Here is a 60948-nt window from a genome sequence, read left to right as displayed (position 1 = left end):
TTCACACCCTGCTTTAATCTGAATTTCTCAGTGTGACCCCCTAAGCATTAGTGAATCCTCCCAAGCGTCCACACTGGAGCATCTTAGTTCTCAGTGCTACCAGCTGGGCAGAAAAAGGGTTAATGAGCCTGGGCAAGCTGCCCAGCCTAAGGAGAAATCTTTCAACATCCTGTTGTTGAGCTTCATTGTTAAGACTGGGCAGGACACTCCTCCCTCCCAGGGGGGAGGGCGGGCAGTGAGAAAAGTGTGTATGTTGCAACATTTACACCAGGGTCAGCTGTTTGGCTGTTCACGTGATCTGAGCCTAGTATAAAGCAGGATGCAGAAGAAGGGCTGCTTAACTCCGAAGCTTCCCAGAGCCCTGAGAGAAGAGAGGACAAAGCAGGGAAGGTGAGAGGAAGACAACAGAAGAGCAAAAAAGAGAAGGAAGGAAAGAAAAGAGAAATGGAAGGTTCTAAGACACACAGCTCTGAAAGGTGAGAGCGGGGCTACAATTCAAGGGAAATTACCACAGAAAGGCATGGCATTTCTCCCCCACACACACTTTTTGGGTTGGGATTCTGGTTGCTGCTCTCCACTTCTACTTTACTGGGAATGGGAGGATCCTTTTCCTTTCCTCCTCCTTTCTATCTCTTCCCCTCTCTCCCTGCAGAATTTGGGATGCTGATGCTCCTTCTCTTTCCCACTCCCACCCTCACCACCCTGGGATGCTTTCTCTCCACCCCACTTGTTGGGAAAGAGCTAGTTTTCATTTTGGAGGGGGTGGTGAGATGCTTGTGACACTGATGTCTTTTCCCCTCTGCTTTCCCAGCATGCCTGGAGACCTATCAGAAGCCCTGAAGGAAGCCACCAAAGAGGTGCATGAGCAGGCAGAGAGCACAGAGTTTATGAAGAATTTCCAGAAGGGGCAGGTGTCACTCGAGGAGTTTAAGGTATGTGCTGCTGGGGTGGAAGGGGAAAACTGGGCTCTAGGGAACGTGCTGTGTCTAATTCAGAGCAGCCAAGTCAGGGCTCCTGAACAAGAAAATCTTTGGGTCATGACAACAGAGCATCATTGTGTCACTCACTCATGCCAGCATCTAGCCCCACGTAACTTCAGGGCTCTCTCAATGTCTTGCAAACTTCTGTTGCAGAATGTGGTGCAGAGCTGTGAATTTCTGGGTGGGGAGTGAAGCCACTCTTAGTGGGGGTGTGCCTAGCTTTGCTGAAGCTGCATGAAAGGGCTGAAGAAATTGACTTATGAGGGAAAGATTAAAGCAATTCAGTGCCCGTGTATTTGTTTATAGTCAAACGATGATTGATGGAAATATAACTGTGTACAAGCATATGAAGGATTTTAAATCACCAAGGAGGGGGAAGAATTATTTAGAATGATCTAAGTGGGTATGCATGGAAGTAACAGGGAAAGAGACAAGGAAAATTCAGTCTGGATATTGGAAGTCATTTCCTAAAAGTGAGGTCTGCCAGGCTGTGGAATAGTCTCTGGTCCTGAAGGTTCCTAGTTGTTTCCTCTGTAATATTAGAATTATAATTTTAGTTTAGCACTGGACCTGAGAATACAACTATGCAGTTCATGGATTTAAGCAAACAGTGTCTCTCTCAAATATGCAGGAGCTAATCATGTTCTAGTTGAATGAATAAATGCTAATTACCTTGTGGAGCCCTTTTTGCTCCACTCCAGCAGGACCAGTTGCATGTCACTCTGTGATTTCTATGATTATACACCTAGATATTGTAACTCTGGAGAGATAATGAGGTTCCCGACAGCTGAATCACATAATAAACAAAGCCATAAGGAACAACAGGAGAGCCCAGTGAGCTAGAAATTCCTGAGGGCCTTGAGGATGTGACACATGGATTGTCATGCCACAGCTGTTAATTTGATCTAGTATGAGTCAATCATCCACCAATTTCTGAAACTAACTGCAGTGCTGAACTCCTGCAAATGGGGATGTGGCATTAGCTAGGCAATGAACTTCAAAGGGGGGTAGCAGTAACACCCCCCTTCCCCCGCAAGTCATTTCTGAGACCAAGGGAATCAGGCTAGTTTATGAGAGGATCGTGATCTGTTGTCAGGGAGATTCAGAAGTGACTATGGGTTCCAAAAGGTAATGTTGACTGCTGAGACTTTCAAAATCAACTGGAGGATTTAGCCATACAACTTCCACTAAAGCCTCTAGTTAGCTTTGAAAATTTCAACTATTCTAGTTAAGTTTTCTTAACTTGTCATGCAATTTTCCTCTATTTTGTAACCAAGCTTCCTTAGGTTGTTACCAGACCTCTCCAGGAATTTGGCTAATGGGGTCTATGTTTAAAATCCTTTTTATTTCTGTTGCTAACTTCCCTGTAATACAGATGACTATGTAGAAATAGCTGCTGACTGTAGTGGCAAATGTAGGAATGATTACTCATAGACTCATAGACTCTAGGACTGGAAGGGACCTCGAGAGGTCATCGAGTCCAGTCCCCTGCCCTCATGGCAGGACCAAATACTGTCTAGACCATCCCTGATAGACATTTATCTAACCTACTCTTAAATATCTTCAGAGATGGAGATTCCACAACTTCCCTAGGCAATCTGTTCCAGTGTTTAACTACCCTGACAGTTAGGAACTTTTTCCTATGTCCAACCTGAATCTCCCTTGCTGCAGTTTAAGTCCATTGCTTCTTGTTCTATCATTGGAGGCTAAGGTGAACAAGTTTTCTCCCTCCTCCTGATGACACCCTTTTAGATACCTGAAAACTGCTATCATGTCCCCTCTCAGTCTTCTCTTTTCCAAACTAAACAAACCCAATTCCTTCAGCCTTCCTTCATAGGTCATGTTCTCAAGACCTTTAATCATTCTTGTTGCTCTTCTCTGGACCCTCTCCAATTTCTCCACATCTTTCTTGAAATGCGCTGCCCAGAACTGGACACAATACTCCAGTTGAGGCCTAACCAGTTCAGAGTAAAGTGGAAGAATGACTTCTCGTGTCTTGTTTACGACACACCTGTTAATGCATCCCAGAATCATGTTTGCTTTTTTTGCAACAGTATCACGCTGTTGACTCATATTAAGCTTGTGGTCCACTTTTTATTGCAGTCAGCCCTGTAGAAACAACACAGATCAGGGAATGTGAACTGGTTGCTTTTTTGGTTTTTGTATCCACAACAGAATTTTTAACCAAGCCTGAGCCATCTGTATCACATTGCCTTCAGATTCTGTCCGTAGTTATCCCTGAGCACCCTGATTGTAAAGACAATGGGATTGAACATACGTTAACGAAGGCAGCATTTGAGCAGCAGAATCTTCTGGTGATCATGCACAAGAAGGAAAGAGCCCAGTTTAACTGTCAAACCCCAGTTTGAAGGGCTGGCAGTTAGAAAAAACATCTTGTAAGAGGAGAAAATGTGGTATGGCAATAGAGAACCAACAAACACACGACCTCCCAATGATCTTTTCACAAAGTCCCTTTTCAGGGCTTGTCAGCTCTTACATTTTATAGCACTATAATTTGCTGGCTCAGGGGTGTGAAAAATCACCCCCTGAATGTAGCAAGTTTGAGCGCTTTAAAGTGCTAGTGTGGACAGGCTCCAAGCACTTGGAGCTATTCCCCTCGTGGAGGTGGATTACCAGGAGCGCTGGGAGAGCTCTCTCCCAGTACTCGTGCATGACCACACTGTAATAACCTTAGTCCCAGATTTGGACCTTAGCGTCCAAAATATGGGGGTTAGCATGAAAACCTCCAAGCTTAGTTACCAGCTTGGACCTGGTACCTGCTGCCACCACCCAAAAAATTAGAGTGTTTTGGGGCACTCTGGTCCCCCTGAAAAACCTTTCCTGGGGACCCCAAGACCCAAATCCCTTGAGTCTCACAACAAAGGGAAATAATCCTTTTTCCCTTCCCCCCTCCAGGTGCTCCTGGAGAGATACACAGACACAAGTTCTGTGAATCCAAACAGAGTGAATCTCCCTCTCTGTTCCCAATCCTGGAAACAAAAAGTACTTTCCTATTCCCCCAGAGGGAATGCAAAGTCAGGCTAGCAATCCAACACACAAATCTCCCCTTGATTTCTTCCTCCCACCAATTCCCTGGTGAGTACAGACTCAATTTCCCTGAAGTAAAGAAAAGCTCCAACAGGTCTTAAAAGAAAGCTTTATATAAAAAGAAAGAAAAATAAGTACAAATGTTCTCTCTGTATTAGATGATACAACACAGGGTCAATTGCTTAAAAGAATATTGAATAAACAGCCTTATTCAAAAAGAATACAAATTAAAGCACTCCAGCACTTATATTCATGCAAATACCAAAGAAAAGAAACCATATAACTTACTATCTGATCTCTTTGTCCTTACACTTGGAAACAGAAGACTAGAAAGTAGAACTACTTCTCCAAAGCTCAGAGAAAGCAGGCAGGCAGAAAACAAAAGACCTTAGACACAAAATTCCCTCCACCCAAAGTTGAAAAAATCCGGTTTCCTGATTGGTCCTCTGGTCAGGTGCTTCAGGTGAAAGAGACATTAACCCTTAGCTATCTGTTTATGACACGCCCCCCAAATTGCAGACAGTGGGGAAGCTCACTGGCGGCGATTTCCTTCTAGAACTTGAAAATAAACAGATTAATACAACACATACACCTTTACATATACTCCTAAGTATATAACTAACAGACTTCTACATTTTAAGAACACTTTTTAACTACTGAATTCTGGGAAACTCTCACGGGAGAGTGCATCAGCGACTTTGTTAGAAGCTCCTGTGATGTGCTGAATTTCAAAATCAAAATCTTGGAGAGCTAAACTCCAACGAAGAAGTTTCTTGTTGTTCCCCTTGGCAGTATGAAGCCACTTTAGTGCAGCATGGTCAGTTTGTAGTTGGAACCGCCGTCCCCAAACATATGGGCGTAGCTTTTCCAGGGCGTACACAATGGCATAGCATTACTTTTCACTGACTGACCAGTGACTTTCCCTCTCAGACAGTTTCTTGCTGAGAAACACGACAGGATGGAAGTTGTGATCTGTTGCTTCCTGCATGAGCACTGCTCCTATACCACGCTCAGATGCATCTGTGGTTACTAGGAATGGCTTGTCAAAGTCCGGGGCCCTGAGCACAGGGTCAGACATGAGCGTTGCCTTAAGTTGGGTAAAGGCCTTTTGACACTCATCAGTCCACTTAACTGCATTTGGCTGGGTCTTTTTGGTCAGGTCGGTCAGTGGGGCAGCGATTTGGCTGTAGTGTGCTACAAATCGCCTGTAGTATCCGGCCAAGCCTAAGAAGGATTGGACCTGCTTCTTGGACCGTGGGACAGGCCACTTTTGGATAGCATCCACCTTGGCCTGTAGGGGGTTTATGGTTCCTCGACCCACCTGGTGCCCCAGGTAAGTCACTCTGTTTTGGCCTATTTGACACTTTTTGACCTTAACAGTTAGTCCTGCCTGCCTGATGCGCTCAAAGACCTTTTCCAGGTGTATTAGGTGTTCGGGCCAGGAGTCTGAAAAAATGGCCACATCATCGAGGTAGGCAACTGCAAATTCTCCCAGTCCAGCTAGTAGACCATCTACCAGCCTCTGGAAGGTGGCGGGTGCATTTCGAAGGCCGAAAGGAAGGACATTGAATTCATACACCCCCGCATGGGTGACGAATGCTGACCTCTCCTTGGCAGGTTCATCTAGCGGTACTTGCCAGTACCCCTTGGTTAAGTCTATTGTAGAGATGAACTGGGCACGTCCCAACTTTTCCAATAGCTCATCGGTACGTGGCATTGGATAGTTGTCCGGACGAGTTACAGCATTTAGCTTACGGTAGTCCACGCAAAAGCGTATTTCCCCATCTGGTTTGGGTACCAGAACCACTGGAGATGCCCATGCACTGGTAGATGAGCGGATTATACCCATCTGTAGCATGTTTTGGATCTCCCGTTCTATAGCAGCTTGGGCATGAGGAGACACTCGGTAGGGTGGGGTTCTGATTGAGTGAGCATTACTTGTATCAATGGAGTGGTATGCCCGTTCAGTCCGTCCTGGGGTGGCTGAGAACCATGGGGCGAAGCTAGTGCACAGCTCCTTGATTTGTTGCCGCTGCAGACGTTCCAGGGTGGTTGAGAGGTTCACCTCTTCCACGCCACCGTCTTTTTTCCCGTCGTAGTAGACACCGTCAGGCCACTCAGCATCATCTCCCTGGACTGTAAACTGACAAACCTGTAAGTCTATGGAATAGAAAGGCTTGAGAGAATTAACATGGTACACTTTAGGCTTTAGTGAGGAATTGGGAAATGCTATGAGGTAGTTTACAGCTCCCAGGCGCTCTTGGACCGTGAATGGCCCTTCCCATGATGCTTCCATCTTATGGGTCTGTTGCGCCTTCAAGACCATAACCTGGTCTCCTACCTTGAAGGAACGTTCTCTGGCATGTCTGTCATACCAGGCCTTTTGCTCTTCCTGAGCATCCTTTAGATTCTCTCTAGCAAGGGCTAAAGAGTGTCGGAGGGTGCTTTGTAGGTTGCTTACAAAGTCCAGAATGTTAGTTCCTGGAGAAGGCGTAAACCCCTCCCATTGCTGCTTCACCAACTGTAATGGCCCCTTAACCTCGTGACCATACACAAGTTCAAATGGTGAAAACCCTAAACTGGGATGTGGTACAGCCCTGTAGGCAAACAGCAACTGCTGCAACACTAGGTCCCAATTATTGGAGAATTCGTTGATGAATTTTCGTATCATGGCCCCCAAAGTTCCATTGAACCTTTCAACCAGGCCATTGGTTTGATGGTGGTACGGGGTGGCAACCAAGTGATTCACCCCATGAGTTTCCCACAGTTTTTCCATGGTCCCTGCCAAGAAATTAGACCCTGAATCTGTAAGGATGTCGGAGGGCCAACCTACCCTGGCAAAGATGTCTGTTAGGGCCAGGCACACAGTGTTAGCCCTGGTGTTGCCTAGAGCTACTGCTTCCGGCCATCGGGTAGCAAAGTCCACTAAAGTCAGTACGTACTGCTTTCCTCTGGGCGTCTTTTTTGGGAAAGGGCCCAGAATATCCACAGCTACTCGCTGAAATGGGACCTCAATTATGGGGAGTGGCTGGAGAGGGGCCTTGACCTGGTCTTGAGGCTTTCCCACTCTTTGGCATACCTCACAAGACCGGACATACTTGGCAACGTCCTTGCCCATCCCCTCCCAGTGGAAGGACTTCCCCAACCGGTCCTTGGTTCTGTTCACCCCAGCATGGCCACTGGGATGATCATGGGCTAAGCTTAAGAGCTTCCCCCGGTACTTAGTTGGAACCACCAACTGTTTTTTGCAGCTGCCATTCTTCCCGGTGTCCACCAGAAAGAATTTCCTTGTATAAAAGTCCTTGGTCTATAACAAACCGGGATCGATTAGAAGAGCTGAGAGGCGGTGGGGTGCTCCGTGCCGCCGCCCAAGCTTTCTGAAGGCTGTCATCTGCTTCCTGCTCAGTCTGGAACTGTTCCCTTGAGGCTGGGGTCACCAGTTGTTCCTCAGACTGTGGACTTGGGCTTGGTCCCTCTGGAAGCGATGTAGGTGATGGGGTTGTTTCCGTTGCTGGTGAATGCTGCTGCAGGGGCACTCCCACTGCAGTGATTTTAAAGTTTCTAGTGTAGATGTAGCCTGACTGTGCTTCCTGTCCTCTTTTATGCCAGCAGAGCCCTTGGCTGCCACGGTTGGTGTGTGTTTTCAGAGACATTCAGCTAGTAATCCTCAAAAAGAGATTCCTATCTAGTCTCCTTGAGGCAGCCAAAGTGAAAGGAAAGTGGCCACCCTACTTACTGATCTTGAAGGGACAGGGGCTGCAGTGCCAACATCTGTGGTGTCTGAGCAGAGGACTGCCCACTGGATGAACAGATCATAAAGTAAAAGGTTTTGTTGCAGTCTGTCAAGGCCTGGGAAAGGGGTAGGATCCCCAATCTCTTGAGACAGTCAGAACTGAACAGTGCACTGGAGAATGTGCCTTTTTAGGAATCATTCCTGTATGGGGAGTGGTGTATGTGTGTGGGAATAGACTAGATGTGACCTAATGGGATTCTTCACACTCTAACTTCTATGATCCCGAGTCTTGGTGAAGGTGAAATTGGGGATATGGTACAACACATACAGTGTATATATGCAGATATGTAGTATTAACATGAAGTGCACATGAAGCTGGAAGGCGAGACCCTGTTGCTGACTTATTCCTTCCCTTTTACTGCAGATGGTTATGGCTTCTCTGTACTACATCTACTCTGCTCTGGAGGAGGAGATTGAGCGTAACAAGGATCACCCGGCCTATATCCCTGTTTACTTCCCAGCTGAACTGCACCGTAGGACTGCCCTGCAAGAAGACTTGGAGTATTTCTATGGCCCATTGTGGAGGGAAGAGATCTCGTGTCCCGAGTCCACTCAGAAATACGTGAATAGGCTCCACTATGTGGGCCAGCATGAACCAGAGCTCCTGGTGGCCCATGCCTACACTCGGTACCTGGGAGACCTATCTGGCGGGCAGGTGTTGAAGAAGATTGCCCAGAAAGCTCTCCACCTACCCAGTACTGGAGAAGGACTGGAGTTCTTCACCTTTGAAGGGGTGTCCAATGCCACAAAGTTCAAGCAGCTGTACCGCTCCCGGATGAACTCCATCGAGATGGACCCAGCCACCAAGAAGAGAGTCGTGGAGGAAGCCAAGCAGGCATTCTTGCTGAATATACAGGTGAGTAACTAGCCTGCATTCCCCACTGCCTCTCCCACCTAAGGTACATCTGCTATCTCAACATAGGCAAGGTGGCGTTTGTACTGATGAGCTGAAGGAAAGCTGTGGGCTGTCAGGAGTAGTGAGAGCTGTACTGAACTTTTCCTATGTGAAAGTTGCTTTTACGAGCCTCCCAAGAGACTGGATACTAGAAAACTTATTTTGCCTTTGGGCAATGGATCCTCTCCAGGATTTGAATGCAGGTTATTCCTTTGCTGCTCTTGTTTGAACACAAGGGTTTATTTTGGGGGCAGAAATCAGTCCACATATCCCTTTATCCTAGTATCTCCACATATCCCCTCCTTCCCCTACAACTCTCTTCTATACAAACACACCCTGCTTTCCCTCTGATCTGGAAGATGAGCATTGGGGCACAGCTCCCTATTGAACTGCTCTGGGAAAGCATTTCACACATTTCAAACTATTAAACAAGCAAGGAGTATAGAGGAGTTCAAGAGAGACCCTTAGGTAGACTCCTTTCTGGAGAAGGAAAGACACACAGGATTAGTGGTTGGGCCAGATATCTATCTTTAGTTCCCAAAATCTCTTATGGAGTAAAAAGGGGCTCAGGGAGGAGAGAAGACTGCATTCCAGGTAATGCAGTAATTGTGTGTGTTTCTTGTTCTCAAGGTGTTTGAGGAACTGCAGAAATTGGTGTCCCAGTTGCATGAGAACAGTCACCATGCACAACAGAAGCCAGAGCTTCGCACAAGAGGCACCAGCGGAGCACATGAGCATGGTAAGAACCTTCCTAAAGCCAATTTTTAGCGTTTCCTTTGTTTGGTTGGTTTTTTTAAAATTCCCTTTACCTTTCCTTCCTGAGTGGTGAGAGAGAGGAGTTGGCTCCAGCTGTCCTTTGAGTGTCTCTACTTCCACTCCATTAGTGTTGGCTAGTGTAGCAGAAGTGTGCATGAGAAACTCCTGCAGAGAGCTTCAAAGGAGGCTGGAAACCTGTGGGATCTTGTGAGCGCTGCAGAAATAAAAATATGCTGTTTTTATACAGCGCTTTTCACTAGTAGGTCTCAAAGTGCTATCATCATACCCCTTTCACACATGGGGAAACTGACTGTTAGGAAGGTTTACAATTAATGGGCCTGATTCTCCTGTTCCTCTCACTGGCTTTATACCAGTGTAACTCCATTGGCTTCACTGGAGATATACCAGTGTAAGCAATAAGAGAATTCGGCCCAACTGAGACTACTTGCATGAGTGAAGGCTGCAGGATTGGGTGCAGTGTAGCACGGTAATGATTGATGCTACAGTCCTGACTGAGGAGGCACTTGCATTATAAGCCCCTTGACATGAAGACCTACCCAAACTCCTGTCTCTTTGGACTGAAGCTTTTCGTGCTTGTTGTCAGCGAATATTTCTGAAAAGCAAGAGAATTCTTTTTCTCCTGAGTGTTGGGATAGTGTTACTGTGTGGTCCCCGCTGCATTTCCGTACTACGAAATATAGCAAAGTCAGAACTACTTGTATCACCCTAGGGCTTGAGATCTTGCAGCTGCAGTGTCCGAGGGCAGCTACTTTCCCAATCAGAATTCTAGTCTAACTTTAGAGCTGAAATGGCTCCATCTACTGACAAGATGCTGCCATTGCAGGAATGACCTGGTGAGGTTCAAAGATCTCTCCAGCCATTGCAAACCATGGTGTTATGGCGGGGTAGAGTAACTATTCCATAGCAAAGGTGGCTTCCAGACTTCTTCCTGAGAAAGTGACTTATCTGAGAGTTCTCCTTGTAACCTAAGAATTTTGAAACAAGCAAGCAACATTTTCATATGGTATTCAGTTGGGTCACCTTCATTTCAGCATAAGGAACATTACTCTCAATTTCACTCTTTTGTGTGTAGGTCTCTCTACACATTCAAGGAGGGGTAATTTTCACAGAAATGGCATGAAACATTTTTAATGCATCTTTTGTCATTATGGAATTTTATCATCCTCTTTGCGATTGAGCGTGGCACTCTCCAAAAGTGCTCAGTGTTGGCCTTTTAAAAGTCCCACCCTAAAGTGGTTGGGTTTTTTTTAAATGTTTTTAAGAGCTTACCTGCATTCTGCAACTGCCCAGAGTTGGAGGGGCCTATGTGGGAGTATTGAACCGGGGGAGTAGGGAGGTGCTGGCAGCCAGGAAGAGAGGGAGGCTCCATTACTTTCATGCAGGCTCTTTTGACAGCTGGCAGAGCTGCTAAGATCTGACAGAGGAGCCTTGCTTCAGCAAACCTTGTATAGTCCTATATATAGTTTGCCCTCATGCAGACCCCAGAGGGAAGGGTGGACTAGGGCAGGATACGGAGGGAGCAAGGGCTGGTTTGAGTCAGAGCCAAAATTGGGCCATGAAGTAGGGCTGGAACCAGGGAATGAAGACTGGCTGGGGAAAACAAGGCTGGAGACTGTCTGAAAGGCTTCGGCCCTGGGCTTTCCAGGATGCAAGGCCAAGGAGGAGATGAAATAATCTTAGGTGCTCCAGGAAAATCTTTTCACCAAAAAGCTTTAACCAACACCCGGCTTTCACTACACAGTGCACTGAGCTGCTCCTAGGAGGTAGCGGGAGCCTGGTATTGTGGTAAACTTGAGATTTACCAAAAGCAAAAGGAACCAAAACACATTGTTACAGCAGTAGGAGGCTACCCTGCGCATCTGGCCTGGAGGAAACGGATTGAGTGCACTTGTAGGGCAGTGAGTTATTAGACTGTACCACACACCTGGGTGCGATGTGAGGATTTACACCACAAACTCTACCCCTCTGAACTGATTGAAGGTACTTGACTACTGACCTTGTGTCTCACTAGTCCACCCATGTGTGGTTACATCTGGTATATCCCTCCACCATTATCCTGTGTGATTGCTCACTTTGGTCACAATTTAGTGTGCCAGGGATAACATCAGTGCATCTTTGGACAATGATATAAAACTAACAGAAGCAAACCCTTCCTAGCCTGATTCCTGCTCTTACAAATTTGATTTCTGTTGATTTAGGACCAGCTCCTGTGAAAGAAGGTGAAAAGACATTGATGAAGCACACAGACATGTTGCCTAGCACTCCACTGGTACGCTGGATTCTTGCTCTCAGCTTCCTAGTGACAACAGTTGCTGTGGGCTTGTTTGCGATGTGAACAGAAGAGACTCTAGGCCTTGCCCTCCTGCTGCTCCCTCATCAAACTAACACACCTAATGCCATCCATCCTGCCCTCTACCTGGACACTCTGATCTTGGCTGTGCCACTAACACTTTTCCAATGGATTCATAGGACTCTGCAGGCTTCTTGTGAATTCTCAGCACAGATCAGAGAGAGCATTTCTGAACCCACAGACTGAACTTGGCCAAAAAGCTGAGGCAGAATCAGAAAGGTTGTGAAAGGCATTGAAGCGGTGCCAGGTCCCAGCAGAAAGTTCCTGCAAAGAGCCCCAGATGTAAAGCACAGGTCTGGTAGCTTCCCTGCTGCCTGGGGAAAAAACCTTACTGGTGCTTTGTTCACTCAGTGTTCTGTACAGCTGACTGATGCAGCAACCATTGCTTCTGGGGAGTTATGAGGCTCCCCTCAGATTGTAGACTGTTTTATTTGACACTATTAGCCTGTTTTTCTAGCATATTTTCCCAGTGATGACTCTGATCAATTATGTTTTGAGACAGCAGAATGCAGTTGTGGAAAATAGTGTTGTCCTTGTGTCCTGTCTGTATAATTTATACACTAACAATAAACCTCAATGTAAGATGACTGCGTATTTCCTGGGGTTAGTGCCTTATCTGGTCTAGGGGAAGAAGGAGGTGCCTTTTGCTGGTTCTGTTAATGCTTTGGGAGGGGCTGGTTGCATGCCCAGAAAACTGACACAATGAGGCACAGAATGGGGAGTTAGCAGATCAGGGCTCTTTTCCCAGCTTTGACACCAATTCAATGTGTGACCTTAGGAAAGTCTCTTAACCTGTCTCTGCCATGTAGATATAACTACACCTACCCATCTGCATAAAGCACTTTGAGACTGATGGATGAAAAGCTCTGTGTAAGAGTGAGGTACTGTTAATTTTATAAATGTCTCTGACATAGTTGGTGAGCCAAAGCCCCTTCACATTTCCTAGGCCTGAGCCTCAGCTGTTGTCAATTGAGCTGCACCAACTGATTTCAGTGGACCTGTGCTGACTTTCACCATTCATGAGGGCCTGGTCCATCATGAATCCATTCAGTGCCTGGCTGAGAACTTCACCGTGGATTAGAAAAGCAGGTATATTTTAAAACTAAAGTTAAATTCCTGATGATAACACCAGACTGGCTTTTAATTATACAGAGCAGAGCTAAAAGACTGCAAGCATATAACCGCACAACCCAGCATAGCTAACAACCAAGGCAACACCAATTATTAGTCACCAGATCTGACTTATTCAGTGAGGTGATAAAGACAGCACCATAACCAGTATTGCTACAGCAACCATTATGCAAAGGATTCTCTTTCCCCTTCCACTGACTGAAATCTGACTAGCAGCTATTATAGTTGCAGGCTATATCACTTCACATTGTCATCTTATTATAAACAAGCACTTGCAGAAGATGCTGTCTTTCAGGTGTGAAATAAAACAGAGCTGTTGACAACCTTTGGTCATCCCTTTTCCACTGCAGGTCCCTGCCCTCTTCCTACCTGCCAGTCCCTACTGTCCACCTGCTGCTGCCTGCTCTGGTTCCCTTTCTGATCACATGGCAGTGTACTCTTAGGTGACCTGTCTGCTAATTGCCAGATCCTGGTCAAATAGCAGTCAGAAGGCAGGTTTTGTGGGGAATAAAAATTGGAGAGGGCCTCCTGAGAAAGAGGGACCCACTTCAAACTAAAGTTTCAATCTACAAAACCCTCTTGAATACATTTACCAAATTCCAGCATTTATTCATTCACACTGGTTGCATGTTCCACTGATCAGGTTCCTGTAAGTATAAAATAATTATAATTGCACCATTAATTCAAAAATGTTAAACAGAACATAGGCACAAGCTTCAGACAACATACTCCACCCCAATATCTCTCCCATTTCCAACTCATCCCTCCATCCAAGGACAAGCATGGGGAAACAGGTAAGTCTTTGATTTTGCCCATGAAGTCACTAAATTGGAGTTCAGCTAGACATGGAGAAGGCCGTGCCATAAGCCCTTTCTATTAGTGTCAGGAGAAGGCTTGTGTTTCAAATGATCACAACCACTGTGGTATTGCACCAAGAGAGGTCATCCTTCAGGTAGCTTGAACCCAAATCATTTAAGGTGTTGATTTTGACCTTTTAGAGGCCTAAACTTTATCCATGAAGATCAGATGAGCAATTTACATTCTGCCTCCACCCCCAATTACTCTGCAGTTCCACTGGCTATTCCACCCATTCTGTCCTGTGCTGTTAAATTGCCTCCTTCCACCCAAGCAACATCTCCACTTCAGTGATGAGCAAATTCATTTGAAAACCAGTTTGCAGTGAACGTCTAAAGAAAAACATCTATCTTGATGTCAATCATAATTTAGTTGTGTATATTACTTGTCACTTACACAAGTGATGGGATAAAAGACATTTAAGAGAGTGTTGTCCTAAGCCAGAGCTGAATGCAAATTGTACAGTAGTAGAATAGTTTTAATTATGGAACTTAACACCTTACATTGAATAAGTGCTGTACAAACTGTAACTAACTAAAGCTCACAATAGCCTTGCTAAATAGGGCTGTATTAGCCTTTTTATAGACATAAGGCAGCAGGGTTGCCAACCCTCCAGAATTGCCTTGGAGTCTCCAGGCATTAAAGATTAATCTTTAATTAAAGATTATGTTATGTAATGAAACTCCCAGGAATATGTCCAACCAAAACTGGCAACCCTAATAAAGCCTGATCCAAAATCCAGTGAAGTAAATGGAAAGACTGCTACTGATTTAATGGGGTTTGGATTAGGTCCATAGAGGGGATAAGTGACTTGATTAAAGTTGCACGATAAGTCAATATCAGAGCCACTTCTAGGGTTGCCAACTTTTGAATCGCACAAAACCAACTGCCCTTGCCCTGCTCCCTGCCCCACCCCGCTCACTCCATTACCCTTCCCTCCATTGCTCGCTCTGCCCCATCCTCAGTCGTTCATTTTCACTGGACTGGAGCAGGAGGTTGGGGTGTGGTTTCCAGCTATGGGTGCAGCCAAAAATGTGGGGTTCAGGGTGTGGGAGGGGGCTCCAGGATGGGGGAGGGGGCTGGGGTGATGGAGGGGGTGAGGGCTCTGTCTGAGGGTGCATGCTCTGGGATGGGACCAGAGATATGGGGCTTGGGGTATGGGAAGGGGCTCTGGGCTGGGGCTGGGGTGAGGGCTCTGACTGGGGGGTGCATGCTCTGGGGTGTAGCCAGAGATGAGGGGCTTGGGGTGCAGGAGGGGACTCGGGGCTGGGACCAAGGAGTTTGGAGTGCAGAGGCAGGGGATTGAGGTGCAGAAGAGGGTTCGGGGTGTGGGCTCCAGGCAGCGGTTACCTCAGGCGGCTCCTGGGAAGTGGCTGGCATGTCCCTCCAGCTCCTAGGCAGAGGCACGGCTGGGCAGCTCTGAGTGGTGCCCCTGCCCACAGGCACCGTTCCCGCAGCTTCCATTGACTGCAGTTCCCAGCCAATAGAAGCTGTGGAGCTGGTGCTTGGGGCAGGGGCAGCATGTGGCGTGCACAGGGCTGCCGCTAATCCTAGGAGACAGAGGGACATACCAGCCACTTCCTGGGAGCTGCATGGAGCCGGGTAGGGAGCCTACAGCCTCACGCCAACTGGACTTTTTCCTGCTGACTGGAGCCGCCAGAGTCCCTTTTCCACCAGGTGTTCTAGTCAAAAACTGGACATCTGGCAACCCTAGCCACTTTGAAGTCAGAAGTTCCCGGTTTCCAGGCTAATATTTAATCCATTAGACCATGCTACTTCTAAGTGTTTATGCAACTCTTAACTTGTCTAATATAATCAAGTTGGCTAAAGTCGTGACAGATATTAGAGAAAATAAACTATTAGTATATCTTGGGTGTTGACCTTCAGGGCACACACTGAGGTCAATCAAGATAGTCAAAGTTCTGGGGGGAGAGATTCACAATAATGAAGACTGATGTTTGGGGAGAAGAGGGTATTGGTTGGATCTGATTTATTGCAGCTGGTTATTTTTTGTTTTGGCAGTGAGGTGTGGAGGTGATCTGTTTTGTATGACTATTCTAATTTTTGCCAAAGAGAGCTAGGGCTCTGGATAGGCACTTTTAAAATATATTCTAATTTGAAATACACAGGTGCTGTAATATTATGGGGAAGAGTTCCACAGAAATACCTATTAATTACTTACGCAGAGTGTATGTGTTGGCGTTCCACTTTCTTTTCTAACTTTTTAAAAGTGAATTAAATTCTGGTAAAAGGCCTCAGACCGATAGCCTTAGAGACCACTGTAAATCGACAGAAGAGATTACAGCACAGACACCAGATCTACATTTACCTTATAATCACACACAAAGCCAACTGATCTGGAAGGAGCACTAGAACAGTCAATATAGACACAGACTAAGAAGTACAGCAAGTGCCTAACAACCAAGCAAATATTTTGCATGTGTATGAAAAAAGAAAACACAGGAAAACTTACTGTAGAGGGTCATCTCCCATCCATATATTATTCATGGTACAAGAACTTGTGTACACTGTACAATTTAGGGTTGCTTATCTTGATTGGATGTATTCCCTGAGGTTTCATCACATGATATGTTCTTTAATTAAAGATGAGTCTTTAATTCCTGGAGACTCCAGAACAATCCTGAGGGTTGGCAACCCTACTACTGCTCTCTTCATGAGTGCTTGTAAACTTGTTATATAACCAGATGCTTTTCAATAGCAGCCTTCTTGGAAGTATCTTCTGCTCCCTGGAGACCCTTAAGGTGATCTGCTGCCAGGAGCCTTAGCAGAGCCCAACAGGCAAAGGCTATACAGCTCTGGGGCCAGCACACACTTTTATTTTTTAAACTGAATGCAAAAAAAGAAAAACTACTTTAAAAGCTAGTGCTATTGTAATGCTGACAGACCCTGGTCATCGGCAGGTGGGACTGAACAGGGACCTCTGGAGCTTAAAGAATGAGCCTCTACTGTATGAGCTAAAGCCAACTGCCTCTTAGCTAAGGCTGTAGAGCAGACTCATTTTATCTCTTTCTCTCTAAGTGGTCTCAGCGCCACTAGATGGGACAGCCCACCACACCCAGAAGGTGTGTGGGTTACACTATGTTACAGCAGCACTGGTGCCTGGCAGGATGGGTTCTCTTGGTGCAGTATGGACCAGGGGATGGTTAACAAGGAGCCAGCCTGCTGGAACAATTTTTATAGTGGGGATGCTGATGATGGAACCATGTATTTGGTGTATGTTATTATTACTTCAAGCTAGGGGTTGCAGCAGCACCTATAGTTCCAGTACCACGACTAGCCTGGGTCACTATAGTTCTGGCAGCTGGCAGGAACGGACAGGCCACATCAGAGCAGTATGAACCAGGAAATAGGTTCTGAGAGGCCAGTTAGTGTTACTACAGCACTCGGCAGTATTGGTGCTATATAGACCAAGGGATAGTTATTGAGGGGCCAGCTTGTGTTACTATGGCACTGGGGCCCAACGCAACAGGCCATATCAGTGCACTATAGACCAGGGAACAGTTATCAAGCAGACAATTTATGTTACTGCAGCACTGGTGTCCAGCAGAATGACCCATATTGGATCAGTATGGACTAGGCCCTAGGGGATAGTTATCTAGGGGCCAGATTGTATTACTGTGGCACTGGATCCCAGCAGGACAGGCTATATTGGAGTAGTATGAACCAGAGGCAATTTACTGAGCGGCCAGTCTGTGTTATTATGGCACTGGGGCCCAACAGGACAGGCTGTATCAGTGTATGCACCAAGGGACAGTTATACATGGGCAGTCTGTGTTACTGTGGTCCTGGGGCCCAGCAGGACAGGCCGTATTGGTGTATGGCCCAGGTGACAGTTATACATGGGCAGTCTGTGTTACTGTGGTCCTGGGGCCCAGCAGGACAGGCTGTATCGGTGTACGGACCAAGGGACAGTTATACATGGGCAGTCTGTGTTACTGTGGTCCTGGGGCCCAGCAGGACAGGCCGTATTGGTGTATGGCCCAGGTGACAGTTATCTGGCGCAATCTGTGTTACTAGGGCACTCGGGCCCAGCAGAACAGGCCATCTCGGCACAGTATGGACCAGGTGACAGTGATGGAGGGCCCAGGTTACTGCAGCTGATTGGCACTGGCTGCAGCCTGCAGCTGCCCTTTGACTCCCAGGCCCGCTGGAGCGATGGGCACCTGCCCTGCGCCCCTGACCCCAGAGGGCTGGTAGCTCCGCCCACCCATCACTGGTCGCAAAGACAGAGCCACGAGCAGCGGTAGGAGCGCCCGCCTCGCTCCCCCTCGTCCGGCCCAGAATGGCTCGGCCCAGCCGCCATCTTACTCCCTCCCCTTCATTTGTCACTTCCCTCCAATCGGGTTTTCGCGCCAAACTGCGCCTGACCACGTGAGGGCGTGGAGGGGGCGGGGCTTCAACTCCTCCGCCAATCCTCTTCCGTCTCCATGGCGACTTCCCGCTCGCTCCGGATCAGGCTGGACAAGACGGAACTTCGCTGGGCCAATCACCGGCGTCAAGCTCCAGATTGGCCAATAAGGGCGCGCGTCTCCCACCTCGGTGTAACGTTTCTTAGTACCCCGCCCACGCTATTCCCAGTTTTGCCGCGAAAACTGGCTGGTCCGCGCGTGTCTGGTACTGGGGCGATACGAGGTGAGTGAGCCAGGGGGTAGCGAGTTATCAGGGGATCTGGCAGGCGGATGGGGGAGGGGGGGTTGGTTGGGGGATCCCCGGGGGGCGGATGGGAAGTGGGGCGGTAGATAGGGGTTATTGCACGGGTGTGTCAGAGGGGAGCGCTCTCTGCGGAGAGAGCTGGGCTCATCGTATCCCCTTCTCCGCGGCTTGCCCAGGGCGGTGGAGCAGTCTTCGCCATGTCCGGCTTTGACGATCCCGGCATTTACTACAGCGACAGCTTTGGGGGCGACCCGGTGGCAGATGAGGGCCAGGTCCGGAAATCCCAGCTGCAGAGGCGGTTCAAGGAGTTCCTGAGGCAGTACCGGGTGGGCACGGACCGGTCTGGCTTCACCTTCAAATACAGGTGCTGCTGAGACAGAGAAGGAATCCCTCCAGCCAGCTCTGCCTTCGGCTATCTACCTTCTCTTCTCTCTTTGAAGGGGCAGCTGTTAACTTTCCTTCTAGTGTGTGTCCAATCTAAATAATCGTTAGCGCTTACATAGCACTTTCACCTTTAGCTTCCGAACAGCATTCACTAGATGGTCAGTGTCGTCATCGCTGTTTGTGCAGGTGGGGAAACTGAGGCACCGAGAGGTGTGGTGATTTCCCTGGGACCACACAGCATGCCAGTGACAGAGCAGAGCTTGAAAGCTGGTTCTCTAGACTCCCTGTCCAGTGTCCTATTCACTGGATTATGCTGCCCTCTATGGCCTGCGCTGCAAAGTTTGGCTCTACATCGGAATTTCAAGTCCCCAGTTTCATGTTTTAGGGTGTTTAAATCTGGGGTTTAGTTTGGGTTTCTCTTTAGTGTAAGTCAATAACGGGTTTTCATCCCATGTGTTTTGAGGTCTGTGAGAAATCACTCGGTGGATTAAATGTATTTCTACTTCATGTATTTTTAAACTGCAAGGTCCGTGTTCCTTTGTTTATAAAATAAGTGCTGAATGATCTGCAGGATGCAGGGAAATAAAGAATGGGCACAGATCACCCAAGAGACTGAGAAATAACCAACCATCCATCTTTTATTTCCCTGCATCTTGATTTTGGAGGTGAACATCAACACTTCTTATTACATCATGCATTTTAAAATCCATAATTTGAGTGTGACAGACCTTAGCATTTGTGCTTGAAGTACATATGTGCACATTGGCACTAAGTGTTACACGTACCATCTGGGCCAGGTCTGGTTTCATTTGAACACAATTTTAGAAAGTGGATTTGAATGCCCTGTGAAAAATCTGCCCAGTAGTCTGTCTCCATTTCCTCTGTATCCCTTATGGCACTCTTGTCACTTTCCTGGATCACCTTCCTTGCCAAGAAACCTACAAAATCTAACCATTCTGCTTCCAACTGAACCAGAGGCTCACTTTGAACAATTTATAGGGTGGTGGCTGGGTCCCTTCTGTGGCTTTTCCTTGCCCCTAGGCTTGCTGACTACATGCATTTGCTAAGATTTGCCTGATGCTTTCTGCCTCAAGTCTTACTCTTGTCACCTCGCAGGGATGAGCTTAAACGGCATTACAACCTCAGCCAGTACTGGATCGAGGTGGAGATGGAGGACCTGGCCAGCTTTGATGAGGACCTGGCAGATTACCTGTACAAGCAGCCTGCCGAGCACCTGCAACTGGTAAGGATGGGGGATACCATGGAAAGGAGGACATGGAGGACTACTGTAAGAGCAGTCTTAGAACTGGCATACTGCCAGCTAATCATAGACAGTCAGGTAACCACAATAGCCCCAGGGATTCTTCTTGGTGTGAATGGCAACTTGAGCTGTGTTATTCCCTCCCCAGCTGGAGGAGGCGGCAAAGGAAGTAGCAGATGAGGTCACCCGTCCTCGCCCGGCAGGGGAGGAGACACTTCAAGACATCCAGGTCATGCTGAGGTCGGATGCCAATGCAGCCAATATCCGGAGTCTGAAGGTGAGCTGAATCCACTCATGATATGGAGCAGTGGGGACAGGAATTGTCCACTGGTGGATTTGACTGTGACGAGAGCTACTAGAACCTGATGACTTGCTCCAGGCTTAGCTGTGGGGAGAGGGGTTGGGTTGGATAAATGGTTTGGGTTTTGACCCCTCTCTGCTGTTTATCAGAATAAGACTGTACCAGATGACATGTATTTGACTTACTACACTTGATGGGACTCATTAGTCTTAGGGCTGCTTTACACAGTTGCTGTAATGCTTGAACATTGGTTTGAGCCAGTACAGTTAAAGCAGTACATTCCCTCAGTGTAGCTACATTAATGCTAGTATAAACATGCTTATGCTGCTATAGCTTATTCCCATAAATTTAGGAAAATAAGCTATACCAATGCAAGGCACCTTTATGCAGGTATATCCATATCCATGCTAGAGGGTGTAGCAGTGTAACTACTTCAGTAAAATATCCCCCTCCCCCCAATTGAAGTAGTTATATTGATACCAAAACTGTGTGTATACCAGGTCTTTATAGCTCTGGTACCTGTTCTGGGGGCAAAGTGTCAGTGGATGGGTATTCTGATCTGTCCGTTAGATGGTGAGAATTATTTCTGCGTCTCTGAGAGTCTTTCTGGGGAACACTGCTTTCTTCACCACAAACTTCTCCCTGATCAATACAATGCAAAATGCAGCTGGAAGAAACATGGCTTATTAAAAAAGCACAGCCCCTTCCCTCTGGTCTGTGGCTGTGTAGTGCCACTTGCTTTGTCTGTGTGGGGGGAATGGCTGCTTCCCTGAGATGCACCCCACAGCTTTGAACCCTACTGAGTTACAGGAGAAGGGCTTGGAAAGTGAGCAGGCCCGAGCGGGGGTTCAGCAGAGCACTGTTAAGTATGTGCTATGAGCATCATCTTGAGTCCAGCTATTTCATTTTTCATTTGCATATGAAACCAAGGAGAATAACTGACCTGGTAGGCTTTTGTATGGATCCAAACTACTGACCTAAAATATTCTGTGGGGAGGGGGGTGTGTGTGTGTGTGTGTGGAGGGGAGAGATGGTCTTGTTAATTCCACACCCACCTTCTTGATTCCCTGTATGGGCAGCTTTCCCCATGTTTCCCACAAAGCATCATACTCATGATTCTGGCTGCTTTGTGTGTGAAGGCTGCTGTGTCGTGTCTCTCTCTTCTCCCCGGCCCCCCCAGTTCTCTGCCATGTTGGGGTTTCCCTTCTCCCTGTGTGAGATGTTTTCTTACCACCTCCACCTCTCCTTCCTCAGTCTGACCAGATGTCCCATCTGGTGAAGATCCCTGGGATCATAATTGCTGCTACTGCTGTGAGAGCCAAAGCCACCAAGATTGCCATCCAGTGCCGCAGCTGCCGTAACACCATCAGCAACATCACCGTGCGCCCCGGCCTGGAGGGTTATGCCCTGCCCAGGAAGTGTAATACGTAAGCAGTGGGAGTCCTTTCAGGGATCCTGGGTAGGATGGGGAGACCCAGGAAGACTGAGTAGAAATTTGAAGTCCCCCTGGCAGTGGATGCTGCATGAGTAGGTCTCACCTGGTCCTGGGATCTAGGGGACTGCCAACCAGCCTTTTGCTGGATGGAGAGTCCTCTGTACTCATAAATAAGTCGGTGGTGACTAAGTTAGTTGAGCTGTGAATTGAAGGCCTTGCCAGGTCTGCATGTGTTGGGGGTTAGGGTGCATCTGACAAAGTGGGTATTCACCCACGAAAGCTCATGCTCCAATACCTCTGTTAGTCTATAAGGTGCCACAGGACTCTGTCACTTTTTACAGATCCAGACTAACACGGCTACCCCTCTGATAAAAGTCCTTAAGTACTTCCTGAGTACCAGTGGGCTGCTCACCTGGTCTGAGCTTTAAAAATAAATGGTCCTTGTCTCCAAAAGCTTCCAGTCAAAAACGAAGTATTAATAAAAAGGCAGTCTGATTGCTCGTTACCAGACAAGGCATGCCGTTTGGGGGCATGTGTGTGTAAAGATAAATGAAATGCCCTGCTAGGTCATCTGATCCCATTTAATTAATTACCCTCCCCTGTCCCCAGTGAGTGAATTGTTCCTTACAATGAGTCAGATTGTGAGGCACTTTCTTGCACTGAGGCTATGGCTACACTACAGTTTGTCGGCAGAACATATAAATCACCCCCTGAGCGACGTAAGTTACACGGACATAAGCGCCAGTGTGGACAGCACTATATTGGCAGGAGAGCTTCTCTCGCTGACATAGCTTCTGCCACTAGTGGAGGTGGTTTTATTATGCCGACGGGAGAGCTCTCTCCTGCTGGCATAGAGCATCTTCACCAGATGCGCTGCAGTGCTATATCTGTAGACATGCCCTGAGTAATACCTTACTCCACAGTATCCCCACTGAATTCAGTAGGGCTATTTATGGTGTAATGTAGCATTCAGCATGAATAATGATATCCTGAAATGGCTGTATGCACTTAGGATGGGCTTCCCCAAGCTGCTCTTCCAAGGGATTTGGATGCCCAATTTCCATTAGACATGCACAGGAGTCGTGTGTGCCAATCTCTAGGCAGACATGCCAAACCTGTGGAAAAAAATGCAGAAATTGGGCTTGTTTTTGGCTTAATTGGCTTGTGAGCTGCTTGTTTAGCTTTTGGCTTGTAGCTTGTTGCATCTTTTTTTTGATTGGCTCCCAGCAGGCAGGGACAAGGGAGAGAGAGAGTCAGGGGTGCACGGCGGGCCCAACACAGTCCCAGACTGCATGCTGGGGGGATCTAGTCACCTAGAGTGTTGAGGTTCTTAGGGATTGGCTTGTCTTAACCTTGTTTTGAAATGGGCTGAGCTTGATTTTTGGTTTATTGTGAAAGTCAAGGTGCTTATTTACCACATGAAAGTTGGCAGCTGTGTCTCTAGGTGCCTTTGGAAATCTCAGCTTTTGTTGAAAATGACTTCAGCGTCCCTTGGGGAACCATAGACCACGCTAATAAATATCAGTGTCAGGATGTTGTTCAGCCTACACTTTCCCTTTTATAGTGTATCCCACTAACCCGAACTAAACCTTCTGGTACAACTGTAAATAGCTCTTTGCTTCCTTTGTGTTATAGCCTCATAGGCTTTTGTCCCCATTTAGTTGTTACTTGCCAAGCTAAGCATATTTAAACCTCTAAAATCTTGCCCCATCAGTTCATCTCTTTCCTGTTAGTTTATTTTTTTTCTGAGCTTTCTATTCTGCCTCCCTTTGTCTGTCTAGCTCTCTGGGGCAGGGACTGGTTCTTACAGTGTCTCTAAACAACACCCAGCCCAGTGGAGCCCTGATCTCAGTTGGGGCCTGTAGCATTTCTCTTGTGCAAATAGCCTTTTCCAGTTTGTCACTATCTTATCAGAATTCAGCATCACAGTCTAAGGTAAGGTGGCTTTTTACTTACCAGATCTGCCCACTTCGGGAGCTTCCATGGGGAGACTCTTCTGGGCTTAAAGGTAGGGGATCCCAGCATGCCTTGCTGCCTGCTTCACTTACAGATCACAGGGCAATGCTAAATAAAGGCAAAATTCAGCCTGTGTATTTACAGGGCACTATTCTCCATCACATCACTGGATGCAAATAGAGCTTCCGGTGGTCTCTCCTGAGTCCTAATGCCACTGACTAGCTTTGTAATGATCTGTTTCTTTAACATTCCTCCTTTGCTCAGGGAACAGGCCGGCCGCCCAAAGTGCCCCCTGGATCCATACTTCATCATGCCGGACAAGTGCAAGTGTGTGGACTTCCAGACCCTGAAGCTCCAGGAGTCTCCAGATGCTGTGCCACATGGGGAGATGCCCCGGCACATGCAGCTGTACTGTGACAGGTAATGCCAGTTTCCCTTGCTTCCTGTCCTGAGGGTTGTTTCAAGGAGAGTCAATGGCAGATCCAGCCATTTGCTGGATGAGGTGATCATCTGGGTTTGGATGTATGTTGGGGGCGTGCTTGTCTCCCCAGCTTTTTGCTGGGGGGGAGGATTGGTGGGAAATGGATATAAACAAGGTTTTGGAATCTTAGTTGATCCATATTTACATACCTACCTCGCAACAATTCCATGGGGCTTAATGGTTTGCAAAGTGCTTTGACATCCTTGGATCGTGTGTGCAAAGTTGCTCAGTTTGCCTCTCCTTTCATGATGATAACTGGAGCAGAAGAGGCTTTTCTTTTTTTGTTGGGCTTGAGGTGAAGATGGTGACTTTTGGTGTGAGGTTCCGTTGTCTTGAGCAGCAACTTCCATGGTTCTCCACTGCTAGGAATCTAAACACCTTGTCTAAGTTCGGATGGGAAGGAGAGGAAGAGATGAAGAGGGTTTTCCCATCTTCAGTAGCCTCCCATCCCATGCAGAGCTAACACTCCTCTTCCCTTCCTCCTCTCAGGTATCTGTGTGACAAAGTCGTCCCTGGAAACAGAGTTACTATCATGGGCATCTATTCCATCAAGAAATCTGGCCAGACCAAAAGCAAAGGCCGGGACAACGTGGGAGTGGGAATCCGAAGCTCTTATATCCGTGTGGTGGGGATCCAGGTGGACACCGATGGCTCAGGCAGGACCTTACTTTGGTTTCCTCTCTGGCTGAGGTTATAACATGGAGTTAGACAATCCTCCATTCTGAACAGCGTTTACCTATGACCTCCAGCTAGTGATGCCATGGACAAGAACTGCTTTTCCGTACAAAACTGCAGCACACTTCTGCAAATTCCAGTCATGTAGCAAAGGTCAGACAGGATGTAGCATTAGTCTCAGGTTCCCTGTGTATATGCGCTTCTGCTTTCTTACACAGCTCTGTGCTGCTTGTGCTTGGTTAAATTTAAACAGGGAATCTCATCAGCTTTAAAAATACAGCTCATATTTCAAAAGCACGCTCATTTTTTGTTCTGCTCTCGATTCTCCACCCACCCCCAAAACATCAGGCATAGCTTCCTCCTCCAGATCCTCATTTTCCTCCTCCTAGCATCAATCAGGCCTCTTGAGCCTGCTCCCTACATCAGGCAGTGATCCACGTCACTCTCCTCTTTGTCTGTTGCATCTCTCCAAGGTTGGTTGCCATCAGCTGAACCAAATGTAAGTCTTGCCTCTGCATTGCAGAACAAAACTAATGCTTTAAGGTCCTTTACTCAAGGCTGCACTCTCAGGTTTCAATAGCAAACTCTGGTCCATGCTGTGTATTGTTAACTCCGCCACACTTTCCTTGCGAACTCGTAACGGTGTTGGTAAAGTAGTGCCCAGACCCAAAGCTGTGCCAGACAGGTAGATTCTGGAGAAAACTCTGGTGGCCAGCCAGGCTTGATCTAGGTTCATCTCTGATGGTGACAGGTGCTCATTCACAGTTTACTTCCCTCCACCCTTTCTAGGCCGCAGCTTTGCCGGCTCTGTGACTCCACAGGAAGAGGAGGAATTTCGTCATCTCACTTCCATGCCCAACATCTATGAGACTGTCGCCAAGAGCATCGCGCCCTCTATCTACGGCAGCACTGACATCAAGAAAGCCATCGCCTGTCTGCTGTTCGGAGGCTCCCGCAAAAGGTCAGGGAAACGAATCCGACTGGGCACAGTGGGAAGGGAGCAGGGGCAGAGATGCAACACAAGGCATAAAACCCTTCTGGGATCCTTTTGTGTTTCATAGAAGCAGAAAGTTTTTCATGTCCGTGATGTTTTTGCTTGTGCATTGTCTAATCAGAATGCCCTTCACCTCCCCCTGCTGCCTTTCTCTGCAGACTTCCGGATGGATTAACCCGCAGAGGGGACATTAACCTGCTGATGCTGGGAGACCCTGGCACAGCCAAGTCCCAGCTCTTGAAGTTTGTAGAGAAGTGTTCACCCATTGGGGTAAGTGTCCTAGGTAACCCAGGTTACTTCTTTACCATAAGGCGGAGACTTTGTATCAAGGCGAGTCGGTTTCTTTTTGCTTCATGCGTCATTGAGACTCGGAGCCAGTAGATGATTCTATTGATGGTTCATGGGGCAGAACAGAAGCCAGAGTGTGCTCTGCAGGGCTGATGAGCTCTTGGGCCTATTGATCACAGTAAACAGCAGAGAAATGTGCATAAGGTGTGGGCAAATATGGGTCAGAACCAGAGAGCCCTTCTCACAGGGTCACTTTCTGAACACAGCCATGGTTTATTGGAATATTTAACTGGGCATATTTTCCCAGCCTGTTGTCCAAGCGGCTGAGCTGCATATAACAAACTGAACTAACAGGGAGGTTGGAAGGTCAGGTGAAATAATTTTGATTGACTGCATCTGTCAGACACCAAGGTCCAAGCTGAGACTGTGGAATTTTATTTGCATCCATGTTTTCCTGCTTTCTTCATTGACACTTGTATCTGGGCACTTTTCTTCCTCTTCAGTGGGCTGCAGAATTGTTTCACTCAAGTGACCAAATAAACTACTTTTTGTATTTAATAGCTGCATCATCTGCCTAGGAGCCCTCTAATTCTTTTAGCCCAAAATCTGGCTAAGTAAAGGCCTCTTACTCTGTGTCTTGAAGGCTGCCTCTCCAGGGCTCAAAATCTCATCTCGCAGCTGCTGTTCTGGCCTGTGGCTATTATGAGGCCGAGGTCACAACCCTGCTCTTGGTTTATTTCATTCCCTGGCTGAGTGAGGCAGATTCAGGATGGCCATGGTGCCTGACCTGCTGTCCTCTTTGTGGCCATTCCCTCAGGTGTACACGTCGGGGAAAGGCAGCAGTGCAGCTGGCTTGACAGCCTCGGTGATTCGAGACCCTGCTACACGGAGCTTCTTCATGGAGGGAGGAGCCATGGTGCTGGCGGATGGGGGAGTGGTCTGCATTGATGAATTTGACAAGGTACAAACATAGCATGCAGAGGAAGAGGCCGTGCAATGTTTTCTGAGGGTGGTGTGAAGGGAAGGGCCTTGGACGGAACTGCTGCCTGGAGAGAACTATATGTGCTGCTACAGGAAGGAAAGGGCGTTCCCTTGGAGGGCAATGTTTTGTGCTACAGTGTGGAAGGGCAGGGGTTGTTTGCAGTGGATGGAGACCTGTGCCCTATAGGGAAGGGCAGGAAAAGGAGCTGGCATCAAGAGGCAATTGCAAGAGAACTCTCAATTTGTGTGCATTAAAAATATGTGAAACTTGAGTGTGCTGGAGGAGGAAACAGTGGTGGCTGCATGAGGCTGTCCAGTGAGCCAAGGCCTCAGAAAGGGCTATTCAGCTGAAATTAAATGGATATGAACTATTTTATTTTTCCCTCTTCACCCACTAATAAGATGCGGGAGGACGACCGAGTGGCCATCCATGAGGCTATGGAACAGCAGACCATCTCCATCGCCAAGGTGAGCTGCCAGCAAACAGCACTGGCCTCCAGCCTGCGTCTAGCCCTCTGTGAAACTGCAGAGCTGCTGCTGAGACTGGGGGAATGTAGGGGGAGAAGGGGGTAGGAAAGACTGTATGGATAGGCCTCTGTATCCAGCTCAGGGCTTCTTGCAGAGCAGAGTGACCAGCTCTCATGGACCCAGGGGCCCTTGCCAGAACGTGGCTGAGCCTCAAGCATTGCCCTGGGTTCCCTGCTAATCACTGGTTTGACAGATTGTATGTTCTTTAGAGTTTGGAGCTACCGACTGCTCTGGTCTGGGAGCAGCAGGCCCAGCTCTGGGGCGATGTCTCTGTCCGAGAGAGCCTAAAGGAAATCCTTCCTTCTTCAGCTCAGCATGACTGGAACCAAACTCCCTGTCTTCCCTCCCAGCCACCCTTCCTGCTGGCAACTCTGCCATGCCCCTTGCCACTCAGGCTCATGCCTCAGTGTAACTTCTGACTCCTCTCTCTTTCTCCTGCTGCCCTAAACTTGTGCATTCTGCTCTCGCCAAATCAAACCACTTGTCCCTCTCCATTTCCATCATTAAACTTGGGATGGGATGACTCCCTTGAGCACATCTGGGGTGCGCCCCACGGCCTTGTCACCTCTCTATAGCGCACCGCTCATAATGTTGGCGTTCTGTATTAAACGTGGCTTCCACTGATGGGTGACTTTAGTTTAGGGAGGTCGTCCTCAAATGAGGTTTATGTGCCTGTGCAGTCCCAACCCCCTGTGCTTATCCTGCCAGCCTCCACCAGTGAGGACGCTTCCCTGGCCAACTGGATGCCACTTATGAAGCCTTATTTAAATGCTGGTGTGTGTGAGAACCAGAGGCAGAGGAAATGTTTAAATAGCTTTCCCCACCCCTAGCCATCCCGGGATGCTTTTGTGTGATCCTGATGTTGTACCCTGCATTAGGAGCTGTATTAAGAGCCAACAACATGGTTATTGTGTTGTGGGGCTTGACCTCCACTCTATTTCCCATGCAGGCTGGTATCACAACCACTCTGAACTCCCGCTGCTCTGTCCTGGCTGCTGCCAACTCTGTCTTCGGGCGCTGGGATGAAACCAAAGGCGAGGAGAACATAGACTTCATGCCCACAATCCTGTCTCGGTTTGACATGATCTTCATTGTCAAGGATGAGCACAATGAGGAGCGAGATGTGGTGAGGGCAGGCAGCAGGCTAGGTGTTGTGACTTGCCTGGGGTGGGTAGGACACATGCAGGAGGATTAGCTGGGAGCAGTGTTGGGGCAGAGGATTTGTGGAAGGAAGCAGTGGAGGAAAGTGTCTGCCCAGCTCACCTCCCACGTGTGTCCAATGCCAAGTGGACTATTTGTTTTTTAAGTACCTTGCAATGGATCTGCTACCTGTTGCCTTTCTTTAGCAGGGCTGAATACAGCACAGCCGCTTTGGGTCTAGGGAAGGGAAAAGAAATTTGTCAGGGACTGAAAGACAGAATTAAAGGTGTCTCCTGTGGTCCCAAACTCTGTGCACTTAGGTGCTGTCAGGTCAGAGCTTTAGAACAAAGTGCAAGGCCTGTCTGTTCTTCTGGCTTGCCCCAGATGAGAAGGGTGGAGTTGGCTTTTTCTCTTTTGCCCTGGCACCTTCTGTCTGTAGCATTTGAAGGGTGGAAGGAATTCTGTTATCCACCTCTTCTCTGCACTGTTTCTAGACGCTGGCCAAACACGTGATGTCATTACACGTGAGCGCCCTGACACAAACCCAGGCAGTGGAGGGCGAGATTGAACTGAACAAGCTGAAGAAGCTGATCTCCTACTGTCGAACGTAAGTCTGCAGTGACTCTTGGGTGATATGACGACTGGGCCGGGCAGCAGAACCACATGCAGGCTGCAAAGTTTGCTGGGAACATCCTGCATGGTGCCATGCTGATGTGTTCTCTGCCGCTCTCAAACTCCTGCTGGGACTTTTGGTTATGCTCAGCAATTCTGGACCTGCCGCTGGACTGGTCACCTCCTTGAAGTGACTTCACTTAGGCTGGCCCAGTGTCAGACCTTTATTTCCTTAGTGGGGCATATCATAACCTAGTCCCAGATTTGGACCTTAGCGTCCAAAATATGGGGGTTAGCATGAAAACCTCCAAGCTTAGTTACCAGCTTGGACCTGGTAAAGCTGCCACCACCCAAAAAATTAGTGTTTTGGGGCACTCTGGTCCCCACAAAAACCTTCCCTGTGGACCCCAAGACCCAAATCCCTTGAGTCTCACAACAAAGGGAAATAAACCTTTTCCCTTCCCCCCTCCAGGTGTTCCTGGAGAGATACACAGAAGCAACCTCCGTGAATCTAAGCAGAGGGATTCCACCCTCCCTTGTTTCCAGCCGGGAAACACAAGCACTTCCCTCTTCACCCAGAGGGAATGCAAAGTCAGGCTAGTAAATCTAACACACACAGATTTCCCCCTGACTTCTTCCTCCCACCAATTCCCTGGTGAGCTGCAGACTCAATTCCCTAGAGTTCCCCACTAAAGAAAAACTCCAACAGGTCTTAAAAGAAAGCTTTATATAAAAAGAAAGAAAAATACATAAAAATGGTCTCTCTGTATTAAGGTGACAAATACAGGGTCAATTGCTTAAAAGAATATTGAATAAACAGCCTTATTCAAAAAGAATACAATTCAAAGCACTCCAGCAACTATAGACATGTAAATACAAAAAAAAAACATATAAATCACTAGCTGATCCTTTGTACTTACAACTGGGAAACAGAAGATTAGAAAGCAAGAAATAGAAATCCCCTCATAGCCGAGAGAACATACAGGCAGAAGACCAAGAACAAAGGACTCACACACAAACTTCCCTCCACCCAGAGTTGAAAAAATCCTGTTTCCTGATTGGTCCTCTGGTCAGATGCTTCAGGTTACTTTTTTTTTCAGGTGAAAGAGACATTAACCCTTAGCTATCTGTTTATGACAGGGGGCATCAGCACTCCTCTACAGTCAGCCCTCAGTGTCTTGGGTTATTTCCATCCCTGGTTCCAAGGAGGGCAGGGTCACCTCCGAGGTTCTGTTTGAGATACCAGCTGGTATCAGTTCTCACCAAGGCCTGGATTTTCACAAAATCTGGCCTGGATTGTGGTGGCAGAGGAAGAGGCTGCACCATTTCACTGCATAGGTAGGGGGTAGCACTGTGTCTTTTTTTCCCAAGTACCATCTGGTTCATGGCACTTCCCGTTCCCTTCTGACAGGAAGTGTGGCCCACGCCTTTCGGCAGAGGCTGCAGAGAAGCTGAAGAACCGCTATGTCCTGATGCGCAGCGGGGCCCGCCAGCATGAGCGAGAGAGTGACCGCCGGTCCAGTATTCCCATCACCGTCCGGTGAGAGCACACATCCTCCCGGGTGCGGGGAGGGACACAAAGGGGATGGGAACCCTACATGCTTGTGGTAATACTACAAAGGGAATATGGCCAGTGCTGCCCACGCCCCCTGAGAATGGAATAGGCTCTGGGTGACCCCAGGCCTGCATTGAGTTGGACCCTGTTAAAGCCACCAAAGCTGAGTATGTGCTCTAAGGCTCTTCTGTGGCTGCTCCTCTCCTCATCTCCCCCTCTGCCCACCTAGCTGTCCTTATCATTACTGCCTTCTGCTGGCGTAGGGATCATGAGGCTCCAGTGCAGGCTCTTACACATGTGGAGTAGCATCACACAGACCTGCAACTTCCATTGTTGAGAGCTTCACTGGAGGCAGAACCACCTAAGGGAAGGTGGCTAGGGCAGAGTAATGACCTGCAGATACCAGTGTGTCTCCAGGCTGCACCTGGGTCTTGCTTATGGTGGGAGTGGAAAAGGAGAGGACTGCTCCTTCTGGCCAGAGTTTTGCCCCCCCAATTTCCCTTCTCTCCTATTTTTAATGGACAACGGTGGCCTGAGCTAGCAGTGTGTCTGCATAGTGGTAACTGTGCACAACTATCCAGTGCTTGGGGAGGGCCCTGCCTTGGGTTAGGTGTTTCCCTTGAGTGGGAGTGGGAGTCATTGGGGAAAGAAGTAAGACTCATACATGAGGCCAGAAGGGACCACTGTGATGATCTAGTCTCCCCTTCTCTAATGCAGGCCAGAGAACTTCCCCCAAAATAACTCCTAGAGCAGATCTTTTAGACAAACAGCCAGTCTTGATTTAAAAATTGCCGGTATGGAGAATCCACCAAAACCCCTTGGTAAATTATCCCATGGGCCAGTTGCTGTCACTTAAAAATATACGCCCTATTTCCAGTCTGTGTCCAAGTGCCCCACCCCCATTAGATAGGATGAGTGTTGTGCTTTGCGCAGCTGGGGTTGTCTGGGATGTGATGACCCTTCCCCAGCTGGTAAAGGACTGTTTTACTCAGTGCTTCGGGATGTAGGCAGCAGGCAGTTTGTGGAATGGAGGAATTTCCTGACTGAGGCAGGCAAGGGTTCTGGGGGAGTGGAGGCCCATGGTGACTTTGTTAGAAAGAGCTTCCTTGTGGTTCCCAGGCAGCTGGAGGCCATTGTGCGGATTGCAGAGTCCCTCAGCAAGATGAAGCTGCAGCCTTTTGCCACCGAGGGAGATGTCGAGGAGGCCTTGCGGCTTTTCCAAGTGTCCACACTCGACGCAGCCATGTCAGGCAGCTTGTCAGGTAAGGCCCTGAGCAATGTGTGTTACCCCTTCCCCCTGGAAACCTCTTGCAGTGTAAATCATCTCCTTTGAGCTCACTCCCCTCTTATCTGAGTGTTCAGAATTAACCCCATCCCTCTAGGGGGGGTGCACTACACAGCAACCTAACCTGGTGCTGTTGTGATGGTGACTCCCCCGGGCAGGGTAATGCGCAGGGCTACATGTGCCCCTCATTCATTCTGTGGCATGTCGTCATGTCCCTGTAGTCCAGGCAGAGGGTTAGTATAGTGCCTAATGCTCCCATCTGAAGGTGGGGGGAGCGTTGACTCACCCCAAACCCCAGAGGAGGTGCTGAGTCTGTGTGTTTCCTGGTTCAGAACAGCAAGCCCAGGAGCTATTGGGGTGTGAGGGCTGGATCCCCAGCTACCCCATATTTCCATGGGGAGCAATGGGAAATAGCCCCTTGACTCTACTGTTCCTTTTGGAAACCAAGGCTTACCCAGGGGATTTGCAGAGCAGTGTGTTTGTCAGAAGTTGAGATGAGGATTCAGCCTGGATGTTGCTATTCGGTTACCTTTTTGCTTGCCAAGGGTTGTCCACAGTCTCTTGATTTTGTGTGGATGGGGCAGATTGGAGCTTGCGCAGTATGAGCGAGGTCTTTGGAGGCGCAGGGATCTCTAATCCAGTGTCTCCTCTCTAGGAGTGGAGGGCTTCACGACACAGGAGGACCAGGAGATGCTGTCCCGCATTGAAAAACAGCTCAAGCGCCGCTTTGCCATCGGTTCCCAGGTGTCAGAGCACAGCATCATCCAGGACTTCACGAAACAGGTGAGCCTAGCAGATGTAGACCGTGCCCGGTGGGGCAGTCTGAAGAGCTGGGAAACAGAGAATCTACAAGATAGCTGTGGCTATGAGGACCCTTTCCTAAAATGTGGCCAGGCTCCTTCTGCTGCTTGTGTACCATCCCAGTCAGCTGAGTGCCAGGGAGTGGGGTGAAACTAGAGAGGTGGGTGACTGTCTAGGGAATGCTGTAGGGGTTCTGCATTCTGTGCAGCTGTGTTGACCCTGGGACCCCACAGTGCCCGACTGCAGTTCCAGCTTCTTCCACTCTTTCCACTTATATTGGAACAGTCAGAATTCCAATCAGCGACGCAGAGAAGAGTTCTTCCTGTATTAAAAGGCCCTTCCCTATGTAAACATCTGTCAGTCTGGAATGACTTCAGTGTTCTTACTCACTGGGCTATGGTGCACCTTCCTGGGTGGGCTGCAGCACCAACCACTTAAGGCTGTACTATGAAAGGCTCATAAGGAATTGTCATTCTCCTGCACCTCTTTCTTCCAGAAATATCCCGAGCATGCCATCTACAAGGTGCTGCAGCTCATGATGCGGCGTGGCGAGATCCAACACCGCATGCAGCGGAAAGTCCTCTATCGCATCAAGTAATCTGGCTTCCTCACCCTCCTGCTGGTGGCCAAAGCCATCCCAGGGGAACCGGGGCTAGCTGCTGTGGATGAGGATGCTCCTGAGTTCCAGCAAGGTCTTAATGAAGAAGGCCCTGTAGTGCTTACCTCTCCTGTTCATGGAAGATGCCTCCAGCTAGGCAGCTAAATAGGAGGGCACCTCAGGTTTTAACTAAATTGATGACAGGAAGGTCTGTTCCTCTTGTATTGCAGCTGTTCCAGGGAACATCATGATGACATTTTAATAAAACATTACAAAGCTTTTAGTTGCATTAAAACTTCAAATAAAAGATAACGTTGGTACCAATGGCTCTTGTGGTGTTCTGAAGAGAGCAGTGGGCCAAGTTTCATGATTACGCAGGATTCTCCATTGCCTTGTGATCTGTTCTGCTTTGCTCGTGACTATGCTGGGGCTTCCATTTGCATTCCCTGGTAGCTGAGCCATTAGACACATTTCCTCCTTCAAAATGGGCCTTCAGTCCCTGTTGATTGAGGTCACACATATGCATGTAAGTGCAAGGAGTGGCTTTCCACAAGAGTTGATCTTTCCCATGAAACATAAACCTTATTAGTGCAAAGACATATTATGCAACCTGCAGCATTGGGCCGAGATGTATTGACAGCACAGGAGTAACTGACTAACCCTAGGATGCTGTTGTTTCTCTATATGAAGCAAAGAAGGAAATCTGTTACTTCAGATGAAGAGCAAGCACTTACTTGTTAAGCCCTTCTTTCAGTGTCTAAAGGTATGTAGCTGTCCTGTGAGGATTAGCTCGGATACAGAGGCAACCACCTCCTATTGTTACGTGTGTTTGGGCAGTCCTGATTCCACACACACATCACAATGGGTTTATCCTGCAGATAGGCTCTTTCAGGATAGTTCTGTCCCAAGGCAGTGTGGTGATGCAGCATTATCACAAATGGAGTGATAGGTCTCCTAGCACTCACTGGCTCCTAGGGGCAGCATAAATAGGGGTGAGAATCTTGAGTGCAGGACTTAAAGTCCTTAAGGAAGAGTTATACTTATAGCATTTTCAGAATAGAGACACCTTAGTCGGTGCAAGCAAGAAGGAAGCAACTTACACACACACACACACACACCCCAAAAATCCCAAGGGGTGGAATATGGAGGGATTTCTGCGGTAATACATACCCATGGCCAGCAGAGGCCACTAAAGACCTAAGAACACCTTACTGTAATGCTACAACCCTAGAACAGCTCTGGACCATAACTGAAATGGAGAGGTGGGGCATTCTATTTATGAAAAAAAGTAATCATCTTCAGTTGGAGAGTTGCTAGTCCTAACCTCTTGGTATGTGATTGGTCACATGGGACCTTTTGGCTGAGGAAAGTTTCCCTACTTATTCCTTTTTTTGGTAGTGAAATTCCAGCATAGTTGTATTTATTACACTTCCTGGGAGACTGCGAAGATAGAGAAAGGCCTGAGCTATCGCCTTTGGATCTGGATTCTACCCCCAGTAGGGAGAGTTTGGATCCAGGATTTTGGTTCAACTACGGTCTAATGTTCTGATCCAGATCCAAACTTCCCTAGCATGCAGGGTTGTTCTGGGTGTGTGTCTAGCTCAGTTTCCTCCTCTCAGTCTCTTTATAGGCCATGTCAGCAGGACCTTCCCATCCAGGCAATCTCAGCTCCTTCCTACCACAATCACCCCGTGCTATCTTCACGGCACTCGCCATCCCATCAATGAGGCAAGACTGGAAACAAGCACTGGGAATGGAGCCTGTCTCTCCCTTAACGATAACATAAAGCACTGCCTATTGAACAAGAGTGTCAGGAGCTTTATGTTGCCATAAGGGAGAGAAACTTTAAAAGCTCCCAAACTTTTTTCACAGATAACACATTAACAGGTTGTCATTGCATGGCCCATTTCCTTTCCACTATGCAGTCACCCAGCCTACCTCCTCTCCTGTGTGCAATTGTAATTTCTCTGCGGCCATGACAGCCATTCTCCCACATAGAAAAAGATTTTTAACTGCCTTAGACGGTGGTCCATTTTGAAACATATACATCTCCCTGTCTGCTGTGGTCTTTGTTTCATTTCCCCTCACATCTGTTCTGCGCCTCTCAGCTGGAGAGGAAAGCTGGCTGCAGGTGAACATCAAGTGTGCCACTGACCATGGTTTTAATAATGGTCACTGTCCCAAGCTGTCATCTAGGTATTTCTTTGGTTAACCTTGAAAGTGGTTTCCCTGCTTTGCCAGCCAAAGGCCTATGAAGCCCTGAGACCATGCTGAGAGGGATTTGAGTCTGATGGGGTTCAAGCTGTGGCCTCTGACCTGGTGTAGTTGCCAGCTGGGTAAGTCATCCAAAGGCAAAGCATAATTACAGGAGAGTTTTTGTATATTTTGTGGCATGAACAAGTTCAACTGCAGGATGTGGCAGGAACCTACCTCACTGCCTGGCCAACTCTACTGTCATGTCTAGCCAGTAGAGGGATGATAACTAACAGCTGGTGATGAAGGTGTGAGGCGTGTCTCCTGAAACACAGACTTCCACCTGTGCCTGGTTCTGCCAGAGGGGGTTGGAGAATGTGCCCCATTCACTCAGCTGGTGGAACTGCTATCTTTGTGCCTCACCAAGCTCCCTGGTAGGAGGGTCTGGGGCCACAAAGGGCAAACATGTCTGGCTACATCACAGGCTCACCCTAGTGCAGGGGTTCTCAAACTGGGAGTTGGGACCCCTTGGGGGATTGTGAGGTTATTGCATGGGAGTTCATGAGCTATCAGCCTCCACCCCAAACCCTGCTTTGCCTCCAGCATTTATAATGGTGTTAAATATATTAAGAAGTGTTCTTAATTTATAAGATGGATCACACTCAGAGGTTTGCTCTGTGAAAGAGGGCACCAGTACAAAAGTTTGAGAGCCACTGCCCTAGTGTCTAGCCTCCAGCTGGCTGGAACAGCTGTTCCCCTGTGGTGAGGCAAGGAAGGTCAAAAGGCAGAGTGGAGGCTGAGGAGTAGCACCCAGGTACCAAGTGTTGGAACAAAGGAAAGGGTGGAGGGGAGCTGAGAAAGCAGCCCAAATAGGGTTGACTCCACACCAGGCATGACATTCTCTGCTCTCCTGCTGACATTTCCCAAATGGCAGCCCCCTTCCGTGGTGCTCTGGAGGGGAAAGGGGCGGGGTTAATTGGCTTGACATTCACAAAGGATGTGTGTGTGTGTAATTGATACAGTTAAGAGCCTACTGGCCTCCTTGTCTGAGTCTGCAAGAGGCAAAGACAGGGTCAGATTGACCAAACCCTTCTTGAGAGCCAGCAACAGCAGATGTGGTCACGTCCTAGTTAATGGGAGTGAACTAACTGCAAAGCTGCTGCTGCAGCTAAGACCAAGCGCTGCGTATCTTCAGAGTGGGCCATGTCAGTGGTAAGGGCATATCTGCACCACAGTGGGCTCTGTTGGCATGCAGGCTAAAGTGCTGCCACTCAGGGTTGAGATGTTGAACCTGGAGCTCCCAGACAGCACTTCAGCATGCCCTTAGCCTAGAAGTAAGGAGTGGAGATGTGCACCTGGGTTTCCCATAAGGCAGTGCTATATGCTAACCACATCCATTTAACCCACTGGAGGCCAACAAGTAACACTCCAAGCCAGCAAGAGGCAGGCATGGGGAGCACCCTGGAGCCCAACCATGTTGTAAGCAGCACGTTCTGCTCACAGAGAGTGACAGGGCCCAGGTGTTCAGGGGCACAGTAGGACTCCTCTGGCTGCTGGTGCTGTTGCCATGATGACTGGCAGCAGCTTTTGCAGCTGTGTTGGCTCTTTTCGCTTTGCTTATTGATTCCCTTTGCTTTCCAAGGGGCTCAGGTTGGATTTGACAGCTGGATCCAGTAGGAACATGACTGGATGTGAGGGTGGGAAGAGGAATACAGGAAGGAGACCGGTTTGGGACCTCTGGTGTGGAGAGGACATGGGGCAGTGCAGCTGGGGCAAAGGCTCTGCTAGGTTTAGCTGGCCAGCACAGTAATGCTATCCACACCTAAATGAATCCCTGATGGAGGCAGCCAGGCACATGCTGGCTGTGACACCATAGGCCACGTGCTCCTCAGGGGGCTGTCCAGGGGAAGTAGGCTGCTGGCCACAGAAGCAGATGCAGGCAGGCCTTATGCTAAGTCATGCATGCTCCTTGCCCGACTCCCATTTCCCAAAGGTGCCCTGTCATGGAGTCAAGACCAGCTTGAGTTTTCTTATTTGCTTTTGTTTAAGGGCTCTGACAGCCAAGTGCTGGTGGTGACATGTTACGAAAAGGGAAAGTAAGAGAGGCTGCAGGGTGCTCATTGCAAGCCATTGGACCCCTGGCATGGAGCTGACAGCATGTAGAAACCACAGCGCTGTTCTCAAGGGCTCCCATCGTTTTAGGGGCTGCTTGGAGCAAGCAGGGGTTAAAGCTAGAGACAGTACAGAGCACCTTCCCTAGAAGCATGAGACCTTTTACAATGGCATGTAGCTGATCTGCGACTTGCTAGCAGCAAATCTCCAATGGCTGGTGGTGGGACACTAGATGGGGACAGCTCTGAGCTATTATAGAGAATTCTGTCCCAGGTATCTGGCTGATGGGTCTTACCCACATGCTCAGAGTCTAACTGTTTGCCACATTTGGGGTATGAAGGAATTTTCCCTCGGGTCAGATTGGCAGAGACCTTGAGGGTTTTTCACCTTCCTCTGGGTCACTTGCAGGTTTAAACTAGCATAAATGGTGGTTTCTCTGTAACTTGAAGTCTTTAAACCGTGATTTGAGGACTCCAGTAACTCAGCCAGAGGTTAGGGGTCCATTACAGGAGTGGGTGGGGGAGGTTCTGTGGCCTGCAATGTGCAGGAGGTCAGATTAGACAATCATAACAGTCTCTTCTGGCCTATGAGTCTATAAACAGAGCTATATCTCCTCTCCCTTTCCCCAATTTGGGGGAGTGCTGTTCCCCCTGGGGCCCTACTCCTCTCTGGTTGATAAAGTGAGTGCTCCCCAGGCAGGGGAATTGGAAGTGTGAGCAAGAGGAGATGGTGCCTGGCTGGGAGGTTCCTGGGACTCCTCACTTCCTTCCAGGGTGAGCACTAAATAGCACCTGAAGTTGGGAGAAAGGGAGGTGTCCCAGCCAGGAGTCCACCTATCTGCCTCATCTAAAGTCAGCGGCTTCAGTGAACTTTGGTTCAAGCCCAAGGAAGAGCTGTCCCTGTGCTCACTGAAGGGAGAGGGAAAGGAAACTTACTTATGCCAGCTCCTTTCCCATCTACAGCAGGGTGGTGGTGGGAAGAGAAACATTTCCCCACCCCCAAACAACACTGTTAAGGAGGTCTGGGTGAAAGGGTATGTTGGTGGAGTCCAGCTCCCACCTGCTGCACTTTCGTGACAAAAACTCTACTTTAATAACACCTGAAGCCTTAGAATGTCTGGAAATGAATGGATCCCAACAGCTCCTCACTGCGATATAATACTCATGCCCTCCCTTCCCACTTGACTCACCCCGCCTACACACCCTTCCTTTGCCACTTGGTTTGTGCTGTAATTGCAAAGTGCCACTGGATTTCTCCTGTTAACTTTATATATTGTTCACTGAATGTGCAGTTCAGATTGTGAAAGGGACACAGTCCCAGGGCACAGCAAGCTAGGGCAGCCTGCGATGGGTGCTCTCATTGCGTGATACATTGGAGGAGCAGAAGAGTATTCCTGTGACTGGGGTGGAATGATTGATGTCTTTGCGGGTTATGAAATGTGTTGATTACAGGGTGCTGGGTTATGTAAGTGTGACTAGTATTCTCTAGCTCCTATTGGATGGAGTTTTGTTGTAATCAGGAGTGCTGGGGTGTACATTACTGTTATTCTGTCTTGCAAATGAAATTCTATAGTTAGTCATTTGGTTTTTTTGAGCATTGCACCTTTTTTGGTAAATTTTTGGGGGCAAAATTAAGACTGGGTAGGATGAGATTTATTACAGTAATGCTGGTTAGAGACTAGCCTAGCACTTGGGAGATCTGGCTCCCTGCTCCACCAGAGATTTCCTGGGGGACCTTGGGCAGGTCACATAGCCTCTCTGTGCCTCAGTTCCCCATCTGTAAAATGGGGCTAATAATACTTCCCAACCTCGCATGGATATTAACATTTGTGAGCAGCTCAGCTACTAGGATAATGGGGACCAGATAAGTAGCTATATAGGAAGATGATCCCTACCCTAAAGAGTTTTTAAAATCTAAGGTCAATTCAAAAGTGCTTGTGATTTTGGGTGCCTCCATTTTTAGATACAAACCTTGACATTGTAAAGAGGCTTGATTTTCAGAGCGTGTGGGTGACTCATGGCTGGGACACTTCTATTTCATCAGCCCTGGAGTTCCAGGTTGCTGTGGTTTGCAGCATGGTGACAGTTCTGGAGTTCTTAGATGGCCCTGGAAGGCTGTTATAGGGCTATATTGCTGCACACCTAGATGAAAATGCTTGGGTCCTCTAGGATTATTCCGCTGGAGGAGTAGGACTGCCAAAGCCAGGCAGTGCAAGCAGGCTCTTGAGAACTATTGTGCAGCCTTGGATTTCCGCCTTTACAAGTTTGTGCTCAGACAGGAGCACCAAATTTTGTCATAGTGAGGGCTGTGGTACCAACTTGCTGAGGATTGACTTGATTTGTTTAAAACGAAGCAGGTGCCCATATATATAGGTTGGACTTTAGGAAAAATTTCCTAACTGTCAGGGTGGTTAAGCACTGGAATAAATTACGTAGGGAGGTTGTGGAATCTCCGTCATTGGAGATTTTTTAAGAGCAGGTTAGACAAACACCTGTCAGGAATGGTCTAGAATACTTAGTCCTGCCATGAGTGCAGAGGACTGGACTAGATGACCTCTCGAGGTCCGTTCTAGTTCTATGATTCTATATTTCATACAGAGTAGTGCTCCCCAGATACCACAGGTGCCAGCATGCAGAGTTGTACCAAACTGTTTGGATCACCATGGGGCACTGAATGCAAAGACCAGTCATCTCTAAGAGCCACAGTTCAGGCTGTCGTGGTTAGGGAACACTCGCTGGCCTGGACTCGCCTCACGCTTACCCTTCAGTCAGGAGTCTCTCCACTGAAACACGCCAGTGGAGTTACACTGCTGTAAAACCCGCATAGCTGAGAAGAGACTCACAGTGGCTGAGTCATGGCTGTATCACTAAGCTGTGTCCCATCACCAGGCCCTTCACGAGATGTGGTGACGTGAGCACTGCAGGTGACTTAAGTGTCATTTAATTAAAACAAATAAATAAACTGTGGAATCCTGAGAGCTGTCGCTACAGGCCATGAGACAAACAATGGAAAAGGGGAAATGCTGATTCTGATGCTTCCAGAAGCAGCATGATCCAGTGGGTCAGTCACTGGACAAGGACTTGGGGGAGATGGGTTCTGTTCCCAGCTCTGCTGCTTGGTGACCTGGAGCTAGTTATTTCACGTTGATCTGCCTCTGTTTCCCCTCCTGCTGTTTGTCTTCTTCACAGCAGGGACTGTCTCTTGCTCACTGTGTCTCTGCACAGTGCCTGGCACAGGGAGGCTCTGATCTAAATGGCGGGTCTAGGTGCTATGGTAATATAAACAATAAATAACAGCAGCACATGTCGGGGACAGCTCCATCTCAGTGTAACTAGCCATGGGAGATCGGGTGATCTCATCACAGCAGGACTCCGGGAAGTGAGAAACTTTCATTCATTCCTCTAAAGTGCCAGCAACGAGAAATTAGAAGAAAGATCTGTGGGGACTGCAAACTGTGGGGATTTAAGAATAAAAAGTCATTCTGGTGTGTGGCCAGAAATACAGCCTGACCCTCAGTGGCATTATGCTGTGGCTTTAATAGAAGGAGTTGTTCATATTAGGCCTTTGGTTAAACATGGGGCAGTTGCAGAGTTGCAGATATATCCTTGGTGCCAGGGCCGACTAACTGAAAGCCAAGAACAGAAACCAGCTCTGGTGTTGAAAACTGAGTTGGTTACTAACTCCCACAACTGCCTCCCTGTGATCCCCTAATTCCGGGTCTATTTCCCTCACAGTTCCAGATCTTGTTCAACTCCACAAACACACACACCCTCTCCCTCCCTTCTTATCCCGGTCTCCTCCTCCCCCTAGTGCTCCTATCAGCTCTCATTGTGTTCCCATCCTTTGTGATCTTATTCCAGCTCTCTCCCAACAAACTCCATTATTCGCTCTTTACCTGTTTCTCCCCCCCCCATACCCATATTTACCTTGTGCCAGGTTCCTATTAATTTGCCTTGTGTTAGGTCCCTTCCCACACACCTTTCTGAGTTGGGTTGTCAGCCTCTGGCTGCCTTGCAGGGTTCCCAGCATAGCCCATAGCTATGTTCAGACTTGCTGGGTTTGCTCAGGGGCAGGACAATGAAATGGAATGCTCTGTATTGATTTTCACAGCTGGTTATTAGGAAGTCTCTCATGGGTCAAGGGAGACATGACTGAAGCTGCCCTGTCCAGCCTTGTGCTCTCTCCCTTGGCCCACTCCCCCTCCAGCTCCAGCTCAGCGTGGCCACCCCTCACTGCTCCCTACTCCTGACTTTTGTCTCTGCTTCTTTTCCCTCATTCTTTCCCTTTGCCTCACCTGGTTTCTTTCCTTCATTACCTGCCCCAGTGGTAGAAATGCGGAACCTCCGCCACCATCCAATTTTATGTAGGTCTCCCATCTATTATGTCCTGGAAACTCCATCCACCTACACAAATCCACCCTGTCTTCCTGACAAGGACTGTGGAACTACCAAAGCAGGAACAGTCACAACCTCCCCCAGGCCCCTTCGGGACAGACAGAGCCTGTTGTGAGTGGACCCTATCGCTGGGTCCCACACATTTCCAAGCCAACTGGGTCTGGGCAACATCCAGTCATTCTTTCTAGCTCTGGGACTATAGGACACACTCCCAGGCTCAGACCTTCCTTAGGATATTGTGCACCACTGTCCATCTGCCCTAACCCTGAAACTGGTGTCTGAGACATCTTAAGTCCCCCAGTCACATGTATATAATCTTCTAGAGCTTCACCAAGGCTGTGGTCACTTTGGGCTTCTAGTTTAACCCCCTTCAGGGAAAAAGTGGCAGGAAAGTGAGGAACACAGGCTTAGCAAAGGAATTTCTTAACCACAGATTCTTTACTCTTAAAGCACTTGAGAGTTACAGATCTTTGAAAACAGCATAAGTCCTGGGATGCCCCCTCTCCGCTGGTCTGAGCTGACCCTTTCCATGAGTCCAAGGTTAGTTAGTGTTTCAGGCTGGCAAGAGGCCCTGCTGCCCTCTTGTTCCTACAAGCCCTTCAATTCTGCGTTCATGGTCAGGCTCCCTTGCTCAGAGCAGCACCTCACTCATAAATCGAGTCTCTGTCTCATTGCCATGTGCTCAGATGGAAAACTCCAGCTGCTTTCCTCCCTTGTGGGTCCTCTGTGTAGCAAACCTGAGAGCTCCAGATTTCTGTCTTGGTGGCTTGAGAGTCCAGCAAGGGGTCACGCACCATTCTTGGGCAGGGTTGCTGTCTGGGATGCTATTCAATAGGCTTGCCTTGGGCAAATTAAGATGCGTTCAACATGTAATACAAAACGGAGCTCATCATCTGATACGGACATACCCTACTTTATCACAGAGACCAGAAGCCACCCTTTCACACAAGATTCAAGGTGTGCTAGCATATAGCTGTACGAGTTTGAACTGGTTATATGTGGATGTCTCGCTAGAGGGAAAATGCTCAGTAAACCTGATGGTTATTTACTTTGATACCAGTCCATCCTATGGTAATCCTAAGCTGTCAAGATTCAAGGAGGCACATTGGCCCTACTCTGTTTCTTGAGGATCTTCTAATACCTGTGACGCACATTTGCTCTGTGAAAAAAATGGGGCTATGCAGAGCTCGTGATGTACGTTAGTTCATGCGTGCTCAGCACCTGTGGGCCGACAGATCCTGTATATATCAGCTCCCTGTTTTGTGAGTGTGCTCCCCAGCCTCTGCTGGATGGAATCTATCAGCTTTGACAATGTGCCTGGAAAGCACTTAGCACTGTGCTATCTTTACCATAAATGAAGGATCATAACAGTGATGTTCAGCATATCATTAAGGCTGAAAAGTTAAACACCGCAAGTCAGGCTATTAAACATTTATGCTTCTTAGATCAACCAGGGCTGGTTCATCTCGTGGACTTGCAACACCTACCTGTATAAGTGGTTACATTTGTGCCTGACGCACCATAGATACAATTATTTTGATTATTAATAATAATTTGTATTACAGTAGCACCTCAAAGCCCTGACTGAATTTGGGGCCCATTGGGGTAGGCATTGGACACAGCAAGGGACAGTGCCAGTCCTGGAGAGCTCACAGTCCAAATAGACAAGACAGAAAAAGGGTGAGTGGGGAAACTGAGGCACAAAAAGGGCACAAATTGCCTAAGGTTACCCAGCAGGCAGGGCTGAAATCAGCCATTACTAGATCCTAGGTATGATGAGTGGGGATTAGGGGTGGGAGGTGATCAGGCCACATTTGAGTGTGTGGCGTTGCAACCTGGCACACGGGGTCACAATACCACTTAGGTTTGGCCTGGAGGGGCAGCCAAGCTAAATATCAATGAGTAGCATTGTGACCTGGTGCATAAGGTCACAGCACTGCTTGGGTTGGTCAATCCTCAAATGTGGGGCCTAGGCACATGCCTAATTTGTGTCTTCATTCATCTGGCCCTGCCAACAGATCAGTGGCATATCTGGGAATAGAGCTCAGGTCTCTTGATTCCCAGGCCAGTGTCCTGTGTGGCAGTGTTAACATTGCTATGGGAACAATAATGTTGGATTTTCCTGACTTCTGTGCATTTTATTTCTAGAGTCAGACAATTAAATCATGGTTCCACGGCAACGCTACCGCAGCCACACTGCCCCCGTGGCAACATACTGTACTGCATTTGGATACAAACAAGAGCATACACCGCAACATAAATGTTACATGCATGCAGAGTGCCGCTGCCACAAGCTGGGGTCGCACTGCAGCTTATCCACAGTTTCCATGGCCATCAAGTCTCATTGAGTGATTCTTGCATTCAGATTGTTGGGCTGGATGCCAGTGTGTGTGTGTGTGTGTGTGTGTGTGTGTAAATTCATCATCATAATAATACAGTTTATTTATATTGCAATCCCACCCTCGCAAAAGTGCCCAGAGTGCTGAACAACACTCATAAAAACAATTTCTCCTTCTTTAATAAAAGAACACACCCAACAAAATTACAGACGAGGCAGGTAAACAAAACCAGTCAGAACAAAACAACTAAACAGCAACTGTGGCAATCATTTAGCAACACCTCTGTGGGAAAAAAAAGTCAGGCCAGTCCCATACAGAGCTTTATAGACCAATAAAGCTCATTTATACCGAGTCCACCATTGAACAGGCAGCCAATATAAAGAACGCAGCGTGGGCTGAATATGATCATAATAGCTGCAACACATTAGCAACCAAGCTGCTGCATTCTGAAGGAGCTGCAAGAGGCTGATCAGCACACAGGGAATTCCAATAATCGAGTCTGTAGGTCACAAGGGGAGGCAATGCCCTCACCGTGTCGTCACAATGTAAACAAGGGTGCAACCTGTGCAAATTCTCAACCTTCATGCTGCACTAGTTTTTCTTTTACATTTAATTGCCCTGTTTTGGTTTTCAACAGGGTGGAAGGAAAAACAAAACAAAAGAAAAAAGTTATCTTTGGGATGAGAATGAACGTGAGAAATTGCACCCAAAGGGGTAAATTTTTCCTGACAAGCACCATGAAATTGGGGGTTTGGATGAAAGTACACCCTTAGCCAGGACTCTTATCCAGCACCACTAGCATGACGTTAACGGGCATGGTACCCAGAATGAGACAGGGCAGACCTGTCCCAGGCTTCTATGTGAGCTGGGTATCTTTGAACCATAAGCCCATCGGAAAGGCAATTGCAGGGCAACAGCTCTTTCTCTTGCCATGTTACTTGGCTCTCTTCCTGCAGTGACTTCAGGGGTGCTGGAAAAATTTGTATCAGTGGTGGGCAACCTGTGGCCTGTGGGCTGCATGCGGTCCGTCAGGGTAATCCACTGGTAGGCCATGATACAGTGTTTACATTGACCATCAGCAGGTACGGCCACCCACAGCTCCCAGTGGCCGCGGTTCACCATTCCCGGCCAATGGAAGCTGCAAAAAGCAGTGGTCTGCACGTGCCTGTGGCCTGAGCCACTTCCCGCAGCTCCCATTGGCTGAGAATGGCAAACCATGGTCACTGGGAGCTGTGGGTGGCTGTGCCTGCGGATGGTCAGTTTAAACACTGTCTCATGGCTAGAGGATTACCCTGATGGGCTGTGTGCAGCTCGCGGGCCGCAGGTTGCCCACCACTGATTTGTATAGTGGGGGTGCTGAGAGCCATTGAACCAAACTGTAAACCCTGGATATGATGGAAACCACTTCAAACCAGGGGGAACCCCTAGTTCCAGCATCTATGTGTCTTCACCTCGGTTTTGAAGCCTTGCTGGCAAAACCAGGCAACCTGCTCTCTGGGCTCCGGATATTTGTCACCCTGCACTGGAGAAAGGGTGATTCAAGCCAAGAAACAGACCCAGGGACAGGAACTTGGCCACTGAGTCCCTCATCTATGAAAAAAAGGGAAAATCTATTTGTCTGGGACTTGTGCTGCTTGCCTAAATCCAGGACACACTACTTAAAGAATTGACCCTTTCACCTCCTTGCTCCTCAGAGGATAAAACTGTTTCCTGTTTATTCTGGGGACAGCTGTGCATTCAGAGGGAAGAGCTGGTGTACTGTGACTTCTTGGGCTGCTGTTTGGAGTTGTTTTTCAGGGATTATTTGTCTGTTCATTTGGGTTTTCAGTAGCTATTGAAATGTATCCCCTTAGGAACCTGGAACTCTCAGCCAGCTCTTGGATGCCTGGGTCCAGGGAACACTCACTATCCCCTCAGCCTGACCTGTTAGATAAGGGACCTCTTCAGAGGAAAGGCAGACTCTTTGGGCCAGATGGAGCTAGATCCTTGTGCAGGAATGCAGCTGCATCTAAGGAGCCTCCCTACCCTTGTGTACCCTGTGCAAGGGCCTTTCACAGTGGCATTCCCTGCTCTCCAGGGGGCTCCTTGGGGCGGTGGGCTTGCACTGCACTAAGGTGGGCCAGTGCCTAACAGGCATGATAAAGGCCTTTTGCAGTAATGCTGGTATATTGCGTAAAGGAGAGGGAAAGCCTGGAGCACTGAGGGAAGGTCCCTGCAGTGAGTCCCTGGGGAAAAGTGAGCCAAGGAATGGGAGGGTGGGGAAATAATCAGAGAAGTATCATCAAGTCAGGGGCCCAGTTCATTACTGCACCACATCCCTTTTATGGTGTCTCTACTGGAGTCAACGGGTCAGAAATAGAGTGCAGCCAGCCCTTGGGTAATTCCTGATATAGGGGGCTAGTGTACAACCACCCTAGCTGGCCCTATGGCACTCCCGCATGGGATGCTTTAGCATGTTGAGTAGGAGAGGATGGGGCTGAGACCAAGTGCTGCTTCACTCCAGGTATTCCCCATGGCTGCAGTCACCCCTTGGTCCTGCAGCAGCAGAGTGCAATTGGAGGCAGCCTTCAGATTTCTGTATCCCGCACTAGAGGCCAAAATTGCTCTCAGCTGGTTCAGATTAGGGGAGGTGCAAAGGTGACTTAAAACCATCTTTGCCCCTGCCACCCACCTGCAGGCTCACCTCTCAGCCTTTGCATAAGAACAGCCATAATGGGTCAGACCAAAAGTCCATCTAGCCCGGTATCCTGTCTTCTGACAGTGGCCAATGCCAGGTGCCCCAAAGAGAATGAACAGAACAGGTAACCATCAAGTGATCCATCCCGTCACCCATTCCCAGCTTCTAGTAAACAGAGGCTAGGGCCACCATCCCTGCCCATCCTGGCTAATAGCCATTGATAGACCTATACTCCATGAACTTATCTAGTTCTATTTTGAACCCTGTTATAGTCTTGGCCTTCACAACCTCCTCTGGCAAGGAGTTCTACAGGTTGACTGAGCATTTTGTGGGGGGGGAAAAAGTCTTTTTGTTTGTTTTAAACCTGCTGCCTACTTAATTTCATTTGATGACCCCTAGTTCTTATGTTATGAGAAGGCATAGATAACACTTTCTTATTTACTTTCTCCACATCAATCATGATTGTATAGACCTCTATCATATCCCCCACCGCCCCGTAGTCATCTCTTTTCCAAGCTGACAAGTCCCAGTCTTATTAATCTCTCCTCTTATGGAAGCTGTTCCATGCCCCTAATCATTTCTGTTGCCCTTTTCCAAACCTTTTCCAATTCCAATATATCTTTTTTGAGATGGGGCCGGGGCAACCACATTTGCACACAGTATTCAAGATGTGGGTGTACCATGGATTTATATAGAGGCAATATGATATTTTCTGTCTTATTATCTATCCCTTTCCTAATGATTGCCAACAGTCTGTTAGCTTTTTTGACTGCCACTACACATTGAGTAGATGTTTTCAGAGAACTATCTACAATGACTCCAAGAGCTTTCTTGAATAGTAATAGCTAATTTAGACCCCATCATTTTACATGTATAGTTGGGATTATGTTTTCCAATGTGCATTACTTTGCATTTATCAGCACTGAATTTCATCTGCCATTTTGATGCCAAGTCACCCAGTTTTGTGAGATCTCATTGTAACTCTTTGCAGTCTGCTTTGGACTTAACTATCTTGGATAGTTTTGCATCATCTGCAAATTTTGCCACCCCACTGTTTATCCCCTTTTCCAGATCATTTATGAATATGTTGAACAGTATTCGTCCCAGTACAGACCACTGGGGCACACTGCTATTTAACTCTCTCCATTCTGAAAACTGACCATTTATTCTTACCCTTTGTTTCCTATCTTTTAACCAGTTACTGATTCATGAGAGGGCCTTTCCTCTTATCCCATGACAGCTTACTTTGCTTAAGAGCTTTTGGTGAGGGACCTTGTCAAAGGCTTTCTGAAAATGTAAGTACACTATATCCACTGGATTCCCCTTGCCTATATGCTTGTTGACCTCCTCAAGGAATTCTAGTAGATTGGTGAGGCATGATTTCCCTTACAAAAACCATGTTGACTCTTCCCCAACAAATCGTTTTCATCTATATGGCTGATAATCTTGTTCTTTACTATTGTTTCAACAGTTTGCCTGGTATTGAAGTTAGGTTTACTGGCCTGTAATTGCCAGGATCGCCTCTGGAGCCTTTTTTGAAAATTGGTGTCACATTAGCTATCCTCCAGTCATCTGTTACAGAAGCTGATTTAAATGATAGGTTACATACCACAGTTAGTAGTTCTGCAATTTCACATTTAAGTTCCTTCAGAAATCTCGGGTGAATATCATTTGGTCCTGGTGACTTATTACTGTTTAGTTTATCAATTTGTTCCCAAACATCCTCTAATGACACCTCAATCCAGAACAGTTCCTCAGCTTTGTCTCCTAAAAAGAATGGCTCAGGTTTGAGAATCTCCCTCACATCCTTGGCTATGAAGACCATTGCAAAAAATTCATTTAGTTTCGCCTCGATGGCTTTATCATCCTTGAATGCTCCTTTCACAACTCGATCATCCAGTGGCCCTACTGGTTGTTTAGCAGACTTTCTGCTTCTGATGTACTGAAAAATATTTTTGCTGTTACTTTTTGAGTCTTTGGCTAGCTGTTCTTCACATTCTTTTTTAGGCCTTTTTAATTATATTTTTACACTTCACTTGCCAGAGTTTATGCTCCTTTCTATTTTCCACTTAGGATTTAACTTCCACTTTTTAAAGGATGCTTTTTGCCTCTCACTGCTTCTTTTACAAAGAGTCCAACTCTGGTGTGGGAATCAATTGGGCTTCAGGGATGTATTTATTCCTCTCCAGCTCTTTCTGATCACCTCATTTCCCAGGAATAAACAAGAGAGGTAGGTTTGAAAGACACTGCTGTTTGGCTGCAAAGAATCAAAAGTAATTTCACGCAGCCCTGCCACCTCAGATGTCACTGTGCCTCACTTCTCACAACAAGGGACCTCTCACAAACACTTCCTCTCCCTGGTCTTGCCTAAAAGGACTGTGTTCTTCGGGTTTGTTGCTGTTTCTAGCCAAATGCCACACTGACCCTGATTCAGAAGCAATGGTGGCCAATAACCCAGGCAGCGGACTGGTACATGACACTGTTTGCGCAGTTGACTATGAATTGCTGTGATGGAATAAAAATCAAAGCCTGATCCCCCTAGTGACCCACATGTGGCCACTAGAGTCATTAGCAGACCAGAACTGGGGCACCAACATGCAGGGCCGGCGCTTCCATTTAGATGACCTAGGCGGTCGCCTAGGGCACCAGGATTTGGGAGAGTGGCATTTTGCGGCCTTCAGCGGCAATTCGGTGGTGGAGGGTCCTCCTGCACTCCATGTCTTCGGTGGCAATTTGGTGACGGAGGGTCCTTCCGCGCTCCGGGTCTTCAGCGGCAATTTGGTGACGGAAGGTCCTTCCGTGCTTCAGGACCAGCTGCTGAAGTGCCCCAAAGACCAGGAGCACGGAAGGACCCCCCCGCCGCCGAATTGCCGCCGACCGGGAGCATGGAAGGACCCCCGTCTAGGGCGCCAAAAACCCTGGCGCCGCTCCTGCCAAGATGTAGCATGTGAAAAAGGAAATGTGTCTGGCTATCCAAATGAATCAATTGCAACATGCAAACAAGCAGGAGCCAGCTCTGGTTTGCAGTCTATTAATCAACCTTATTTTCCAAAAGCTTCTGCTATGCTCAGCATCCCCCCAGCTGTGTGAGATTAGGGACTCACAGGGATCTCTTACCACATACAGGCTGCAGTGGTTTGTAGTGTCTGGAATGTCCCTGCCAAGCATCAGCTGCTCATGCCTGGTTTTGGAAGAGGGTGGTTGATGCATTAGCTGAGAGAATGATTTTCTGTACTCAGTCATGCCTCACGTATGCCAGATCCTACTGTACTTCATGTTATCCCACCCATGTTATCAGCCCTTTCAGTAGGACAGATACGGATAGCTGGTTTTGTGGGCTTCATTGTCTAAAGATGAAAGTTTGGGTGCACATTACTCTTTATATGAATAATCAGTATTTATTTATCAGAATTAGAACAGCCAGGGGTGCTGCATGTCAAAACGGAGCTGCACTGACACCCAAAGAAATAGGGAGGTAGGCTAAGACTGACATAGCGAGGGATGCTGCAGATCAAGGCTGAGGTTCATTGGTAGAGACTGAGGGGCATGGACAAGGCTGGAATAGCAGCAGGGCAGCAGTGAAGAGCTTTTGCAGAGCTGGGTGGGGAAAGCTTGTGCAGGGTCTGTCTATACTATTTATGGGTCTTATCAGAGCAAGGCAACACTTTTCATGCAAAATTTTGAAAAATGCAGATTCAGGTTGATTGCCACAATTCATGAATTCAGGTCAATTTGGGTGAATTTTTGTTGGAAAGAAAAGAAGAAAAAATGTGGAAATATTGCAACTGTGTATTAGGATCCTTGCAGGAAAGGGTCGCTAGAAGGATTAAGTATTATTTTTCTATTATTATATTTATTATTCTTTATAATATATTATGTTAGATTTTTCCCATGTTCTAACCTTGGTGCCACCCATTGGGATCCTGCTATGTCCTTTGTCACATTGTACCACCTGCCACTGCAGCACTGTTTCCTCTTATAGGTACTTCATCCCACCCTTCCTTTATTTTATATATATTAGCATTCCTGGTGCTTCATCCCACTGTATTATGAGCTCCTGCAGAAAACAGACCTCATCTTGCCACATATGCACACTGTCAAGCACTTCCATGCAAAATGAAATGTTGTTACCTCGGCAACAAAAGTTTTGAAGTCAGGGAAGAGTTCCAAACAAACCAATTGTGATGGAAAATGATACCCGGAATGAATGTGCCACGTTGCTATGGCAGCCAGAATACTTAAGTGCAACTTGGTGTGTTGAAAATTTAAAAAGATTAAGCAAGTCCAACAAACTTTATAGATTTGCCAGGTAGCTGCATAATGCCAACCACATGACATTTATCTGTCACACATGGCTTGTGACTGAGCAGAACACTTCCTAAACATTGCAGGCCTCTCTTGTTAATCTGGCATATGGCTAAATGAGATTGCAGTTTTTGTTAGACGCTCTCCGGTAGTATTGCTCTGGGTTTTGGCTGTTGCACATCTGCCCCCTGTCTTTGAGGTTCTTTGAGTTCCTTACTTGTCTTGGGTTTTGTTGGTGGTTTTTCTTTCTGTTACCCACTGTGCTTTCCTCCCAGAGGATCAGGGGGGTTTAAAACACCTGGCAATTTGTTCAAAAGACCTGGATTTTTCACCTGCTCACTAGTAATTTATACTTTAATTTTTGAACATTGGGCATGTGAGTGGTTTTAAGAATGTGGCCCTGCTTCACTCAGCTCATTATCCTGATCCAGAGATGCTTTTCCCCCACTACCTATAAACATACTCTTAAATCATCTGGAAGGAGGAAGTGGCATAATCAGCCTGCACTGGACTCCTCTGTCCCCTGGAAAGGACTGTGGGTGCAGCCCCTGGGAAGGAGGGGAGAAACTTGAATTGGATTCCTGTGACCAGCTGGAACGGATTCTGGAAGAAGATTCTGAACTGGAGCTGTGTGCCCTGGAATGAACTCTGAATGCCAACTCTGAGAAAACCTGACTCTAAACGGGCTTTCTGCATCCACCTGGAGTCACTTTCTTTGCAACCAATGGGGAGGGGAGACCTGTCACTGGATTACTGTGCCCTATTGTTACTCTTTATATGAATGATCAGTATTTATTTACTTTGTGCTTCTGATCATGCCCACAACATTCTAGGAACTTTCAAACACAAAAGGAGACATCATATTCTAAAAATGCAAAGCCAATTTTAAATAAGGGCTGCAACATCCAAAAACATTGGCCAGGAGATGATTAACCATATCGTGATAAGATGAAGTTTTAATGGGACAGTGTGTGGGGGGGTTGTTGGTATTTAATGTTATATGATTTTAGTGTTATATTCATGGCATACAGATAGAGAAGTTAGATAAAAAGCATAAAAACTACTCTTTCAGGAAGGTTGCAAAGTAACACTACTTTATTTCTTAAAACCCAGAACTTTTATCACCGAAGAACCAAAACCAGAGAGAGGCAAAGCAGGCTGCTCCCTAAGGCACAGAGGCACAACTAGCCCCATGTTGCTCAAGGTTGGCTCTTAGCACCTTGGCTCTACTAGATCCAGATTGCTCACTTCCCTACAGAGACCCCCTAGCCTGCAAGGGCGAGGGCAAAACACATTGCATTTAAAGTTATAGATTATGATTTTAATACAGCTTTCCGTGCACCACACTTAGGCCCAGATCCTGCAACTAATTTCACAGGGGTGGACTGTCACAGACTGCAGGGCACAGGATCTGCTCACGCAGATCTCATTGCATAATAAATAGATTAGATTATCCTACAGCCATTCCATTGTGGTCACTATAGAGGTAAGTCTGCACAAGGGATTCGAAATAGGAGAGACTTTGTGCAATGAACTTTTGGGGGAAACCCCAGAAGGAAGAGGGATGTGAATTTCTGTGGCTTCTTGGCATGGGTTGAGACCAGGTCCAGGGCAGTACTTAGGATTTATGGTGCCCTAGGCGGGATTATTAAACTGTATCAGAGGGGTAGCTGTGTTAGTCTGGATCTGTAAAAGCAGCAAAGAATCCTGTGGCACCTTATAGACTAACAGACGTTTTGGAGCATGAGCTTTCGTGGGTGAATACCCACTTCTTCAGATGCATGTGGTGGAAATTTCCAGGGGCAGGTATATATATGCTAGCAAGCAAGCTAGAGAGCAAGCTATATCTCTAGCTTGCTTGCTAGCATATATATACCTGCCCCTGGAAATTTCCACCACATGCATCTGAAGAAGTGGGTATTCACCCACGAAAGCTCATGCTCCAAAACGTCTGTTAGTCTATAAGGTGCCACAGGATTCTTTGCTATTATTAAACTGGTGCCCCTGTGCCTGTCTTGCTCTTAGCAACATAAACATAAGCTTACAGTATTGGAAAACTTGCCACATGCATGTTATTAAAACCAGTTTAACTTAATTAAGCACACTAATGCTGATGAACTAGCACTAAAAAGTAGCACTATAGAAAAAATTCTGATTTGACAGAATGATGCAAATAATATATTTTTTTTAATTTGTCAACATTTTATTGGAAATTTATATGAAGAGGTATTGAAACAAGGATTAGTTTTTAATCAAAAGCAATCTTCCTGGCTTTTTTGGCTGCAAAATCAGTAAGAATGTCATCGTATGACAAAGACAAAGTGATGTCTTGTTCGATTGCAAGAATAGCAAGATCAGTCAAGTGTTCCTGACTCCTTGTAGAGCGGAGATAGTTTTTAATGAGCTTTAGTTTTGAGAAACTCCGTTCTCCTGATGCTACTGCCTCTATTGTCAGTAGAATACGAGTGGCAATGTACACATTAGGATATATGTCAACAAGGTTTCTGGTATGAATAAACTGTACAATGTCCATCATTGATTTTGCATGTGGCAACAACTCAATTCTTCATACAGTTCAAGTCCATTTTAATCAAAACAATCACTGTGCTTCAGGAGGCTCTCTAGGTCAGGGGTCCCCAACGCAGTGCCCGCAGGCGCCATGGCGCCCACAGGAGCCTCTCAATGCACCTGCATACTGGCCGGAGGATGAGCATCTGCCGAAATACCACCGAAATTCGGCGGCATTTTGGCGCCGACACCTCTGGATGACACTGCTCGCTGCCGACAAGCAGCGTCATCCAGAGGCATCACCACCGAAATACAGCCGAATTTTGATGGCATTTTGGCGGATGCTCGTCCACCACCATGGTCCTTCATCTGGCACCTGCCAGACGAAAAAGGTTGGGGACCACTGCTCTAGGTTCTTGCACTTTGTCATTAGTTACTCTTGTTTTTCCTATTTTGTTAAATTTAGTCCTGCTCAGCCCGCTGCCAGCTGAGTGAATGGAACCCCAGGCCAACAGCGGGTTGAGTGGCTCAGCTGGGGTCTCAGCCATCAGTCTGCTCAGCCCGCTGCCAGCCTGGGGTTCCTTGGGTGTCCCCAGGCCAGCAGTTGGTGCTGAATGGGGCTGGCAGCCAGGACCCCGGGTAGCAATGAGGCAGCAGCCGGAACCCCAGAGTAGTGGCGGGCTGAGCCGCTCAGCCCACCGCTGCATGCCATCAAAAATCAGCTCGCGTGCCACCTTTGGCACATGTGCTGTAGGTTGCCAACCCCTGCTCTGTACACTAGTAAGCAGATGAGCGTATTACAGTTGTTGGAGGGCTCTATTTAGCAGTTACAGGGCTACAGGAAAATCAGTCAACATTTTTTGTTTCTCTGATGAAAACTGGCCCACTCCCTTCCCCATACCAAACTTGTCACAAATAATTATCAAAACTTAATTTTCTGTTTTTTGCTAAGATATTGATTTAAAAAACATTGAAATTGAATTCAGGATTGTTAGCAAGCATTTTTGGCAAACAAATTTGCTCAATGAAAATGGCAACACAGTACTGCTTTCATGCTTGGTTCACCCCCCTCACCCCGCCTGCTGGTCCAACAGCTGCAGTAAAGGAGGAGATAGGTGGAAAACTGCAGGATCCCAAAATCCACCTATTGAGGTGAAGAGTGGCAACAGCAGCACCAAACCCTCAGGTCCAATCACACACCAATGGGCATCGCCAGCCCAATGGGCCATGGTGAAGTTAGCACAGCATCTGATCTCAAGGACAGGGCACCCATGGAGCCACAGCAGCTCATCCTGCCCTGTGCAGCTCCCCCTGGATGAGATGGATCACTGTCATTCCGGGGGAGAGACACATTCCCCAGCTAGGGTGACCAGATCCAGATGTCCTGATTTTGTAGGGCCAGTCCCGATATATGGGGCTTTGTCTTATATAGGCACCAAATACCCCCACCTAGGGTGCCCAGACAGCAAATGTGAAAAATCAGGACGGGAAGTGGAGGGGAATAGGAGCCTATATAAGAAAAAGACCCCAAAATTATAAAAGTGGGACATCTGCTCACCCTACCCCTACCCCTTGTCCTGATTTTTCGCACATGCTATCTGGCTATCCCCGGCCCAGCCGTGTGTGACCATTCCAATCCTGGCTGCCTGCGAGGAAGTGAGTTACTTTCACTGTCATTCCTCAGCAGATAGGCAGCCAGCCTCTCCGCTCTCTCCCAGCACCTCACCCAACCCAGCCCTTACAGTCCTCATGCCGGGGGAAAGAGTCGCACTCACAGGTGAGTTCCTTCCCCCACCCCTTCCCAGAGACTTCCCAGCAGCCAATCCCCTCCCTCAGACTGTGCTGCATTCGGCTCTCTCTAGGACCCAGCAGCCCTGCTCTTACATGCTTCACTACTTCCCGCCTGCCTGGGCTCCCAGCAGAGTGGTGCCCCCAGACCTAGTGGTGCCCTAGGTGGCTTTCTGTTCTGCCTATGGCTAAGGACAGCCCTGACCAGGTAGCTAGGATACGGTCCGTACACACTGCAGTGACTACTGGCTCCAATATCTTCCAGCCCAGCTTTAAAATTCACAGGGGTATATTTTTCTCTGATCAAAGCTTCCCTAGCTGCTCCCATTCTGTCTCGGTCGAGCTAAGCGCACACCTCTCCCTGAAACGTTCCTCTCTAATTAGAGAATTAAGGAGACCATTTATGTCGAGCAGTTTGGAGTGGACGTCACCATTTAAATTCTTAATTTAATTACTTTCCCTTGCAATGATTTCTAGTCTCTTTTTTTCCCCCTTGGCAGTTTTATTATGGAAATATATCTTTTCCTCTGGGCTCTCTTTTCTGCCTCCATGCGGCACTTACAATAGCACTTCTTCAGGTTATATCTCAAGTAGGGCAACAGAGGAATTGGCTTATACAGAACATCTGAGGAGACAGATGGAGTAAAAGAAAATGTTAAATATTTCATAAAGATACATTGTGTCCTGCTTCTGTCGCCTCAGCTCTCCCCTCCCCCCGCCAGCCTTCTCTTTTGTTTTTACTGCCTTTGATTCTGTGACAGAGCAACGAGAGGGTACAGATTCTCCTGTCTCATACACTGGCACTGCAAGCTTCGTCGTAGCAGAGGTATATCAGCGCTAGCCTTGGATGCTCCAGTCAGCTGAGCTTCCTCATGGTGGTGTCCTGCCAGTCCCCACTCCAGACTCTGGTGCTGCGAGCTTCTGAAGCAGCAGTGTCTTGTCAATGCCAGCCCTGGACTCAAGAAAGTGAGCTTCTTCAACAGTAGTGTTGTGTCACTGGCCGTCGGGCCTCTTGTAATCTGAGCTTCCTTTCTACTCTGCTTATTATTTATGGCTTACAGAGTACCATGGCTATGTACGGTGCTTACAACACAGATAAAGATGGCTTCCCTTACCCAAAGAGCTTACCGTTCTGATTGGGGCCTCTGGGTGCTACCCCTATACTAACAATAAACAATCCTAAATTAAGGTGGGACCAAAAGTAGGAGATGGTAGTCCAGAGATAGGTAGGAGAAGAGAGAGGACAATGGGATAATGTGGTCACAACCATCAGGGCTAGGTACATATGTAAACCCCAGAAGTTCAGGGAAATAGAACTCCCTCTATAGGAAAAAAGAGGAAAACCCTGTTAGGCCAATGTCATTTCCATAACACATATTGTTACTTACCCATAATTCCACATACTGTGTTTTGCTGATTTGGCTGGAATACACCTATTCGGCCTCCATATAAATTGATTGTTAAGGTAATCGTACTCCTGAAAGGGAACAGGAAATGTGCAGTGGGCCCTTGTTTGGGAACAGAGTTCAATTCAGCCGGAGATGGTGGAAGGTTTTGCTATAGAAATCAGAGGCTCTACTGCAGGTCCTCAGTCCCAAGGGCCTGTACTGCTCTGGGTTCTGCTTTTGAAGATTTTGATTCCTGTGTGGAGTGGTTCTGCAGGACTGGACCAAGCTGAAGTTCAGAAAGGGGTGCAGAGCTGGCTTTGCTGCAGAGCCTGCCTGGACCATGGTGGCTTTGTGTTGGTTCTGCCTCAGCATGGGCCTGAACTAGATGACTATGATTCTCTGCAGGAAGGCCCAACAGGACCGGTGGCAGCAATGCACAGGTGAGGACACAGAGTTTCAACAGGCATCATTGTAGAGATTATTGCATCTAAGACCCTACCAGACCCACCACAATAGAGCTGATGTTGTAGAGCTGGACCAGGTGGTATGGCATAATGATCTGGCCTTCTCTGGTCTGGAGCAGCTGGCAAAAGAGAGCCAATTCCCTGATAGCCCTTGCTACTCCTGCATCTAATTGGACCTGTGACTGCGGTTTTAGAGGGGTGGGGCTTGCTATGTGGCTAAAAGTTCTGGACCCAACAAGCCAGGTAATTAATACATTAGGACTGTGGGGCTAACCAAAACTCCTGATGCACCGATTGGGTGTACATACATACATACGTAGGGTTTCTTTGTCTGGATTTCTTCCTTCTCCCCTACAGATAAAAGGTACTTGTGGTTCCATGTTCCCAAGCACTCCTGAGTGCTAGCAGGTGGGGAAGAGCCACCTGCAATGACGACCAGGGAAGCTGAATTTTAATTTCCCAGAGCCAGAAACAGACAGGGCATGGCTCTAGGTGGGGCTTGAGACATCCTTCAATTTATTTTAGAAAAGCATGACTGCACCAACTGTACCCTGCCCTAGTTGAGTCCATTGGCACCTGGCAGAAGGGCTCCACACACCTCCCTTTTAAATGAAAATTAGGTTTTGCAGAAGTGGAATCTGTCACGGGGGCCAGTTCATTATGTGAAACAGGTTGGATCCAACCCACAGCCTGGGTGTTTGACACCCCAGTCTGAGATTCTGGTGAGCTGAAACTGGAAAGGTTTAAGTATAGAATCTATGTAGGAGGAGATAAAGAGAGAGAGGAGTTGAAGATGACACCAGGGCTGGAGCCGATGGGACAGGGAGGATGGCGGCATAGTTGATAGTTCCAGACAATGGTGGAGGCGAAGATTCAGAAGGAATGATGAGTTCAGTTTTTGCTTAAGCTGCTTGTCTTCACTTTCAAGACCCTTCACAGTCTATCCTCACCCTCTATATCATCTCTCATTCACTACTGAAATGTCAATTTCCACTTCTAATCAGTCCTTGATACCAGCCTCCACTGCCTACTCATATTGTCAAACAAGCACCTTCGTGCTTTCTGCCATGCTGCCTCCCTCCCTCAAATACACACACAGGAGTAGCTCCCTGCAGACATTCACAGAGCTGCCTCATTATCCTCCATCAAACCCCTCCTCCAAACTCTCCTTTGCCTATAAAAAAACTTGACAGCAGTTAGGCTGCTGGTGTGCTGAGACCACAGCTTGTAGTTCTGACCAATACTGTCTCACTGTACTCCCCCATCTGTCTGTATCCATCTGTTGTCTCTTCTCCTATACTTGAATTGTCAGCTCCTTGGGGCAGGGACTATCTTTTTGTTCTGTGTTTGTACAGCACCTGCCACAATGGAGTCCTCCTAGCCACGGTGGCAATAATAATAATTAATAATTATATAACAAATAATTGATAGATTGCAGTGGGTTATCTAGGAGGAGATATGAGAGATGCAGCTGGAAATGCAAACTGGAGGTGAAGGGGAGGAGTCAGGGTTGGAGAGATAAAAGTGAGAGAAACATTGTGAGGGATGGTAATTAAAGCCATGAGAATGGATGAGGTTGCCCAGTGACCGAGTATTTGTGTTGAGGAGCAAGAGGGTGGGCAGAGTACAGACCCTTGTGTGACAGTGTCAGGGTTTAACCCCTATCACACCTGCAAGGTAAGGGATAAAACCCCTATTAGTCATGCTCCACACCTGGAGAACGCAGGGGGCTGATTAACTAATTGCCTTCTGGCAAGAGGAGGCAGATCTATGCCTTTAAGTAGACTGAAGGCGCTCTGTTGAGAAGGGAAGACCCTCCCTGTCCCTGGGAAAGGCTTGGAGTAGGCAGGCTAAGGAAGATCACAGGACAGGATTAGGCCCTGTGGTGGGCCCTAGAAAAAGAGAGCATGATTTAGGGAGAGACAGTGGACAAGGCAGGTCTCTTCTATGGAGGGACACTTACCGGGAGCAAAGGAGGCTCCTGGGTGAGGGAGCCCTGAGATTGGGTTTATAAGCAGAGATTTCAGTAGTCCAAGAGGGCAGAAGAATTATTTGGTTTAATTTACACTTGCTTATGATATGCCATAAGGGGTCTGAACTTGGATGACTTGGCCAGAGAGCTGAGTTACAGAAGATCTGGGGTCAGAGGCAGACAGCCTGTAGAATGTTCTGGAACCGAAGATAGCGGCAACATCCTGCACTGACGCAAAGGGGTGCTCCAAGGGTGAGTGAGTCCCACCAAAGGAGCCCAGACATAGCGAGAGGGCAGAGCAAGAAGATCCACAAAAGGAGACAGTGAGGGAGTGGTTCGAGAGAGCAGAAGGAAACTGGGAAAGCCCAGTCTCTACAGCCAAGGAAGTGGCAGTTTTCTCGACTGGAGCACCTCACCCAAGTAGAGTGAGAAGGATGAGAATAGTGAAGAGGCATTGAGGTGGTCACTGGTACCCATGGTGAGGGTGGGTTCAGTGGAATGGAGGGGATGGAAGCCAAGTTGTAGAGGCTCTAGGAGCATCAATGCCAGTAGGGAATTCAGTGCTGAGAGTCACTGGTCAGGAAGTGGCTTTTGTTCCCATGAAAAGCTTCAGCAAAACATACAAACTAAAATTGTTGTTAAAATTTTACTTCAAATGTTTTTGCCTTTTTGCCAAAAAAAAATCCTCGCCTTTTGGGGGAGATTTTTTGGGGAACAAAGAATGAAAACTTTCCCATCTTTGGTTTTTCAGATTTTTGACAACCCTCCCCAAACTGTCCTTGCCAATGGATAGTTCCTGTGGAAATTTCCATTCTGACAAAAAAGCCATTTTTCAGCCATAAATGTTTTGAACAAAAAGTTTCAACCTGCTCTAGCAGTGAGCCTCTTAATAGCAGCACTTTGCCAGTGCACACCCTGGAGCTCTGAGACTTTGAGCTTCCTTGTAGCTTGTCTTGCGTCTGACAGCCCAGGACTCCAATGGTGTGAACTACCCCACAGCAGTGCCAAGAGATCAAAACATTTCTTGTGG

At 47.7% G+C, this 60948-nt stretch overlaps 2 protein-coding genes across 2 annotated transcripts; both read left to right on the top strand.

The window, feature by feature from the left end:
• The first annotated feature begins 288 nt into the window (after positions 1-288).
• On the top strand, positions 289-12080 carry HMOX1 (heme oxygenase 1). The gene is made up of 5 exons (XM_050927141.1): positions 289-476; positions 812-932; positions 8186-8677; positions 9347-9455; positions 11692-12080. The coding sequence occupies exons 1-5, from the start codon at positions 445-447 to the stop codon at positions 11826-11828; spliced, it is 891 nt and encodes a 296-aa protein (XP_050783098.1). The 5' UTR covers positions 289-444; the 3' UTR covers positions 11829-12080.
• A 6263-nt stretch (positions 12081-18343) lies between these two features.
• MCM5 (minichromosome maintenance complex component 5) lies at positions 18344-34098 on the top strand. Its single transcript, XM_050926444.1, has 17 exons — positions 18344-18482; positions 18680-18867; positions 20004-20130; positions 20297-20425; positions 21704-21876; positions 24105-24260; positions 24811-24977; positions 25786-25957; positions 26149-26260; positions 27096-27239; positions 27662-27727; positions 28737-28913; positions 29422-29534; positions 30951-31079; positions 32214-32356; positions 33035-33162; positions 33677-34098. Exons 2-17 carry the CDS (start codon positions 18701-18703, stop codon positions 33776-33778), a joined length of 2205 nt encoding a protein of 734 aa, XP_050782401.1. The 5' UTR covers positions 18344-18482; positions 18680-18700; the 3' UTR covers positions 33779-34098.
• Positions 34099-60948: the final 26850 nt, after the last annotated feature.

This window comes from Gopherus flavomarginatus, chromosome 1 (genome assembly GCF_025201925.1).
Source record: "Gopherus flavomarginatus isolate rGopFla2 chromosome 1, rGopFla2.mat.asm, whole genome shotgun sequence".
NCBI lineage: Eukaryota > Metazoa > Chordata > Testudines > Testudinidae > Gopherus > Gopherus flavomarginatus.
The sequence above is the reverse complement of the archived record's forward strand: the minus strand, read 5'-3'. Positions and strand labels throughout refer to the sequence as shown.

What these genes read in the sequence shown, in the direction of transcription:
- MCM5 (XM_050926444.1), top strand. Translation starts at nt 18,701, where the DNA reads ATGTCCGGCTTTGACGATCCCGGCATTTACTACAGCGACAGCTTTGGG. An exon ending in AGAAGTGTTCACCCATTGGG is followed by an intron (nt 26,261 to 27,095) that starts GTAAGTGTCCTA and finishes CCATTCCCTCAG; the next exon opens with GTGTACACGTCGGGGAAAGG. An exon ending in AGTATTCCCATCACCGTCCG is followed by an intron (nt 31,080 to 32,213) that starts GTGAGAGCACAC and finishes TGTGGTTCCCAG; the next exon opens with GCAGCTGGAGGCCATTGTGC.
- HMOX1 (XM_050927141.1), top strand. Translation starts at nt 445, where the DNA reads ATGGAAGGTTCTAAGACACACAGCTCTGAAAG. An exon ending in CATTCTTGCTGAATATACAG is followed by an intron (nt 8,678 to 9,346) that starts GTGAGTAACTAG and finishes CTTGTTCTCAAG; the next exon opens with GTGTTTGAGGAACTGCAGAA. An exon ending in CAGCGGAGCACATGAGCATG is followed by an intron (nt 9,456 to 11,691) that starts GTAAGAACCTTC and finishes CTGTTGATTTAG; the next exon opens with GACCAGCTCCTGTGAAAGAA.